The 72089-nt window shown below is 47.1% G+C and overlaps 2 protein-coding genes and 1 pseudogene across 5 annotated transcripts; all 3 read right to left on the reverse strand.

The window, feature by feature from the left end:
- Positions 1-21690: 21690 nt before the first annotated feature.
- LOC119295674 (nuclear pore complex protein NUP98A-like) lies at positions 21691-27412 on the reverse strand. 3 transcript variants are annotated; one of them, XM_037574120.1, is made up of 11 exons: positions 27190-27412; positions 26309-26806; positions 25249-25704; positions 24886-25101; positions 24133-24614; positions 23930-23999; positions 23787-23838; positions 23245-23383; positions 22962-23075; positions 22687-22864; positions 21691-22620 (listed from the first exon to the last, which is right to left on the reverse strand). In XM_037574120.1, the coding sequence occupies exons 1-11, from the start codon at positions 27206-27208 to the stop codon at positions 21983-21985; spliced, it is 2862 nt and encodes a 953-aa protein (XP_037430017.1). In that variant the 5' UTR covers positions 27209-27412; the 3' UTR covers positions 21691-21982. The 3 variants fall into 3 exon arrangements, with proteins under 3 accessions (XP_037430017.1, XP_037430015.1, XP_037430014.1); XM_037574118.1 differs by having other exon boundaries at positions 23787-23847; positions 27190-27411; XM_037574117.1 differs by lacking the exon at positions 27190-27412 and having other exon boundaries at positions 23787-23847; positions 26309-26846.
- An 865-nt stretch (positions 27413-28277) lies between these two features.
- On the reverse strand, positions 28278-32314 carry LOC119295676 (protein CHUP1, chloroplastic-like). Of its 2 annotated transcripts, none has more exons than XM_037574122.1 (8): positions 32220-32314; positions 30275-30896; positions 29757-30062; positions 29538-29669; positions 29232-29419; positions 29038-29149; positions 28784-28918; positions 28278-28700 (listed from the first exon to the last, which is right to left on the reverse strand). In XM_037574122.1, exons 2-8 carry the CDS (start codon positions 30671-30673, stop codon positions 28623-28625), a joined length of 1350 nt encoding a protein of 449 aa, XP_037430019.1. In that variant the 5' UTR covers positions 30674-30896; positions 32220-32314; the 3' UTR covers positions 28278-28622. The 2 variants fall into 2 exon arrangements, with proteins under 2 accessions (XP_037430019.1, XP_037430018.1); XM_037574121.1 differs by having other exon boundaries at positions 29757-30065.
- A 445-nt stretch (positions 32315-32759) lies between these two features.
- Positions 32760-34952, reverse strand: LOC119295677 (annotated as a pseudogene).
- Between the last annotated feature and the right edge of the window lie 37137 nt (positions 34953-72089).

The raw sequence follows: 72089 nt of genomic DNA on the forward strand, positions 1-72089 counted from the left end.
GTCATCAGATCGAGCTTGCCAGACGTTCAAAACATCAGCATCTGCTCCTGCGGCAAGCCTTTCACCTAGTGGTGCATCAAGGACATAATTCTTCTGTGCAGCAATGAGGATAATCCTCAAGTTATGAACCCAGTCCATGTAGTTGCTACCATCATCTTTCAACTTAGCTTTCTCTAGGAACGCATTAAAATTTAGGGGAACGGTAGCTCGGGCCATTGATCTACAACATAGATATGCAAAACTATAAGACTAAGTTCATGATAAATTAAGTTCAATTAATCATATTACTAAAGAAATCCCACTTAAATAGACATCCCTCAAGTCATCTAAGTGATACGTGATCCAGATCAACTAATCCATGTCCAATCATCACGTGAGATGGGGTAGTCATCAATGGTGAACATCTCTATGTTGATCATATCTACTATATGATTCACGTTCGACCTTTCGATCTCAAGTGTTCCAAGGCCATGTTTGTACATGCTAGGCTCGTCAAGTTTAACCCAAGTATTCCGCATGTGTAAAACTGTCTTGCACCCGTTGTATGTGAATGTAGAGTCTATCACACCTGATCATCATGTGGTGTCTCAACACGACGAACTGTAGCAATAGTGCATACTCAAGCAGAACACTATTACCTTGAAATTTAGTGAAGGGATCATCTTATAATGCTACCGCCGTACTAAGCAAAATAAGATGCATATCACATGCAATCAAAATATGTGACATGATATGGCCATCATCATCTCGTGCTTTTGATCTCCATATCCAAAGCATCGTCATGATCTCCACCGTCACCGGCTCGACACCTTGATCTCCATCATTGTGTCATGGTCGTTTCGCCAACTATTGCTTACACAACTATCGCTAACACATACTGATAAAGTAAAGCAGTTACATGACATTTGCATTTCATACAATAAACAGACAACCATAAGGCTCCTACCGGTTGTCGATAACTTATAAAACATGATCATCTCATACAATAACGTATATCACATCATGTCTTGACCATATGACATGACAACATACCCTGCAAAAACAAGTTAGACGTCCTCTACTTTGTTGTTACAAGTTTTACGTGGCTGCTACGGGCTTCTAGCAAGAACCGTTCTTATCTAAGCAAAAACCACAACGGTGTTTCATCAAGTTTGCTATTTTAACCTTCTTCAAGGACCGGCCATAGTCAAATTTGATTCAACTAAAGTAGGAGAAACAGACACCCGCCAACCACTTTTATGCATTAGTTGTATGTCTATCGGTGGAACCGATCTCATGTACGTGGACATGTAAGGTTGGTCCAGGCCGCTTCATCCCACAATACCACTGAATCAAAATAAGCCGTTGGTGGTAAGCAATATGACTATCACCGCCCACAAGTCTTTGTGTTCTACTCGTGCATATCATCTACGCATAGACCTGGCTCTGGTACCACTGTTGGGAATCGTTGCAAGGAAAACAAAAAAAATCTACGCACACGCAATGATCTATCCACGAAGATGCATAGCAACGAGGGGGAGAGTGTGTCTACGTACCCTCATAGACCATAAGCGGAAGCGTTTATCAATGCGGTTGATGTAGTCGTACACCTTCACGATCCGTCCTGATCAAGTACCGAACGTACGGCACCTCCGCGTTCAGCACACGTTCAGCTCGATGACATCCTCGCCTTCTTGATCCAGCAAGAGGGGCGAAGTAGTAGATGAGTTCCGGCAGCACGACGGCGTGGTGATGGTTGGTGATGAAGAGCAATCTCCGCAGGTGAAAGGATCAAGATGGACCTAGAGGGGGGGTGAATAGGTACAATTACAAATTTTAATTATTACTTGGCAATTTTAGGCAATAATGCGGAATATGAAGATCAGCCTAACAATTGCACGTGAGCACAAAGTACTAAGCAAACAACATAAACACGTAAGTAGGCAAGCACAATATAATGTACGTAAGTGTAAAGAGACAAGTAACCACAAGTAGAGAGTTAGGGTTAGGAATAACCGCAACTCCGGGAGACGAGGATGTATGTCGATGTTCACTTCCTTGGAGGGAAGCTAGTCACCGTTAGAGAGGTGGATGTTACCACGAAGGCACACCAACGCCACGAAGGCTCACCCTATTCTCCCTTTGAGACAACACCACGGAGGCGTTTCTCAACCACTAGTGGTAGACCTTGGGGTGGTCTCCAAACCCTCACAAACTTTTCCGAGGGTAATCACAAAGTTCGATTCCTCTCCGAATGACTCCTACCGCCTAGGAGTCTCCAACCTCCAAGAGTAACAAGAACGATGGGGAAAAGCTCAAAACTTGCTCAAGTCACGAATTCCTTTGGTGCAAAGAAGGGGAAGGAGTGGATCTATCACTTGATTGGAGAACTTCTCTCAAATGCTCCTAGAACACTTGGGAATCTAGGATTTGGTGTGGATGAATGAGAGAGTGAGTGAGGAGTGTTCTTGATAGGCTCAAGGTGAATGGTCAACCTTATCCCGTAGAAGGGAAAGGTATATATATAGGTGGTGGGTAAAAGTGATCGTTTTGGGTACAGGATGGGCCGGACGTCCGGAGAACGTCAGACGTCCGGAGGCACAAATAGGTTCGGACGTCCGACAGTCATCGAACGATCGGCCGCTGTGAAAATGTGAGCCACAACCCAGTGTATAGGATACGGACGTCCGAGCAGGGCCGAACATCCGGAGCACGGACGACCGGAGGGTCCGGACGTCTGTAAAAATGCTTCTATTGTGAGAGTGGTTGACGTCCGGAGAGTTCCAGACATCCGTAGAAATGCTTCTGTTGTGGAACGCCGGACGTCCGGAAGTGGTCGGACGTCCGGGCAATCAAGAAGGACCGGACGTCCATAGAACACCGGACGTCTGAAGGCAAGGTATAGAAATAGTAGCTTTTGAGCAAGTTTTTCACTAGATCCATCGATCCCCTCTTAATAGTGCGGGATCCCTATACTCAAGAACAAACCATAAATGAAGTCAACATCTTGTATCTCCATTCTTGAGTTATATTCTTTTTGTCCCTAGTCATGATCCATGCACACGGTCTTTGAAACATAATCCTAAGATATACTTGATAAACATGATTAGTCCCGAGCATATGTGTTGTCATCAACATCAAAATATGATTAAGGGCATGATTGCACTTTCAATCTCCCCCTTTTTGGTAGTTTATGGCAACTCATATGCATACTCATAATAGTGATCAGAAAAATCATATGCATACTCATAATAGTGATCGGAAGTATTTGTTGTGGAGCTCAATAACCATAATTAAGAATGAGTAGCGAGCGAGCTCCCCCTCAAAGTGATACTATAGATACTACTAAAAAATGATGAGGGCTCCCCCTCAAAATGATGCCTCCAGTATAACTAAATCTCATAAACACGATAATCAAGAGTTAAACTTCATATAGATTCATCACATGTAGATCCACCAAATCTCAGATTCAACAAACTCATAGATTCAACAAACTCATAACATAGGTTCAATACAAGCGAAAACATAACCATAACAATAAGTTTGATTACATAATGAGCTAGACAAACATGCATATAGAGCCTACTCCCCCTTTGGCATCAAGTATCCAAAAAAAGAACTAGGGGGAAAACATAATAGCATTAGAGATCATCCTCATCATCATCATCATGAACACCACTGCCACCAGCCTCGTCGAAGAAATCAGCCCACTCAGGACCGGAGGGAAAACCAAAGTCAGAAGGGGGGTCTGCAGGAAGATGCTCATCATCACTCACATCATACACTCCTGAGTCTCTCAGACGAGCCTTCAAAGCGTTCTTGGAAGTGACCATGTGAGTGACCACATCGTGGTGTTGGGAGCAATGGTAGGTGAACATCTTCATCATGGCTGAGTGAGCCTTCCCAAGAAAACGAGCAATGCGCCCAAAGGGGGCAGCACTGGAAGGAGGATGGGTAGCATGAGAAGGAAAACTAGCGGCGGTGCGACTAGCAGTAGCGGGAGGGGGTGGAACATGATCAGCCGCCATGTGAGCGGGAATGACCCATCGCTCATGTACATGAGTGCGGGCAATGGGAAAGGGAGCTACACTTTCGATAAACGCCTGAATAAAAGGTGCATGAGGAAAAGCCCTCTTGTGCTGGAAGCTAGCAAGGCGGATCTCATGCCATAGAAAGTTTGGAACATTGATCTTCCCTTTAGGAGATGTGAAGAGGTGATGCATGAGATCAATGCAGTAGCTGCTGCAGGAGCCCTTGTCACCCATCTTGGGATAGATGGTGCGGATGATACACTGATAAATGATGTTGAATGGAAAGCGCCAAATGGAGACTTGGTTTAGACCCTTTTGTTTTTTAGTGGCAGACAAAGTTGATATGGGTCTAAGGAGATCCGCACAGACCGCAATGCCCTTGGGCTTATGGTTGGGGTCATCCTTGTGGATTTTGAACCCAGTGTTAGGAAATCCAAGGGCAGTGACAAACTGAGCATAAGATGCTGTGAGTGCAGTGTCGGAGGTCATCCATGTGACAGTGTTATCAGGAGCAAAGTAACATGTGGCATAAAACTGATGGCAGCATGGTTAAAATCATGTTGAAAGGCGAATGGAGCAGCTAGATTGGACGACTCAATGAGCTCAATGGCTCCCGGATATTTCTCCGGATGAGTGCGAATGTGCTCAAGATCAATGCAAACATGAAGTGACAAGCCCTTAGGGATGACAATCGTGGTGAAGATGTCGGCTTCGATATTTGTGCGAAAGCGACTATCCTGAGAATCCCTAACAACAGTAAATTGATCTACATCACGACGCAACTTAAGATATGAAGTTTTGGGCACCTCATTGAAACGCTTAACATGATGGCCGAGTGGCAGTGGAGGCTCAATTGAGATGTGGCGAGCATCACCATGGGGTTGCACCGGAGGAGGAGGAGGGTGAAAGGTTGGACGACGAGTGCCCGGCTTGGGTGCAGCGATGCGAACACCAACCATCGGGGACGGATCCACCTCCTCAAGCTCATCCTCAAAGTCCGACCCCTTCGAGGAGGAATCACTGGACGAGCTGGGAGGACGAGCGGCACGTTTCCGAGGGCGATCTTCCTCCTGGGAGTCGTCGGAGCCACCACGACGAGACGGATGAGCCGGCCCTCTGGCGACTTGCTTGCGAGCTGAGAGCTTGGACCAAGGCATCGTGACCTAGGGGAGAAGAAAGGTACAGATCAACACCCCTCCATAGATCAGGGTGAATGCATGAGGGGGGAAGGTTGTGCCCTACCTTGAAAGGAAGAACATGGAGGAGACGAGCGGCGAGCTGGAGCAGGTGGCCGACGGGCTGGACGGACTGGAGCAGCGCCAAGCGGGCCGCAGATCCACGATGGAGAGAAGCCCCGGCGAGGGGCACGGTAGCATGCGGCCACGGTGAGTGGCCACACGGCAGAAGCGGCAGCGGCGGTGGGGAAATTTCGGATCGAGGATGTCGCCAGTTGAGAAACCCTACCGCGCAGTATATATAGGGGCCAGTAAAAACGTCCGGACGTCCGGAGCCTACGGACGACCGGAGTCGAATATGCGTCCGGACGTCCGGGGGGTACGGACGACCGGAGTCGGGACCAACAGAAAGTAGAGGATGACAAAGATGATTCTAGGACGACCGACGGCTCCGGACGACCGGACAGTTTGTAACAAAAAGTTTATTACGGACATCCGGAGTCTTACGGACATCCGTCGTTTCGGCGTCTAGGCCAACTAAGGGAACCAGAGTGGATTTTACGGACGTCCGGAGAGGCCGGACGACCGGTCGATGGTAATCAGAGAGGAATTTACGGACGTCTGGATGCCTACGGACGACCGGCATTGAAGAACCACACGGACGTCCGGAACCTACGGACGTCCGACACCAGAAGTTTGACAGGAGGCAAAGGTGCAAGTGCTGATCATGATGAGGAGAAGGCAATTTTTGTCCATAGTAAAAATTTATTTATGTAGTAACTAATACCCTACCTCACCCAATCATAGCCATATACTACAAGTGGTGGCTAATGCCACAATGTCTGAGTAGACATGACATGACACGGAAAGATTTGAACTTTGAGTGCATAGTCACTACTCCATCATGTTAAAGCACCAGGTCTAGACCCATGGTTACTTTTAGAGTGTTGGTTCTTTTTATGCATTAAGTAGGGTGAGAACATTCATGAATTGAATGTCTCCCCCTAAGTATATGCCTACATCATGACAAGACATTAGATTCATGCATGAATGGGTACTAGATTTCACATAATGTTGTCAAGCTCCAAGATACCAAGTTCACGCCTAAGTCGACAAAACCTTGCTTCATCTAAAGGTTTGGTGAAGATATCTGCTAGTTGAAAAATCTGTGCCAATGTGATCAATGTGAATATCTCCCTTTTCAACATGATCTCTCAAGAAATGATACCTAATATCAATGTGTTTGGTGCGGAGATGATCTTTGGGGTTCTCAGCAATATTGATGGCACTTTCATTATCACACAGAAGAGGCACATTTCTATAGGTGATACTGCAATCCTTCAAAGTTTGCCTCATCCATAACAACTGAGTTGCACAACTAGCGGCAGCAATGTATTCAGCTTCTACGGTAGAGAGAGCAATACAATTTTGTTTCTTCGAGGACCAACTCACCAAGGATCGTCCAAGAAACTGACATGCACCAGATGTGGACTTACGATCCACTTTGTCTCCAGCCCAATCCGCATCCGTGTACCCAATGAGATCAAACTTAGCATCCTTGGGGTACCAGAGGCCCAACTTTGGGGTGTGAACAAGGTATCTAAGAATATGCTTAACCGCCTTATGATGACTTTCCTTAGGGAAAGCTTGAAATCTAGCACATATGCATACACTGAACATGATGTCTGGTCTAGATGCACAAAGATAAAGCAATGAACCAATCATAGAGTGGTAAATGGACAGGTCGAAAGGAGTACCATTTGTGTCTTCAGTGAGAGTAATTTTGGTTGGCATGGGTGTCTTGCATGGACTAGCATCAGACATACCAAACTTTTTTAGAATATACTTGAGGTACTTTGCTTGAGATAAGAAAATTCCTTCTTAAAATTGTTGAATTTGAAATCCGAGAAAGAACTTCAAATCCGTATTGAGTGACATTTCAAAATTCTTGGTCATTGAAGCCACAAACTTCTTGCACAAATGAATGTTAGGAGAACCAAAAATGATGTCATCTACATAGATTTGGCATAGGATCAAATCACCCTTGTCCCTCTTAGTAAAAAGAGTGGGATCGATCACCCCTCTCACAAAACCATCATCGACTAAAAACTTCTTTAGATGATCATACCAAGCACGAGGTGCTTGTTTGAGGCCATACAAAGCCTTATGAAGTTTATACACATAGTCTTTGTGAAAGGGATCAACGAACCCGGGTGGTTGTGACACATATACTTCTTCTTGTAGAGGACCGTTAAGGAAAGCACTCTTCACATACATTTGATGTAATGTAAAACCATTGAAAGCAGCATAAGCAAGTAAGATGCGAATGGATTCAAGACGGGCAATGGGGGCAAAGGTATCACCAAAGTCCAAACCTTCAACTTGTGAGTACCCTTGTGCCACTAACCTTGCCTTGTTGCGGATGATTACACCATTTTCATCTTGCTTGTTCTTGAAAATCCATTTTGTTCCAATGACTTTGTGCTCGGTAGATGGCCTCTTGACTAATGACCACACTTGGTTGCGTTCAAAACTGTTCAACTCTTCTTGCATAGCAACTAGCCAATCGTTGTCCATCAATGCCTCTTGTACCTTGAGTGGCTCAATACTAGACACAAACGAGAAGTGAGCACAAAAGTTTGTCAAATGTTTATGAGTGACTCTACCTTCCGAGATGCCGGTGAGGATTTTGTCAACATCAACACGACCGGCCACTCGAGGCATGATGGAGGTGAGGGTTTCACGAGGTTCAACTTCATGTCCATCATCCACATCTTCAACATATGGATCATTCACGTGTGGAGGAAGATCTTCTTGTTCATATTGCATTTGTTGAGGTTCATCATCAATGACTGGACTTTCTTGTTCTTGCTCTTGATGATGATCTTGTTCTTGATGATTATCATTAAGAGAGACTTGATCATCCTCTTCAACTTGGGCTAAGGGTATCGGTTGAATAATAGGAGCTTGCGGTGGTATGGATGTTGAAGTAGTTTGATGATGTGTGAGACCTCCATCTTCTTCTTCATCATCATGAGGTTCTTGTTCCATAGGAAGAAGTGCACCAACACCCATGGTCAAAATGTCTTGAGAAGAATCTTCTTCACCTACATCACTTAGATCAACTTGCTCCCCATGGGAGCCATTAAATTCATCAAACACCACGTCACAAGTTTCTACAACACATCCATTGGATTTGTTGTAGACTCTATAGGCATGAGAGTTTGATCCATAACCAACAAATATAGCCTCAATTGTTTTGGATTGAAATTTTCCTAACCGTTCTATTTTGTTGAGGATGAAACATTTGCACCCAAATACACAAAAGTACTTGACATTTGGCTTGTTTCCATTTAAAAGCTCATATGGAGTCTTTTCCAATATAGTGCGGAGGAAGAGCCGGTTTGATGCATGGCATGCGGTATTGACAGCTTTGGCCCAAAAACTATGTGGTGACTTGTATTCATCCAACATGGACCTTGCCATCTCTACAAGTGTACGGTTCTTCTTTTCGGCTACACCATTTTGCTGAGGAGTGTATGGAGCTGAATATTGATGCTCAATCCCTTCATCACTAAAAAATTCTTCTAAGGTATAGTTCTTGAACTCAGAGCCATTGTCACTTCTTATTGCCCGGATTTCTTTGTCAAACTTGCGTTGGGCTTGCTTGGCAAAATCAATGAAGGTGATCTTCATTTCGTCCTTGGACTTGAGGAAGAACACCCATGTATATCTTGAGTAATCATCAACAATGACAAGCCCATACTTTTTCCCACCAAGACTATCCCATGAAGGAGGCCCAAAAAGATCCACATGAAGAAGCTCCAGGGGCCTTGAAGTAGATACTATGTTCTTGGGTGGGTGCTTTGATTGATGTTGCTTCCCGGCTATGCATGCACTACACACATGATCTTTCTCAAAAGAGACATTGGTTAGTCCAAGGATGTGATTCCCCTTTAAGAGATCTTGAAGATTTCTCATGCCGACATGGGCTAGCCGGCGATGCCATAGCCACCCCTTGTCAGCCTTGGCCATTAGACAAGTTGCATGGAATGTGCTCTCTTTCGATAAATCAACCGTGTAAAGGTTGCCATCCAACTCTCCAACAAAAGCCACTTCGAGAGTATCTCTCTTAAAGACTTTCACATCCGTTAGTCCAAAGAGTGTATCATAACCAACAGAAGCCAATTGGCGAACAGAAAGCAAGTGGTATTTAAGGGATTGGACAAGCATAACATTTGCAAGAGACATGTCATTTGTGATAGCCACCTTGCCCAACCCGAGTACCTGTCCTTTTGAACCTCCACCAAACACAATGCTCATGAATGGTTGAATAGCTTCCATGAAATCGTAGAGCAATTTGCTATCTCCGGTCATATGATTTGTACATCCACTGTCAATCACCCATTTCACTCCACCGGAGAAGCTTACCTACACACAATTAGGACTTGGTTAGAGGCACCCATTTTGCAATGGGACCTCTCAAGTTAGTTACAAGGGTCTTAGGGACCCAAATAGCATAGAACCGGAATGCATTTCGAGGACCAACAAATTTTGCAAAGACTTCTCCATCCTTAGTCTTACGAAGTACATAGGAAGGAGGCATGAACTCTTTAGGCTTGTTGAGAGTGGGCATGCCCCTTGTGGCCTTCCCACCCACAACCTTACCTTTCTCCTTGTGCCCTTCTCTTACAAATGTTTCTTTTAGAGGAGTTGTGCACTTTTGGGAGGACGTCTTCTTCTTGCTTATGCTCGGCAAACCCAAGTCCCTCTTTGGCAAACACCTCATTGTGTTGGCTCAAAATCTCATCAAGATTCTTTTGCCCTTGAGCACATGTCATGAGACCTTTCTCAGTTTGAGCCTTGAGAAAACGATTTTCCTCAACAATAGATGCTAGATCACTACTAGAGTTAGTAGTACAAGCATCAACATTTATAATAGGGGAAGAGTAAGCCTTGGCTAAAGTTTCAAGATAAGTAAGTTTGAGCGTCTCAAAACTCTTTCTAAGAATGGTGAGCTCTCCTTCCTTAGTCTTGAGAGACACGGATAGAAGCTCACAATCCTTAGATAGAGAAGCATGAGACTTCACAAGCTTACTTTTATCATTCATTAACTCTTCGCAAGAGTCAATAGCCTTTTTCAAGGAGGCAAGATCATTAGTGTGAACATCAATATTTGCACCAATTTTTAAGCATAGTTCATCATTTCGTGCTTCCTCATATTGGACTTTCCGCTCAAGGATTTCACACTTTTCCTTTTCCTCGGTGACGAGGGTTTCGAGTTCCTTCATGGTGATGGTGTGCTTACTCACCATCTCCATAAGCATGCGAAACATAGTGAGTTTCTTTCCTTTTAGGGAGCACATGAACTTATTAAGTTTAGCAATCATAGGGTCATCTAGATCATCATACTCATAGCTATCCTCCGCATCAAGATACTCATCACTAGGAGTAGAAGGTGTGAAAAGAGGAGGATTTGATCGTGGAGTTACCTTTACCTTGTCATAAGAGCTTTGGTCCTCTCCTTCTTCAACCATGGCCTTTGCCATTAGGCACTTGTGAGCATTGCCCTTGTAGTCTTTCATGTAGTTGTAGGTGACCACGTCACCACTCTTGTTTACTAACCTCAACGTGTTTTGAGAGTCTTGAGCAACTCCGGCAACACCACTAACATCATCCGGATCAGATTCTTCTTGAGCAACCATTGCCTTTCCATCTCTCTTCTTGAGCTTGGAGTTCAAAGGATTTGGCAACTTCTTCTTGGGAAAGGTCTTGGGAAACCTTGGTTTATCTTCCCTCTTCTCATAAGGGCACTCGTTGGAGAAGTGATTGGTTTCTTCATAGTTGTAGCATTTTCTTACTTTGTTCTTTTGAAATCTTCCCTTGAATTTTCCCGCGCTAAACTTCTTGACAAAAAGAGCCATGTCTTCATATGAAGGGCCCTCGTCGGATTCAATCTCATTACCATCTTCATAATCATCATCATCTTCTTCTTCTTCTTCACTTTGCTCATCTTCACATACTTGCTTGGCCTTCAATGCAAGATTGATCTTTGATGATGGGGAACCATGCATGGCAAGATGTTTTGTGGCATTAGCCTTTGACTCTTCAAATAGTTGGAAGGTGGATATGATGTCATCTGTAGTCATTTCCTTGAAGGTATGGTGTTGTCTTATGTCCCACACCATTTGATGATGATATGGAGCAAGAGCATGAAGTAACTTATCCACAAGAAACCTCTTAGTCATGTCGAATCCATCTTGTGTCTTGTCACACTCACATGACTCAATATCCGCAGTGAGAGTCATGAGACGCTCAAGGAGTTGATTGGGGGTTTCACCTTTTTCCATACGAAAGTTTTGCAATTTCATATTGAGCACTCCGGAGGGTAGAAGTGCCAGTCCTGGATCGTATAATACTTTCCCATAGTTCCTTGGCACTTCTGATGTGTATGAACGGTCTCCTTTGCTTTTCATCCATACCTCTCCTTATACACATGATTTCCGTGTCATTGAGGTTCTTGTCATATATTTCTCTTGGTGTGGGGTTCTTTGGATCAACCACATGATAACCATACTCTATGATCTCCAGCATCTCATCGTTTCCATGTCGAAGATGATCCTGCATAGCAACTCTCCACAAAGCAAAGTCGGAAGTAGCACTAAATAAAGGAGGTTTGCCTTGAGGATTATATCTTGGTTTCTCAACCTGAGGTCTTGCATAAAGCCAAGGAACACTGGCGTGTTCATTGCTAGGAGGTTGTTGACCAAGTGATGATGTAGGCACGGTTGGCCTCGAACTCACACCACTTGAGTGTGGTGCAAGCATCGCGGACAACGTGGCTAATATCAGTTGGACCAAGGCCTCAAGAGAAGCATCATGCTCCTCTTTTTGCTTAGCAAGGGCCCGTTCTAGATCCTGAGACGTAAAGGACTTGACTTCAGAAGAAACCTCGCCTTTGTCCTTAGGATCTACAATCACGGGAGTCCCATCTGGGTTCATCTCGCTCTAGGGTGGTTAAGCCACAAGAATAGAGCACGAGGCTCTGATACCAATTGAAAGGATCGAGATGGACCTAGAGGGGGGTGAATAGGTACAATTACAAATTTTAATTATTACTTGGCAATTTTAGGCAATAATGCGGAATATGAAGATCAGCCTAACAATTGCACGTGAGCACAAAGTACTAAGAAAACAACATAAACACGTAAGTAGGCAAGCACAATATAATGTACGTAAGTGTAAAGAGACAAGTAACCACAAGTAGAGAGTTAGGGTTAGGAATAACCGCAACTCCGGGAGACGAGGATGTATGCCGATGTTCACTTCCTTGGAGGGAAGCTAGTCACCGTTAGAGAGGTGGATGTTACCACGAAGGCACACCAACGCCACGAAGGCTCACCCTATTCTCCCTTTGAGACAACACCACGGAGGCGTTTCTCAACCACTAGTGGTAGACCTTGGGGTGGTCTCCAAACCCTCACAAACTTTTCCGAGGGTAATCACAAAGTTCGATTCCTCTCCGAATGACTCCTACTGCCTAGGAGTCTCCAACCTCCAAGAGTAACAAGAACGATGGGGAAAAGCTCAAAACTTGCTCAAGTCATGAATTCCTTTGGTGCAAAGAAGGGGAAGGAGTGGATCTATCACTTGATTGGAGAACTTCTCTCAAATGCTCCTAGAACACTTGGGAATCTAGGATTTGGTGTGGATGAATGAGAGAGAGAGTGAGGAGTGTTCTTGATAGGCTCAAGGTGAATGGTCAACCTTATCCCGTAGAAGGGAAAGGTATATATATAGGTGGTGGGTAAAAGTGACCGTTTTGGGTACAGGATGGGCCGGACGTCCGGAGAACGTCGGACGTCCGGAGGCACAAATAGATCCGGACGTCTGACGGTCATCGGACGACCGACCGCTGTGAAAATGTGAGCCACAACCCAGTGTACAGGATACAGACGTCCGAGCAGGGCCGAACATCCGGAGCACGGACGACCGAAGGGTCCGGACGTCCATAAAAATGCTTCTGTTGTGAGAGTGTCGGACGTCCGAAGAGTTCCGGACATCCGTAGAAATGCTTCTGTTGTGGAACGCCGGACGTCCGGAAGTGGCCGGACGTCCAGGCAATCAAGAAGGACCGGACGTCCGTAGAACACCGGACGTCCGAATGCAAGGTATAGAAATAGTAGCTTTTGAGCAAGTTTTTCACTAGATCCATCGATCCCCTCTTAATAGTGCGGGATCCCTATACTCAAGAACAAACCATAAATGAAGTCAACATCTTGTATCTCCATTCTTGAGTTATATGCTTTTTGTCCCTAGTCATGATCCATGCACACGGTCTTTGAAACATAATCCTGAGATATACTTGATAAACATGATTAGTCCCGAGCATATGTGTTGTCATCAACATCAAAATATGATTAAGGGCATGATTGCACTTTCAGCAGGGCTTCGCCAAGCACTACGGAAACTAGACAGAGGATAAACTAAAGGGGACGGGGTTGCCGGCACACGGCTTGGTGAATCTTGATGTGTCTTGGGTGCTAGCCCTGCTAGCCCTGCCCCTCTATTTATATGTTGAGCCTTGGGGTCGAAACTTGAAGTAAAAGCCTCCTCAAAGTCGGTTTTGCCCGCAAGAAAGAGTCTTTCTCGGACTTCCAGGACCAGACGCCACAATCCTTGGCATCTGGCCCAGACACCATGGGCCTCGGTGTCTGGCCCAAGGCCAGACGCTAGGGTCTCCGGCGTTTGGCCCCCTGGCCTCCACAAAACTCCTTTTGCACCGACTTAAAGCCCAGTGGGCCTTACCCCCTTGGCCTAACCATATCATCTTATATATCAATCTTTACCTCCGGACCATTCCAGAGCTCCTCGTCATGTCCATGATCTCATCTAGGACTCCGAACAACATTCGGTCACCAACATACATAACTCATATAATACTATATCGTCAACGAACGTTAAGTGTGCGGACACTACGGATTCAAGAACTATGTAGACATGACGGATACACCTCTCTGAACAATAACCAATAGCGGAACCTAGATGCCCAGATTGGCTCCTACATATCCTAAGAAGATCTTTATCGGTCGAACCTTTATGACAACATACGTAATTCCCTTTGTCTATCGGTATGTTACTTGCCCGAGATTCGATCGTGGTATCTTCATACCTAGTTCAATCTCGTTGCCGGAAAGTCTCTTTACTTGCTCCATAATACATCACCTCGTGACTAACTCCTTAGTCGTTTGCTTGCAAACTTATGATGTGTATTACCGAGAGGGCTCAGAGATACCTCTCCGATACTCGGAGTGACAAATCCTAATATCGATATATGTCAACCCAACAAACACCTTCAAAGATACCTGTAGAGCATATTTATAATCACCCAGTTACGTTGTGACGTTTGATAGCACACAAGGCGTTCCTCCGGTATCCGGGAGTTGCATAATCTCATAGTCAAATGAATATGTATTTGACGTGAAGAAAGCAATAGCAACAAAACTGAACGATCATTATGCTAAGATAACAGATGAGTCTTGTCCATCACATCATTCTCCTAATGATGTAATTCCGTTATCAAATGACAACCCATGTCAATGGTTAGGAAATCTTAACCATCTTTGATCAACGAGCTAGTCTAGTAGAGGCTCACTAGGGACACGGTGTTTGTTTATGTATTAACACATGTATTAAGGTTTCTGATCAATATAATTCTAGTATGAATAATAAACCTTTATCATGAATAAGGAAATATAAAATAACAACTTTATTATTGCCTCTAGGGCATATTTCCTTCAAAAAGTTGGATAGGCTGGCCCTTATGAAAGGACTATATAACCCCCAATAGAGGTTGATACAATAGTTAGGAAGTAAATGGGAATTATCTGATTGTAATTTTGCGAATCTTGTGCATATGTGTCTCAGGCATATGAGCGAACTTGGTTTGGCGAGCAAATGACAATGATCCTATTAGTGGTAGTTGTAGCTATTCTGACAGTTCGCTAAAGACCTGTGCGTAATTGACAGAAAACAGTTTCAGCTGAGTGATACTTCACAAACGTATTTATATTTTTTGTTTTGTGCATGCTACATTCAGATCATTTATACAATTATACATGCTTTTGGTGCACATTTATATTATTTTTATTGGACACCACTAGGCATGGGACTAATAATTTTTGGCTGCTATCAAACTAGTGGTACCGTCCAATAAAAAACATCATAAATGTCTGATGTAATAGTTAGGCTCTACGTGAGTTAATTTGGTTCATTAATTGATTGCTCCGTCATAACTCTTCCCGCATCCATCAGCCTGGGTTGTCACCTTAGAGCAAGTACAATAAACTTATGTAAGAGCATCTCTAGCAGACTCCGTAAAACATCGCGACCCGCAAAATAACCGTCAAAATATGGGTCGGTGCGGAAAATTCTGCCCGAGCAGACCCCGCAAACGCGTCTGACCCGTAAAAGTTTTTGTGGGGCATGAAAAAGATCGACCTCTGCCTTCAGATTCATGGGGTGGGAGGCCGACCAGAGCTCGCCCCTTATCCGCAACGAGATTTGGCGCGAGGGAAATTTCTGTGTGGCCGTTCCCGCTCCCCCTCCTCCTAGGCCACGATTGCCCCGCCACCGCACGCTCCGGTCCGTCTTCCCTGCCATTCTTCGCCGCCATGGAAGCCTCCTAGCCGTCCCCCGTCACCGTGGAGGTCGCGCACGCGCAATCCCCTCCAGCGGATTTTGTCGCCGGCCATGTCGCCCCTGTCGTCGCCCAAGGTGAGCAAGGTTTCGGGTGTGAAACATAAGAAGGTTCCTACGAAAAGGACTGCGCCTTCGTCCACTCCCTCCGCCCCGGCGAGATGTTCCCCGACAATGCTGTTCAACCGCGCTGCTTCCACCGCAGGCAAGGTGTTCGATGAAATGGCCGGAAGGTATGCATCTTTGATCCCTTGTTCTTGCTTCGCTTTTCGCCATTGTGGTAGCTCGTGACTTGATTTTACTCAATGTAGCGGTGGTTCGAACAATGCCACTGCCGAGTTCGTGAACTTGTTAGACACCAACGTCATCGACATCGATCAAGCCCCATTCGCTGATTTTGGTTACAATGAAATGGAGGGTGGCGTGGATGACCACGGTGATGAAGATGAAGTGGAGGAGGTAGATAAGGGGGCGTATGAGAAAGCGCAAGCAAAAAAAGCGTGAGATCGAAGAACTACACGATCTTGGAAGATCAAATCTTGATCAAGACTTGGAGTGCGGTGCCTCTTGATGCTTGCACGGTACATCTCAAACCTCCAAGAGATATTGGCAAAGAATCGAAGATCAATACTTCCGCATGATGGTCAAGCATCCCAATAGGACACCACGGACCTTTAGGTCACTCCAAGGTTGTTGGGACGTGATCAAGCCAATTTGTAGCCGTTGGGCAGCTTGCTTGGAACAAGTTCGCAATGCACCTCCAAGTGGAACCGTGGAATCCCACTATGTGAGCTCGTTTTCACGTCCCAAGTTGTGCACATCATTTGCATCATATGAAGTGATTGCATCATTTGACTTTGTTTTAATTGTGTAGGACAAAATTGCCCAACAAAGATACAAAGACATGGAAGCTTCCGAAGGCAAAAAATTTAAACTAGAGAATTGTTGGGATATGCTCAAAGAGTGCGACAAGTGGAAGTTGATTGACAAAGGATCCCCACCGAAGAGAGGTTCACGTACAAACATGGATGAAGATGAAGATTATGATGTCCCAAAAAACTTGAACAAGCCCGATGGTGACAAGAAGACAAAGAAGAAGATCAAGAGGGAACACGAAGCATCAAGCTTGCGAGACAATATAGATGCCATGGTGCAATCAAATAAGTTGATGTTAGCGAAGACATTGGAGACAAAGAAAGAGTTGGCCGAGAAGAAGGCACGAGAGAAGCAAGAGAAGTGGCAATTGCAAGGACGAGGGGCTGCGCAAGGCGGCCATTGAGGAGAGAAGAGCACGTGCCTCTAAGAACAAAGCCATGTCCAAGCTTCTTGCCAAAGAGAATAAGATCATGACATTGAACCGCAATGACATGGACGACATCACCAAAGAATGGCATGATATGGCAAGGAGAGACATCTTGAAGAGGAGATGCTTGCGTCGGCCGGTGCATGTTACAGTGCCGCCGATGTTTTCTCATGGGGATTTGGAACCAATGTCACCGATGCATTCAGTGCGCCCGCCGATGATTTTGGTGCCTGAGTTGGAACAAGTGCCGACGATGGATTCGGGGGCGGCGATGACCTCTATGGAGGTGGTGCAGAGTGAAGAGCGACCAAGATGATGACCGACGTGGTCGTCCGCATGAAGTCCTTTTGTGTTTGTCCTGCAAAACTATGATTTTATTTGCGCGCGACAGAACATGAGCTTGTTTCCTGCTTCATTCGTTCATACACTAAGTTCAAGGCATGATACAAAGTTATTTTCTTCCAAACCCCCAATAGTACGTACACTGCTTCTAAGTTAATATCATATGTTTCCTATAGATTGTAGACTTGCTTCTCTTCACGTGTGATCGTTTTCATTGTAGGGAAGATCCAGGTGTCATCACACTTCTAGGTGTATATGCATCGGTCGCTTCCACGTATGCTTCCATATATGTCTCCAGCGGTGCCCAACTGCTTGAAGCATACATCACCAAATATATGGAAAATATGAAGCATGATGATAGTGTTTAAATGCAAACAATGCTCTTGAAAATATAAGAAAAAATATATAAGAAGTAGAAGTATGTTTCTATTGTCCTAAACTATCTTGACCTAAGAAAACATATAGTGAAGTTAAGAAGCATGGACATTAAGAAGCAACCATCGATGCAAACAATCTGGAATGTCGAAGCACATAATGATGCTTACAAAACATGGATAGCTGAAACATCAAATTGAGAATAATGAGTGCAATACCTTTGATTCGGACCAGCTGGCGATTCATGCAATGCAATACCTTTTGATTCAGAGGCGTGACTTCGAAGAGTGAAAAACAAAAGAGGCATGTTTGTATTGCCATAAACTATCTAGACTGAAGTAACTCATACAGTATGTCACGAAGCAAGGATAAATCAAAGCATGTGTTAGTGTTATCTCAATATAACTCACGTGTTGGAAGTGTAGAAATTTAGAATTGGAAATCAGGGATTTTTGCCGCCAACATGTGGGTGCATATTCCTGTGATCTACCAAACAATTTCACCGGAACCGATTGGTGGTTTTGTGAGCTTATACACATTAAGTCTGCAAGAATACCGGGATCGATTTGGGAGGAAACAAAACCGAGCAAACTACACTAGGTAGGTGCGGGATTAAGGGGGATTTGGGCGTGTGTGTTTTTTCGTAGATAGAGGGCGGTTGGAACAAGATGTTTTTGGAGGAGGGTTCAAGTCCTGGTGCTTGCATTATTTCTTGATTTATTTGTGGATTTTCGTCGATGCGTTTGCAGTGGCAGGAGACATTCCCGTCGACGACGAGGTGCCTACGGTGACTTCGCAAATCTCAAAATGATATGCCGGCTCAGTCTCTCGAAGGTGTTCATAAGGATAGGGTGTGCATGTGTGCATTCATAGGAGTGAGTGTATGCGTGTATGTATAAGCGCTTGCGTCTGTACTGTGTTTAAAAAAAACTCTACAAGAATACCGGGAGCGATTTGGGAAGAACAAAACCGAGCAAACTAGACTAGGTAGGTGCGGGATTAAGAGGGATTTGGGCGTGCGTTTTTTTCCGAGATAGAGGGCGGTTGGAACATGATGTTTTTGGAGGCTCTCAAACCTTGCGATGGAGAGGAATTTGAAACCCCTTCGCTTCATCCGGATGCACGCAGCCGCGCGAGCGACCGCCTCATGCGCCGTTCGATCACGCTTCATCACACGGTGGACACTGCCTATTTACCAGGCGTATGGCCATCTGTGGTGGACCCACCCACCGCTCGATCTCCTTATCCAGCCACGGGCTCGTTTTTATCCACACGTCTCTCTCGTCTCTCTCTCTCTTTTGCTCTATCCATGGGATTAGGTCCGCCATGGATGGCCTCTGTGAGTTCCCTCAAATGAAATCTCAGGTAACTAAACGGTGCTCCTACCGGCTGGGGTAGCCCTGCAGCTGCAGCAGGGCACCTTTGCTGTTGCGGCATGAGCTGTGTGCTGCAACAGAGGCTACGATGGCGTCTTGGCCGCGACGACGTGCTACGACCACTTGTTGTCGATGGAGCGCTGGTGCTGCTAGCTCTGAAATTGTCATGCGTGAGGGACGAGGGGCTCACTGGTGCTGCCACGAGCGGCACCACTGCTACAAAGCATCGCCGGTTGCTGCCACGGTCCTTAGGAATCTGTGACCTGTCATGTTGCGACGCCGCTCACTGGAAGCATCCGGTTGTGCGAGAGGCCGCTCGCCGGTGGGAGCGCCGGTGTTTGCCGGAAGCATCCGGTGCTGTGACACCGCTCGTCGGAAGCATCCGGTTCTGCGAGGCCGCTCGTCGGCGGTGTTCGCCGGAAGCATCCGGTTCTGCGACGCCGCTAGTTGGAAGCATCCGGTTATGCGAGGCCGCTCGCCGGCGGTAGCACCGGTATTCATCGGAAGCATCCAGTGCTGCGACGCCGCTCGTTGGCGGGAGCACCGGTGGTGCGAGGCTGCTCGCTGGAAGCATCTGAGGTTGCTAGTCCGCTTGCCGGAAGCATTAGGTGTTATGAGGCACTCGTCGGCGGGAGCGGTCGTGTTCGCCAGAAGCATCCAGTGTTGCAAGGCCTACGACAATGTGCTGCGAGGCCAAGCTATAGGGCCACCGGCGAGGTTGCAGGGCCGCCGGCGATGTGCTGCAAGGCGATGCTGCAGGGCCGCCCGCGGTGCTCAGAGGCAACGTCGCGGGGGAGTGTTAGTGCTGATGCTAGGAACGGTGCTGCAACGCGCTGTGAGGAAGAGGACATCTGGTGCTTGTGTGTTGTGTGCGCATGGAAGGCAGTGTACCAAAGAGATCGGACGGTCGCCATCGAGCGCATCAGACGGCTGTAGGGGCGGCTGTTATTTTGGCTCCTACATGCGGATGGCGCCTAGCACGCGCCAAAGGAATTTGACAGAAGAGAATTGATCTAAAGATTAGACTCGCAACCTCGGATGCTTCCGACGAGCAGCCTCGTAGCACCGGCACTCCCGCCAGCGAGCGGCATCGCAGCACTGGATGCTTCCCGTGAACACCGGCGCTCCCGCCAGCGAGTGGCCTCGCATAACCAGATGCTTCCAACTAGCAACGTCGCAGCACCGGATGTTTCCGGCGAACACCGCCAACGAGCGGCCTCGCAGAACCGGATGCTTCCGACGAGCGGCTTCGCAACACCGGATGCTTCCGGCAAACAACGGTGCTCCCGCCGGCGAGCGGCCTCTCGCAGAACCGGATGCTTCCAACGAGCGGCGTCGCAGCATGATAGGTCACAGATTCCCAAGGACCGTGGCAGCAACCGGCGATGCTTTGTAGCAGGAGGCGCCACTCGTGGCAGCACCGGCGAGCCCCTCGTCCCTCGGGCATGATAATTTCAGAGCTAGCAACACCAGCGCTCCACTAACAACAGGTGGTCGTGGCACGCCGTAGCAGCCGAGACGCCATCGTAGCCTCCGTTGCAGCACACAGCTCATGTCGCAGCAGCGAAGGTGTCCTACTGCAGCTGCGGGGCTGCCCACAGCCGGTAGGAGCACCGTTTATTTACGAGATTTCATTTGAGGGAGCTCACAGAGGCCATCCATGGCGGACCAAATCCCATGGATAGAGTAAGAGAGAGAGAGAGAGACGTGTGGACGGAAACGAGCCTGTGGCTGGATAAGGAGATCGAGCGGTGGGTGGGTCCATCACAGATTCACAGACGGCCAGACGCCTGGTAAAGAGGCAGTGTCCACCGTGTGATGAAGCATGATCGAACGGCACACGAGGCGGTCGCTCGCGCGGCTGCGTGCATCAGGATGAAGCGAAGGGGTTTCTTATTTTTGTGGATTCATCGTCCACCTGGGCTGTCCACGTGGGCTACGGAGCAAACTCTGCGCAACATGCTCTCTGTTTTTTTCCAACTGTGCACAACCTGTTCAAAGAGAATGATTGGAGAAGAGTGAACAAAAAGCATGCTACCGTTGTCTATCTTTTTTATCTAGAGTACGCAAAGTAAAATGCCTCGTAGCCACACCGTTGTCTGTGTGAATACATTAGTTTGAGCGACAATTAATTCCGAGCACAATTTTTTTAAGGAATACTCCCTCCGTTCCTAAATATAAGTCTTTGGAAACATTTCACTATAGACCACATACGAAGTAAAATGAATGAACTACACTCTAAAATGCATCTATATACATCCATACGTGGCCCATAGTGAAATCTCTACAACGACTTATATTTAGGAACGGAGGGAGTATAATGTAAGTTCTTCGTACTGTTATGACACTTGGCTAATCATTACATTACGCAAACAAAAAAACTATTAAGAAAACCATAGAGGCCGCAGGCATCAAGAAAAGGATGCATTCCATCCAGGACGGTAACAAGATTATTCATCGACCAGATTTGTACAGATGTCAGTTCATTATCCAATCCACGCACGTGCTAGATTGGTGCCAGAATGTAATTCTTGTGCATTCTACAAGAAAAAGGATATGTACAGAAGAACATGGGAAGGAACTCATAGCAGCATTCAGAGAAGAAAAGCATCACAACCAATATTCTCCCAGACCAGCTACATCGACCAAAGCTACATGGAATCGAGTGTCCACCGTTCATCCAAAAGAAAACAATCGACAAAGCTACAAGGAATCGGCCAGGTCGTCGGCTTCGGCTTCACCAAACCCGTAGGAGCTGAAGTGCTTCACCCTGAACTTCCACTCGCCCTTGGCACCGTCAAACGAGATAAACTCCACTCCCTGCTCCTCAGCCTTCTTCACCAACATCTCCTTGAACTTGTCCAACCTCGGCCCTTGCGTGTACTGCTCACCCGTCTTCTTATTCATGCACTTGATGTTCAGGAGGGTCACCAAAGCAGCTTTGTTCAGGCCCTCGCCAACTGGGGGCTTCTTGCTATCGTCCTTGTACACAATCACTTCACGGTTATTGAATTCCACAATCGACTCCAGATCAAGGCCCCTCACATCAGTTTCTCCCAAGAATTTGATGCTGCCATAACCTTCACGCCCAACAATGAAGTCTACAACCTGACTACAGTAGCCTGGCTCAGCACGTTCTTTGGCAGCAAGCTCCTCTAGACTGGGCTCCGTGAAGTAATCTGCCTGGGAGAGCCTAGGCACCATCTTCTCAACGGTAGCACCATTCACATGTCGAGCCACAGCCCCAGGCTCGCTTGATGCAATGTGGATACCATTCCCCACTGTACCAGACCGAGTTGGTGTCATGGCAGCCTTATTGTGCTCCCTCCCAACAAAAGCATCTGTACAGTACCTCAAATCAGAAACAAGCGACAAACAATTTTGCAAGTCTAGGGGAGAAAGAATACCTTTATGTTTGTCATTATCAGTTGAATCCCTTGGAATTGATTGTTGGCCAACCAAACTACGTGAAGGCCACTGGTCTGTTGGACGGATTATCAGACTTCTTGGGTTCTCTCTAGGGATGAAAAAGGCATCCGCTTTTGGTGTTACAGGGGATTCTTCATCATCAGCAAAGAATGGAACCTGAAGGAACAAAAAACAGAACCACACAATTATTTGTCAAACGGCTTTCATAAAAACTCCAATAATAAAGAAATATAAACTAAATAACAGTCCTAACCTTGCCATCAGATGTTGCATTATATTTTCGTGGCAGCAGCTTTATCCTCCTCTGTGACAAATGCCTAGGAACCACCATTGATAATGTTCTGCTCGGAAGGGGCTTCTCAGCAACCTGCAGGGCAGAGTAAATGTTTTTGTCAAGCAAATGACCTTCCTCGTGGTTCTAGTTACCTCAGTAGCACAAACTGCTAATAAATAATACCCTCCTTGCTCATCTCTACTATCCTTCCACTCTACAGAAACTACTGCAAATACTTAAAGATGGTAAAGAAAATACTAACCGGCAAACTTGATATCCCATATTGGATAGAAGGTGAGGATCCACCATTCCCAATGGACATCTGAGGCATTGCTGGAAGGGTCCCAAAGGGATTTGAAACAAGAGTCGGCTGCATTACCATATTGGACTGGCTAGTAGTTCTGCATCAAGAATGCAACAGGCTGTTACAAACTTACAATTTGAAAAAAATAATGCACTAACTACTAAATTCGAAGAAAATAGATGCCAAATCATAATAATTAAGTGATAATAATAGTGTTTCTTAGTATTTATTATCCATGAATACAATTAAATTATGAACCAAGTAAAAACTCTGTGTTCCACTATACAGATAAACAAGAACACAGCAGTGCAAAGCTAGCATATACAATTGACTCACAGGACCATTAAGTAGTTTCTTTCTCTACAAGCCTACACCATTCATCTCCACATTATATATCAGTTTTGTTTGTTACACCATATTTACGTTCACCTCATCTGTATTTCCACCCATAAGAAGGAAAGAATAAATGTACATGCGATAAGTAAATGGAATAGTCATACTGCTGTCCGAATGGAGCCATATTCATCGGGTTGGAAACACCAGAGAATCCACCTGTCAAAGCTTCAAGTGGCATACACACAAAAACTCAAAAAAAAATGTTAATGAGAAGGAAGCATTAAGTAGTAGGGGTCTGAATACTAACCTGGTTGAGTCTGAGGTTGGAATGAGAACGAGTTTGTAGGTTGAACAGGGGTAGATTGTTGAAATGATGACTTAAAAATGAGCAAAGAGCAACTCGTTATTTGCAAAGCAAAAGATGTAGAAAACAAATATCAAGGATCAATGATTTATGAAGAATAATTATCTAAACAAAATATGGTAATTGCAAGGGAATAGGATGCTTACTGTTTGAAAAGGTGAAGACGTGTTGCCAAACATCCCTCCACCTCCAGTGATTCCGATGTTAGATGTATTGAACATACTGGTGGAGAAAGCTGGAGTGCTTGATTGCTGGTTAAATGAGTGGCCAAATGGCTGCTGCCCCATTGTAGGGGAAGACGTAAACAGCCCAGATGATTGAGTGCTATTACTAGTGGATGACCCAGCATTGAAAGGATTTGGGTTGTTGAATAGTGAAGTAGTGGAATTATTTCCAAATAGAGAAGATGAAGTGTTTGCTGGGAAGGTAGAACCACTTGTTTGTCCAAACGAGGAGGTAGTAGTTGTGGACGATGAAAACGGGTTCGGAGTAGTAGCAAAAGCACTCGAAAAAGGTGAGGGTGAGGGGTTAGTAAATGGATTCACTGGTGCTGGTTGATTTGGTTGGAAACTTGGCTGTGGAGATAAGAAGTTGTTCACTGCTGGAGTTGCAGAAGAGTTTGGTCCACCTGAGGGTTCAAAGTTCAAACATTAAAAATTTCACAACTTAAAATCTAATGATACAAGCAACAAAATAATGGGACATTTGAAATAGAAGTAACATGAGTTCAGTTTAATTGCAATTAAGGGGGAAAAGGACTACAGCTAAGCTATACCAGAAGTCAGAACATAATATCTATCCCAGTTCATAGAAAATAAGAACCATTAGCCGCAGATGTCTAGAAATGAGGTCACATATAAAGCAATAGCATACTACTCGATTCCAGACATTTCCTTTACCTTTGTCCCCACGCTGGTAATCTTCCCACCTCAATTCTTCATGACTCTTCTCTTTGTATGCAGGCATGGCTGATATGGAATCAAGTTTTGCAGCAGGCTGAGAACCACTTGCAGCAGTGTCAGCATCAGGTGTTTGTACATAAGGCTGTATTCTGGTTCCTCCAGATTGACTTCCAAACGTAGTTTGCCCGAATGCTGTTGCAGCTGTTTGCGAGCCTGAAACTCAAAAAAGAAACTGATAAGATAATCCGCAATTACACAACTGCTACAGCACATGGAATGTAACAGTGTGATGCACTCAACGCCAAGCCAAAATTATACAAACATAACCAAGTAAGTTGAATATCCAGTGGGGGAACCTACCAAATGGAGAAGTTTGTGCTCCAAAGGGTGAAGTTGTTCCGAAGAGGCTGCTACCAGTTGCAGCTGCTGATTGTCCAAAAGACGGTGAAGAACCAAAACCAAAAGCACTTGCTGGTGTGGTTGAAGTTCCAAAAGCTGGAGCACTACTCACACCAAATGCTCCGGTACCTGAAGATCCAAAACCAGGAGTTGTGGTGGAACCAAAGGGCGTCGAACCAAATGCTGGGGTGCTGGAAGCACCACCAAATAAGGATGTTGATGTTGAGCCAAATGCTGGAGTCGTTGTGGAGCCAAATGCTGGAGTTGTTGTGGTACCAAAGGCCGGCGTAGTTGTGGTGCCAAAAGTGCTGTTGCCAAATGTTGGCTGTGTTTGCTGAAATGTGCTACCAAATGGACTAGACTGGCTAGGAGATGATCCAAACCCACCAAAGCTTGGCTTTTGTCCGAATAAAGATCCTGAAAATTTTGCAGAGTAGAGAGCGTTAAATCGCAAGCCACAAAACAATCGGTCTAAAAAGGAAACGAGAACAAAACAAAAATAGTGCTCCCTCCGTCCCATATGAATATATCGGTTGTAATAACATCCTATATTATGGGACGGAGGTAGTAGCATCTATTACCTTCAGAAACCTACCCTTTATTTCTATGCAGTAGCAAAGGGACAGCATGGAGTAACGAGTTTATAGGGTGACAGTATTTCAAGTCCTAGTCCTACACTCCTACTGATGAAGTAATGAAGGAAATAGTAGTACCGATCATAAACTTCAACTAGTAGCAGCAGTTACTATTTTTAATACTTACAGAGATATTTCAAAGTAAAGCTTTAAACTGTAGTGCTAGATAACACAACCTAAAAGGTTGCTGTAGCACAGCTTTGTTCTGTCTATAATAGTGAGTTGCAAGATTCATTGCCAGATTCTTCTTTGATATTTCAAGGTTGGCAATTAAACACATAGCAGGTGCAAGACAGGTAAAGATTCAGTAAATGCAGCATAACAAATGTGTTCCAAGTTGCAGAAGAACAGAAATTAAATGCTGAGATTGTGAGAATGGTACAAACCACCGCCAAAGTTGTTAGAGGATGTGGCGCCAAACGCGGGGGCTGGCGATGTACCAAAAGCTGGCGTGGAGCTCCCAAACGGAGAGGAGGACGGGGTGCCAAATGCAGGTGTGGATGGCTGGCCAAAGGCGCCGGTCGATGTAGCACCAAACGCGGGTTGCTGGCCGAAGGCGCCAGTGGATGTAGAGCCAAACGCAGGGGTGGATTGCTGGCCGAAGGCGCCAGTGGACGTAGCGCCAAAGGCCGGGGCAGACTGCTGGCCAAAGGCGCCAGTGGACGTGGCGCCAAAGGCCGGAGCGGATGGCTGGCCAAAGGTGGAGGTAGCGCCGAAGGGCGAGGTGGTCCCTGTTGGCGCCCCGAATGCGGGGGTCGGGCTGCCGAAGGGTTTGGGCGCGAAGGGATTGTTGGTGGTGGTGCTGGGCTGGCCAAAGCCCTGTTGGGTCCCGAAAGGGTTGGTTGAGGTCTGCCCGAAAGGGCTGGCGGACGACTGCCCAAATGCTGCAAAAAAAGGATGATCAAACAGCAGGTTAGCAACCATGGCGGCAATAACTAACTTTCATAGGCAAAACTGGAAGAGTACAAGTAAACAATGGTAACTGAAATCCGTAACCGCAAGCGAAACAATGATATGCCCAGGCAGAAAAAGTTGATGGATGGTTTATCAACACTGTAGCGCGAAAGCATTATTATTAGTAACGCATCATCAAATGGGGGATCTCGACTGCGAAACCTAGCAGCCGATCACAGCGGACGATGAGATAATGGCTACTACTAGCAATACCGAGAGCAATCGAGGGAAAGCTACTACTAAGCGCACGGGGAAACCCTACCTAGGTCAGAGGATGGCGTGCGGGGGGAGAGAAGGAGAGGAGGGTGCTTACGATTGCTAGCGCCGAACATGGCTGGTTGATGGTGGTGGTGGCCGCGGAGGAGATGGTGGGTCACCGGACCGTCGGCGGCTGCGGCGGCGGCAGCCGGGGGCGGGGGTGGGGTTGCTTCTCCTTCCTCGCTGTCGATCGATGTGGTGTTGGTGTTGGTTTAGGAGGAGACGAAAAGATAATCGAAAGGCGGAGGGGGGGATCTGGATCTGAGGCTGGAGGGTGGGGCCCCGACGTCTGTGTCTTTGTCCTCTTGGGACCGTGCCGCGGCTCTATATAGCGGGGGAGGATAGCTTAGGAACAACGCCACAAGACAGACACCGGCGGCCAACTGACGCTATTCTCTACCGCGCCGCGTAGCTTACTTTCAACGCCAACAAAGACCACGAAAGGGTTTGCTGGGCCCTCAGGGCTTCAGGCCCATGTACACGTGAATGGAGGAGCTGGGCTCCTGAAAGCACGGTTTACTGGGCTCCTGAATGGTGGTCTTCAGCGCAGCATTGGTGGTGGTGGTCTTCAGTTCACCTGAACGCCGTCGCATTTCTCAAAAAAAAAAAAAAAAAAAACTGAACGCCGTCGCGGACAGGGGACAGCGGATGAGCGGGGCATGAGAAGGGTGAGGAAGGAAGGAGGGCAGGGGGCTCTGATTGGTGCCACTGCCACCCGGCGGCAACCCGTTGGACATAGAGGAGTGCTTCATCATACGCGGAGGCGTCCCGATTTGACGCCGTCGCCGGTTTGCGGCAGATCCGATTCCGAGGAGAGGAGGAGAGCTGTGTGTTGGTGGAGGGCGGTCGGAGGGTGGCGGTGCGCCTAAGCTGTAGCAGCGTCAAATTTTAGTTTGTATTTGCTCATTGCAAATACCTTGAACGGTAACCCTTAAATCCTTTGACTTGTTGATGAGTTGGAAAAAAGTGAGTCCAAACGAAACTGAATTGCTTGCTTGTTTGTTTGTTAGCAGCAGAACATCAAACACATGGACGGATGCTTCATGAATCATGAGCAACCGTCGACTTTGTGCAAATCTAGTTTAACATAAACTTCATACATCCTTCATTTGGTCCCCAAAATGTTACAACGTTACATTCATATCATATATGGTACTCTCTCTGTAAATTTAAACTGCAAAAACGTCCTACATTTTTTGTGTACACGGGGAGTACTTAAGAACACAAAAAGTTTGTGTCTACTTTTCTCAAGTATATATACTTCAGTCTTCAGTAGAACTGAAATAATCTATGTCACTCCGCCCCTTGCTCCCAAGATCGGCGTGCCGCGTAGAATAGTAGTACAAATTACATTTATTGATCAATTCAAAATAAAACTAGCCTATATGCTCCATACAAAACCCACGACATCAATTTGTACTCTGAGAAGCTATATATCGTTAATCGTTTCATCTCATTCACCGACAATCATTTCGTTTCATCTAGTAGCTAAACAGCAGTCAACCGAGAACGTTGCGTTAGCTCTTCAAAGGCGCGCATCGCTTCACTGTCAAGTCCTCCCGCAAACTACAAATTCGAAGAAATCAAGCAAATAAAATGAGCATATGGCTTCATCCTTGATTCATTTGAAGGACGGGGGTAGTACATACCTGGTGAACCCTGTATGTGAAACGCACGCTTTGAGCAACAAGAGCAGCCTCATTCCCTCCTCCTGTATAAGCTGTTATTTCCTTGAGGGCTCTTTTCATGTACACCTTTGCCAGTGTTACTGATGCGACCCTCATCTACAAATTCAAACAAACGAACAATTCCCAACGGGTTAATCTCTGTTTGATGCAAATATCAAATACAGAGATACTATTTTTCTCAACTGAACACACGCACATATTAATTAACTGACTACCTTCGAAGCAATCCCTGAATCAAGCATCCATTCGGTCGGAATTCCAAACTGTTTATAGCACGGCATCACCAAGCTCCTCAGGTTCACCAATCTCTTCATGCTCTTCTCCAACCTGGCAAACAATCAAGTACAGTAACTAATCAAGTTTCAGCACCCAAATCACGTGTCAGCTCAATTGGTTATTGATTTCATACTTATCCAGCATGCTTGATATCTTCCTCAGAGTAGCCTCACACGAAGTAGGGCTGCCATCGTCGGCGTTCAGGGAAGAGATCTCTGTTACAACACACTTGAGATCCCGGTATTCAAACGCTGCTTCCCGAAGTGCATCGGCTTTCCTCTCCGGCCAACTGAAGTGCTTCAGCACGCCGGTCTCATCAGACTGAATTTTACAGCAACTAAGTTGATCAGTAACCACCTCACCAACCATCTCAGCTGCCGTCCTTGCACTGATAAAAAATGACAAATGGAACCAAATATAATTGTGTTTGCTTGATTACCAGAGTTGAAAGTTGTTGATCAAGCCAATCAACAAAGGTCAGCACTTGCTCCACATCGGTGTAAGTAGTGGTCTGAACTTTGTTAATGAGACCGTTGATGAAGTCTCCTTTTGTTTCGACATCCGTCTTGATCTGAGCAAAAGATAGATATACATGCATCTAGTAAGAAATCATGTCTAGCAAAAAAGATCCAGGGCAGTTTCATGGCAAGGTGCTGACCGCCAATAAGTGCGTGGAGCGGTTCTGTAGCTCGCCGACGATGCTGTTGTGATGAGCAGCACTGACAGTCACAGCTTTCTTGGTGTCACGCTTGTTCAGGGAGTTGTACATCTCAACCAACGCGGTTGCCTTGTTCACTGTGCCTATTGTGCCACGTTGCGGAGGGGGAGGTGGCGGTGCCGGGGCTCTTCCGAGGATTTTACTAGGTGGTGGTGGTGGCGGCGGCGGTGAGGGGGGCTTCGGAGGCTGTGGTTTGCTCATGGCACTCTCTTTTTGGTTGCTTCGTTGCGCCACAGCGGTCTGCGCCTGCTAAATTGAGAATCAAAAATCATTTGCTGTCTGTTAGCCACTCGCTGCTGTGTACAGCTGTGAGTGAACATGGACATCTCATGTAGATCAAAGCAGGTTGCAGGTAAAGGGAGAGATGTACATTAATTAAGTTGCGTTTTCAGGAAATGGAAGAAGAAGCAACTGCACAGTGATCAAAGAGGTCTGTGGTGGCATGGAACCCAACTTACATGGATGTCATGCTGCTCCTGAAGCCGGGTGATGGTGCAGCGCGCAAGGGCGAGCTGGTGCGTCAGGTCGCTCTTATTGCATTCCAGCTCGGTGTTGAGCAGCTGCAGCCTCTCCACCTCCTTCCTCAGGGCCTCCACCTCCCCACGCAGCTTGCGCGTCTCCTCCTCGGAATCCTCCTTGTGCCTCTTTGGCTTTGCAGCTGCACCAGTCACCACCCTCTCCTCCTTGCTGCTCACCCTCACAAGCCTCCTAGCTCGAGGAGGGGTGGCGGGTGCCGGGGCTGGAGACGAAGGAGCTTCCTTGACCGGTGCTGCTGCTCTTGGAGCCCTGGTTCGCGCGGCCACCGATGGCAAGGAGATCCTGCCGCCATGGGCGTTGCTCAAAACCTGCTGCTTCATTGCGTGTGTGAATCCAAGGAGCAGCAGCCTAAGCCTAGAGTTCTACTAGCCTTTATTGCTGTGTTGCGACCTGAACTGACTACTCAGTGTCAGAAAGGAAGGTGCTGCCCGGGTGGTGGTTGGCGATGGCAATATATATTGGCAACTTGGCATGCAGCATGTGGGTTGTGGAACTGGAATCAGCACACAGCTCAGCTCTTTGTTGACTGCAAAGCGGCAGATACTACAAACAAGAGAATTATCAGTGTCAATTGCAGTGAGAAAAAGAGAGAGCAACAGCCTGCCTGCCTGAACCTCATTGCTGTGTTTAATGCGAGTAGGTTAGGCTGGGCTGCTTTAGTTGAGAGCGGCCAATCGGTCATTGGCCATGAGAGGACAAATAGGACCAGAAAGCAGAGACACAGCAATAAACCAGTGCTGTTACTATTTAACCAACCGAAAACACAGTACACTGTTGCTTTGCATTGCAATACGAGATCTACTCTATTCTACACGTCAAATGGTAATTACCGTCCCTCAAACATGTTTGTATGATTCTGGTGTATGAAGACTCTAGTTATTTTATCATGCAGTCATTTCCTATAACTTGGTGTATACTTGCATCTGAATTATTTATTTATGCATTGGTTCTTGTAATCCCATCTGAGGGGAAAAAAATAGTGCTGACTGCAGAAAAACAGGTGGAAAGACAAGGCAACAGCGTATAAAGCATTGGATGCTAATACAGACCAAATCATTAAGCCACACACTTTAATTTTGAGGGCAGGCAGTTGACAAAAGGCCGGGGTAGTTGTGGCTGGAACACTAGTATATACTTCTAGACCATGTGAGAACCATTTAGCTGAATGTATACAGTTTAACTTGAAGCAGCACACCAGAATCTGCGCATTTCAAGAAATAGATAAGCAATTCATGTTCAAGGCTCACTAACAATCGGTCCCTCTTTTTTTCTTTACTTTCGTAACTTTAAGACATACTTTGCTTTTCATTTGTTTAATACAGTACATGTCTGGTGTGTGCGCCACCTGACTTTCTTACCAGCCACCACTAGTTCAATACAAAATTAATTTGGCATAATACAAGTGATCAGTTCATTGCCAAAACACATGTAACTGAAGACTGGTAGTAGTGTTTGACATCTTTTGTCTTTGCCTTTTAGTATAGTTTAACAACTGACCCAATCACCGTAACTAGTTTTATACTTTAAGCAATGGCATAATCATGAAGCATGACAGACCAACCCCATGCACTAAACTGAATCTAAGCTAACTCGCCTAAGTGACAACAGAACAAACAAACAAACAAACAAAACTCATTCTCCAGCGAATATCGGTGAGAAGAGGCAACTCCCATGGTAGAACTATGTCCTATCCATGTGAAATGGAATTAGAAGAAGAAAAAAAGCATCCAAGAGGAGCAGTGGATCACAACAGAGTACTTCATCCTCCAAATAGGAATCAGAATCATTGGCACCAATTTAGAATGATCACATGAATTTCATCATAATATTCCTTGCCAAAAAGTTACGAGGGGCAGAAGGGCACACCTTTGTTTTGCAGGATGCAAGAGACAAGCAGCTCCAAAGGAAATAATCTGATAGCAGAACAGTGGAGGGGTGCTTCTACTTATAGATGCCACGAACAGGTTGCTGATAGTGGGAAAGTAGGTGTGACATTTGGATCAAACTGAGGACCAACAATTGAATGCCGCAATCTTATATATGTATAAACAAAAAGAAAATGCCCAGCTAGCTAGCTGTTGGTGGAATGTCTCAACATTCCCCCTTCACATCACTGAACAACCAACCCAACGAAAGCAACCCAAACTCCCAAAGTGCATATCAGTCTTATGTGTCAGGGCACAGATACATCCACTGGTAAGCCACTTCTTTTATGGATAAAATGTATACAAAAGCTTCCATGTGTTACAAGTGCATGGATTGGTCATTAATATGTTGAAGAGCTACAGCTCACCCGAGTTTCAAATTGTGGTTAGACATGACATCAGAGTTGGAGATTGACCACCTAAACTCGCCTCACAGAACTTAATACCCCCAACCGCACCTCCAAGTTTTTGCATGTGCTGCTTCAAGTTTAAATCACACATTCAAACTGAGCAAAATACAACAACTTGCAAGAGCAGATGTGCACATAATCAATATTTGATTTGATACACCTAGAAACTACATCCACTGGTTAATACAGGCAATAAGCCTACCTCCTACTAGCACACAACTCTGGCCTACTCATACAGGATACAACCACTACAGCTAAAGGCAAAACTCTAAATCTTTGCCACCACTTCAACTCTCACAGTTTCCAAAATTCTGGAGCAGCTTCGTTCTTCAAAATATCCCTCCGACGTATGGCAATGCAAGCGTTGAGAACAAACCTGCCCAGGACCAGCCAGAGGGCAAGATTGAGTGCCAACCATTGCCAGTGTTAGCCTCTCCTGGGAAGTCCGACCCAAAGTCCGATGATCCAGAAATGCCTGAGCCACTCGAGTTCAGTACTGATGATCCTGGATCAGAACCAGATGAACTAGTAACAGGGCTAGTGGATGATGTAGTAGGAGCAGTGGATCCAGCAGTAGAGCTGCAAAGATGAAATAGTTCACCATACACATCACTGCATTGAACACAAGAGTTCCATGTTACCAGAATGCAAATTTATAAGCTTCACCTCGTTGGAGAAGACATTGATGATGCCAATACACAGGTTCCTGAGCCTGCAAAGAGGAGATATGAGCATGATATTTCAGAACACCAAACTGAAAATCCTTGAAGCTATCTAGAAAGAGAAACCTTCTTACTTGGATTAGCATTGGCAAGCACTGCGGCACCCCTAAAGTCACAGCTGGAGGGTGCAGGGTTCTTCTGGTAATAGCTGTTGAAGGCGTATGACGCATGGGCTTCCAAGGTATTTGGATAATAGCAGCTCCCTGATGGCTGTATCGGTGAGCAATCGGCTCCACCAATACCGCACGCATAGTCCAGTGCGTCCTGGAGCGCGGTTTCTGATGAGCCGGCCTTGGCCACGCACCAGGCTTGCTGCCCTGACACAACTGGAGCTGTGGAGTAGTGGTCGGAGCAGTAGGCGGTGTAGTGCCGACAGTAGGCACCATTGGGTTCGTCGCTGGGTTTGTCAGTGGTGCCGATGGGGGGAATGTCGAAGGGGTGGTAACAGGAATGGTGACTGGCGTGTTTGGTGCAGATGTCGAAGGGGTTGGCAATGGTAATGTGGTCGAAGGGTCGTTTGAGGGGGTTGTGATAGGTGTGGGCAAAGGGTTTAATGAAGGGATTGTGATGGTAGGGTTCGTGGATGGCACGGTGATGATTGTTGGTGCTGGGTTCGTGGATGGGACTGTGATGGGCGTCGTCGGGTTGGTCACCTGAGCTGGATCCAAGTCATCATGGACAGTTGGTTTGCCTGTGTTAGCAACAATGTAGTATTTAGAGTGATTAACTAGCATGGAATGCTAAGTTTCATGTTCTGATAGAGCACAGGCATAGGAGGTATGAGATGCATATTGCCCAAAAGGGCTGTGAAATGAGATGTTAGAAAAGAAGTTATTGTTACATGCATGCTCAGTTGTAGGCAAGTAGTAGTATCAAAAGATAAGGAATGGGCCACACAATGATGCTCCCCAATCTGAAGCACACACAATGACACAAATCAGCATAATTAATCTCCCCCAATCCCAGATCGAGACACAAATGCTGAAGCAGTACAGGATTTGCGTACAGATTGAAGGGGGCGTTAAGTTCAGAATTAATCGTTCGTCCGTCGCATATATCACCTCAAGAAAAGGAAATCGTGTGCTGCAGCCGCAGGTAGAAGCGCAAGAGTACATTTGGGAATCTAAAAATGTCCGCGATACTTGTGCAGATGAGCCTCCAGGGCGGGGATCTAAACAAGAATTATAGTGGTGGCAGGGTTTTATGGCGACAGAGCAATTTGAGAAAGAAGAAGAGGAAGTACCTGAGACCGAGGGGAGCTCGAGGAAGAGGAGGGAGCAAGCGAGGAGGAAAAGGAGGAAGAGGAGGCGAACCACCATCCTCGCCGCCGGCCGCTCCGCAACCAGACAAGAAAGAAAGAAGTGGGTCGCCGCCGCAGCCTCAGCTAGTGTTGTTTTTTGGGGGCCGCCCGAGGGAAGGGAAAGGAAAAGGTGGTGATGGTGGACGGTGGTGGTGGACGGTGGTGGTAGCAGGAGGCACGAGAGAGAGGGATGGGCGGAGAGAGAGAGAGAGAGAGAGCACGCTCCCTCGCTCTCACTGCCACTGCGGCATCCGTCTGGAATGGAATACCGAATACAATACTCGTATCTATCTACCCATCCGCACCGCACCGCACCGCATCAGGGAAGAATGTTTTTTTTAGGGTTAGGGAAGAATGTTGGTAAGAGCATCTGGAGTTGGCTCATGTACGTCCATCCGAGTCGTTAGGGCAACTCCAACGCACCAAATGGTCCGGTCGCATTTTTAAAAACGCAACTCAATGCGCGGAAGCAAACGGACAAACGCCCTTTTTCATCTGCTTTCGATTCATTTTCGGTCCAACTTTGGGTCATGTTTGCGTAGAAATGGACACACGTGGACGGAGCGCGACACGTGCTCATGTCCTCTCCTGGCCCGTCCGCCGAGAACACAGGTGCCCCTTTTTCTTCCCCCTCCACCGGCCGCCCCTAGAACCCTATCCCACCATCGCCGCCGCCGCCATTTTCTCGGCCACCTCCCTGTCCAGCCCGACGCGATCCCTCCTATTCCCACCCCATCCCTACCCCCCGAGCCTTCGTCTCGGCCGTGTTGTTGTCCAGCCGGGCTGTCGGATTTGAGCGCATCTAGCCGTCTGATTTGTGCGCATTCGACCGCAAGCAGCTGTGCGTAGTCATGGATGGTCGGGTGATGGAGTCCTGGATTCAGGGGTCCCCAGGTGTCCGGCCTATCTAATATGGGCCGAACCGATGGGCCGTGAAGACAGTGTGGAGAATTATCCCCCGTGTCCGGGTAGCACTCCTGTGTGCGTGGATAGCAAGATTGGTGTCCGGATATGTTCTTTCTTTCCCTTATAAACCGACTTGGTGTAACCATAGGCCTCTCCGGTGTCTATATAAACTGGAGGGTTTAGTTTGTAGGGGGGCATCATAATATTCATAGGCTAGACAAGCTAGGGTTTAGCCATTACGATCTCGAGGTAGATCAACTCTTGTAACCTCTATACTCATCAAATACAATCAAGCAGGACGTAGGGTTTACCTCCTTTAAGAGGGCCCGGACCTGGGCAAACATTGTGTCCCTTTGTCCATTGTTATCATTGATCCTCAGACGCAAACTTGTGCCCCCCTACTCGAGATCTGTCGGTTTTGTCACCGACATTGGTGCTTTCATTAAGAGCTCTACTGTGTAGTCCCAAAAAGCGATCTATGGCTCGCCTAGTCATCAACGACAATATCACCTCTGGAAGGAGCCTAACTTCTGGGCAGACCCTCCAGCTCGGCGATTTCATCATAGGAGCCCGTACGGCCATCAAGCGTACAGCACCCCCAACAACTGCCGAACACCGTCTTCGCATCGGTCTCGAGTACTCCAAAAAGATGGATCCGGCAGACGTCTCGTCCCTAAATGAGCTGCTAGATCGCATCGCCGCCCTTGCGGTTTCAACAGATTATGGTCGGATCGGGCTTAAGCCTGACCAGAGGGAAATTTATCGTCCGCCGATCACCCACCTCGTAGCGGTCGTTGAGGAAGGAACCAAGGACACCTCTCCCCCTATGTTGAGAACCAAATATGTTCGGGTCTCCGAACCCCTCGAGCCTGATACTCTCCCTTCGGAGGGGACTCCACGTCCCCTGAACTCTGGCTTGGATGCAAGATCAGGGGAGCACTTGGATCTCCCCAGACCCAAACTGGTCACCTTGGAGATTTTGCAAGCTCCAGACACAGATATGGGTCGGGATTCAAATTTTAAGCCACCCACCCACCACAATCAATACTCTCCAAGCAACTCAGGGCCTCCAGATATATATGACATGATGTATGTACGACAGCAACCTTAGGAAACGATCCATCACTTTTGGGCCAGATTCCTACTTGTTAAAAACAAGATCAAAATTTGCTGCGATGACGACGTAATCTTGGTCTTCCATCGCAATTGTACCAACGAGGGAATACAGAATGCCCTCGACCGTCGCCACATACAAAGCTTCACGAAACTATCACAGGTGGTACAAAAGTATTGTGCGATGGAAAGCACATGGAAGGCCCAGAAAACTTAGCTGGAGCCCGCTGCCTTTAAGCAGTATGCGGCCCAGACTAAACGGATGCAACCTAGCGAGGCATCTGATCATCAGTCCGTCGGCAAAAAAAATAAACCCTTTATGGGACATAGGTCCGTTCTTGACGAACTCCTTAACAAGCCCTGTCCGATACATGTGACTCTGAGTACAGACTCAACCCATAGTCTTCGCGCATGCTGGGTACTACAACAGGTAGCAAAAAGTGGAGAGGCCATCCTCGCCACCATCACCCCAGAGAAACACTCTCCAAAGAGGGACAATTTTAACGTCCTCACGGTCTTCGTGACCTTTTCTTCAAATAATCGGCGAAAAAGGGTACTCCGTGACCTCACCAAAGTCCACCAAGTTACCGCACTGAGCCCATGGAACGACGCGGCAATAACCTTCACCGCTGAAGACAAACCAAAGGCTTGCTCAGTCCGAGAACCCGCCGCCCTAGTCCTAAATCCCATTGTGGATGGCTTTCGGCTTACCAAAATGCTCACGGACGGCGGCAGTGGGCTTAACCTCATCTACGAAGACACGCTCCACAAAATGCAGATTGATAGAACACGCATTGAGCAAAGCAACACCACCTTTTGAGGCATCATCCCCAGTCGAGAAGCACGATGCTCTGGGAGAATTAAATTGGATGTGGTATTCGGCACGCCCGAAAACTGCGGGTCCGAAGAGTTGCTCTTTCATGCGGTCCCCTTCAATAGCGGGTATCACGCCATCCTCGGACGGGACGCTTTCTCACGCTTCCAAGATATACCCCATTACGGATATATGAAGCTTAAAATGCCCGGACCCAATGGAATCATCACAATCTCGAGCGACCCGGACAAAGCACTCTGTGCCGAAAATAAAACCACATCCTTGGCCCTCGAGGCATTATCCGAAGCCCTAGCGACCGAAGAACTAACCACCCTAAGGTCCACGGTGGACAAGGACGATGTGATCCTCGATAAGAGACCCAAATCCACTCAAGCCAGCAGAGGAAATAGTTAAATTTCAAGTGCACCCAACGGACCCCAACAAGACAGCGTCTATCAGAGCACAGCTGGATCCTGTAGTGGACGCCACCTTACGCACATTCTTACGCGAAATTGGGATATTTTTGCCTGGCACCCCTCAGACATGCCCGACATCCCACGCAGGTTGGCCGAACACAGCCTCAATATAATTAAGGGGTTTAAACCCGTTAAGCAGACACTGCGGCGATTTTCTGAACCCAAGCGTCAAGCCATGGGAGAAGAGCTAGCCAAACTGCTAGAAGTCGGGTTTATTAGGGAAATTAAACATCCGGATTGGTTAGCCAACTTGGTCGTGGTACCAAAGAAGGACAAATCTTGGTGCCTCTGCGTTGATTTCAAAGACCTAAATAAGGCTTGCCCTAAAGATCCTTTCTCGTTGCCTCGCACTGACCAGATCATTGATGCCACCGCATGACATGACTCATTGTGTTTCCTCAACGCCTATTTCGGATACCATCAGATTAAAATGAAGGAATCGGATCAGACCGCAACGGTGTTCATCACCCCGTACGACCCTTTCTGCTTCAATACTAAGCCCTTTGGGCTCAAAAACATTGGGGCCACTTACCAACGTATGATTCAAACGTGCTTGGAAAAACAAATCGGCAAAATAGTCGAAGCATATGTGGACGGCATGGTCATCAAGACAAAACACGCCGAAACACTAGTGGACGATCTTCGCCTCACCTTCGACAACCTCCGGACATACGACATACGGCTCAATCCGGAAAAATGTGTCTTCGGAGTTCGAGCCGGAAAACTGCTAGGGTTCATTGTTTCCCATAGAGGAATTGAAGCAAACCCATCTAAGATCCGAGCTCTATCACAATTGTCCTTACCAACAGGCCTAAAGCAAGTCCAATAACTAGTAGGGTGCATCGCGGCCTTAAGCCGCTTCATCTCCAGATTAGGAGAAAAAGCATTACCACTTTACAAGTTACTAAGACGCACTGATAGCTTTGAATGGACAGATGTCGTCACAACCGAATTGGAAGAAATCAAAGCCTTACTTGCAAGCAACCCAATCCTTGCTGCCCCAGGTGTGGGAGAGCCTATGTTGCTGTATATCTCGGCAACTAACCAGGTAGTCAGTGTTGTACTTGTCGTCGAGCGAGGGGAAGAGGGACATAAATTCCCCACCCAAAAACCAGTTTATTATGTATCGAAGGTCCTCATACCATGCAAATCCCGATACCCCCACTACCAAAAGGTAGCCTATACGGTCTTCATGGCATCTCGAAAACTACGACACTCTTTTCAAGAGTGTTCAGTCATAGTGCTATCGGAAGTACCACTTAACGACATTATCAACAACAGGGATGCCACTGGCCGCATAGCCAAATGGGCCATCGAACTTCTACGGTTTGAATAGCATACAAGCCACGCCGGGCTATTAAATCTCAGGTGTTGGCTGACTTTGTCGCTGAATGGACGGAGCTGAACTCCCTAAAGATTATAGTGCATACTCCAACTGGAGTATGTACTTCGACGGCTCCCAAATGCTAGCCGGACTGGGGGGTTGGCGTCATCCTGACATGCCGCACTAGGAACACAGTCCGCTACGTGTTACAAATCATGTATACGGACTCCAATAATGCAGCCGAATACGAGGCACTTCTACACGGTCTTCGCATGGCTATCTCAATGGGTATACAACGCCTCAAGGTGCATAGTGATTCAAACCTCGCAATATCCCGGGTTAATGGAGAGTTCGATGCAAAAGATCCAAAAATGGCGGCATATTGAAACGCCATATTAAAAATATCAGCTCGGTTCGAGGGACTTGAATTCCATCATGTCGCTCGAGATAGTAACCAGGCAGCCGACATCCTCACTCGCATGGGCGCTAAGCACGACCCTGTCCCACCTAACACGTTTGTGGAAAGGCTCTTTAAGCCATCCGTAGTATGGCAGGGTGAGAGCATAGAATGTAGTACAGACCTGGTCACACCCCAGCAGCCGAACACAATGCAGATACCGTCGGGGGTTCGGATATAGAAATAACACCCTCTGCCCATGAGATCATGGTTGTTATCGCTCCATGGACCAAACCCTTCCTGGCCTACCTTAATAGACAGGAGCTTCCCGATGATCAGGATGAAGCCCATTGCATAGTTCGGCGCTCTAAAGCCTACAAGTGCATGAGGGTGAACTGTACAAAAAGAGCACTACCGGAGTCCTCCAAAGGTGCATCTCCGAAGAGGAGGGACGACAACTCTTGGCGGAAATACATGCTAGTCTGGCGGTCATCATGCTGCAGCTCGGGCCCTCGTAAGCAAAGCTTTCAGGACAGGGTTTTTCTAGCCAATGGCCCGAGCAGACGCACAAGCCCTTGTCCAACAATGTGTGGGCTATCAGCTTTTTACCAACCAAAGTCATATGCCTCCCACTGTCTTAAGAACAATCCATATCACCTGGCCCTTCACGGTCTGGGGGCTTGATATGGTCGGTCCCCTTAAAGGGAGAAGCCACAAAAAGAAATTTTTGCTGGTGATGGTAGATAAATTCACTAAATGGATAGAGGCCAAACCAGTAAAAACAGCTGAAGTAGGGCCAGTGATTGACTTTATATCCGGCGTGGTACACCGTTATGGTGTCCCGCACAGTATCATCACTGATAATGGCTCCAATTTTATAGCTGAAGAGGTGAAAACCTGGTGTGCTAAGTTGGGCATTAAACTCGATTATGCATCCGTATACCACCCTCAAACAAACAACCAAGTTGAACGGGCCAATGGTCTGATCATGAGTGGCATTAAGCCCAGATTGGTGCGCTCCTTACGAGAATCAGATAAGCACTAGGTTGAGGAACTCGATTCCGTACTCTGGGGGCTGCGAACCACGCCCAATCGAACGATCGGATACACACCCTTCTTTATGGTGTACGACGCAGAAGTTGTATTGCCCTGCGACATTATTCATGACTCACCTCGAGTGCGCATGTACGAAGAGCGAGAAGCCGAACTAGATCGGCAAGATGACCTAGGCGGACTCGAAGAGGAGCGCGACGTTGAAAAAGGCTCATTCCGCATTTTATCAACAACAGGCCAGGCGATACCGAAGCAGAGAAGTGCGGGCTAAGACATACAATGTCGGAGAACTTGTTTTACACCTCTCGGAAAAGAAAAAGGACAAGCTCAAACCAAAATGGGAGGGGCCCTTCATCATAGATGAAGTCCTTACAGGAGGAGCCTATCGCCTTCGTAATGCAGCGGATAATCGCCTTGAGCCGAACCCATGGAACGCCGCTCGGCTTCGAAGATTTTATGCATAGTCCTGCCTCTTTATGTTTTACATTGACTAGGTTTTTCTTTCTCCTTTTTTGTTTTTTTCCTTTTTCTATCCCCAGGTATGTTTGGATCTGCCGCACTATTAGGGGTACACATCTTTAAATGTATACACCCCACTATAACTGGGGGCTTCTCTAACGAAGCTTATTATCAAAATCTTATAGCTTACATTGTCTATGTCGATTGTTTTATACATCTTTTTCCATTATATGCACCTCTATGACTTAAGTTTTTGCCAAGCTAGGTTGCCTCGCTCCTGTGCTTATACCCTACGTTCCCGATTGTTCGGCTAGGGTGTAAAGGGACTACCTCTGCGATTCTTACAACCGGGTTATCCGGATCTGTACCTCAGACAGGTGAAGCCGACAGCTAGCATTCTTAAGGGAATAATTGGTCGGCAAACAACGACAGACTATTTTGCGTTTACACTAAATACGGAATGCATAACTCAGCATGTCGACCCAAGGAAAGGAACCCCTAACGGAGCTATTTTCCTTGAAAGATGTTTCTTACGTTAAGCAGTAATATAACATAACTCCCCGAACACATTTTGTCTGTTTGAGCAATATGACCAGATTGCCTGGTTTCCGGACATACTAAATGTTTCCTATTCAACATAGTATCCAGAAACACTCCAACTTCTTTGTTCGTAGGTTGAAGCCGAAGGCCTGCGATGACAAATTTTTACAAGTTCGGTCGGAGATAAAGTTCGATGATAAAGTACATTGTTACATAGAATCGAACGCCTACTCTTTACCTATGCCCTCTATAAGGCTATCTAACCTATAGTCTTCTTGCGAATATTTCGCAGCTATCATCACCTGGTCATACACCAAGTGCACAGGAATTTCATTTCCATCTTGTCCCCGAGGTCCAACTCGGGCCATATGGTTCGGATCAAGTTTGGTGTAGTGCGTCTTCACCATTGCCCATGCCTCTCGGGCACCTTCCCGACATGTTGACGACTTCCATAGTTTGAACCGGCGCCGGGCACCTTTGAACAGGTTTGCCAACACCTCCATGCTTTCTGGAGGGGCATCAGACCGCCATAGGGCTTTGACCATACTCTTCATGGCTTTCCAGGCCCACTCGTGCACTCTAGATAGTTCCTTTAAAACGTCACCTTGAAATCCGGACACTTCTTCTTCGGGACGCCCGGTTAGCAGACCTGCAGGGACAACATTATAAGATGTCGCATTATTAGATGAGTCCCCTGGATAGTTTAGAGGACGTACCAAATATGCCTCCTTTCAATTTGATGTTCTCTTCTTGTGCGGCCGGTAACTGAGACTTTAAGCTCCTTATCTCTTCGGCTTGCTTGTTCCTATCCTCCTCCAGTTTTTTCCGTTTGCTAGTGGTCATTGGGATTTTCTTCATTTCATATAGTTCGGAGGAGGCCGCATTCAGCTATGTCCAACTCGCTTCAGGCTCTTGGGACAGCATGGTGTTCCTCTCTTTAAGGACATGCGGTCATAACGATCCTTAAAACGGTTAGTCTATACTGCTTCAAGTCTCGGGGGGCTACTGGCACATATCTATTAAATTTGCTCAAGTTTTCACCTGTATATCCTTTGAGAACAGGTGAGTAACTCTAGTGAGTCCATCCCGGGCAGCTCGGATATATGCTCACCCCGCGAAGATGCTGCTTGTCTTGGGGCTGTCCTTGATTGGATTTGGCTCGTTGAACACCGATCCTATAAGGCATAGTTTAGTATGATGGGTGAGATTCAAACAAGGTATCCTCTTTTTAAAGATGATTTCCGAACACTTACCTTAACGAAAAAGTAAAATCCAGGGTAGTCGGCCGTAATGGCCACTTCTGAGCCGTCAAAACTCGCTTGATAGTAGACTCCATCATCAAACTCCACATATATATCCTGATCCTCGCACAATCCAGGTTCTGCGGTATGAGCATGATCCTCTGGCTGAGGGGAGGGGCAGTGAATGTTTTCGACTACCTTCCTCCATGTCTATTTCAAAGGACAGTCAGAATGGTTAGAACACCTCCATAACAAGGTAAAACAATGCTGACGAAACAATATACTTACCTAGTCTATGGGGTTGTACATGGAAAAACCTTCCCGACAATTCAAGCGGAGGAATTCTTCTTCCTCCCCCTTGTAAAGATCTGCCAGAATGGCGGCTAGAGCAGCCGAAGTATCCGGACCCTCGCGCTTATAGCGAGACACATCATCATCCCCGTTGTAGCACCATAACGGGATCACTTTGGATTGAAGAGGCTAGATACATCACTTTATCGCGATAGCCATGACTTTGATTATCGAGAGTCCGAAGTGGGCGAGTAATCTGATCTTCCTAACTAGCCTCACTACTTTCACACTGTCTTCTTGCTTGGGGCTCCGGGGATGCCAATTGAGTAACTTCTTTGGAGGGGCACTGGAGAATTCGGGAAGCCCGCGCCGAACTGGGTCTGGAAGGGGAACATCTTCAATATAGAACCATTCCGAAGACCATTCTGCGGATCCCTTCTTGGGAGTTTTGATGGGGTATCCTGATCCGGCTATGCGCCACACTTCGGTGCTGCCCACTTCAAATATAGAACCGCCTTGATGGCGGGGGACGAGGCAGAAGCACATTTTCCACAATTTGAAATGAGCCTCGTAGCCTAAGAATAGCTCGCAGAGAGCAACAAAACCCAAAATGTGCAGGATGGAACTTAGCATGAGGTTGTGCAGCTGGATCCCCTACAATTCCAACATACCCCTGAGAAAGGGATGAATCAGGAATCCTGAGCCCCTCAAACAAAAAGAGACGAAACATACCCTCTCCCCCTGGCTGGGGTTGGGGAAATTTTCCGCTAGCGCATCGCTACCCATCGAAGCCAAGCCCGCCCATACGGAAACTAGATCTGCGGGAGGGAGATGCCCCTGAGTCTAAAGTTGACTCAGCTGGAGATGAGATATAGAGCAGCTTCACCAATCACCCTCTTGAGGGCCATGGGGGCGTGAGGAGGAGCTAGGGACGCTTGACATGTTTTGGATTTTTTTCGTGGTTTTTGCTCCGGTGCTCCTTGTGCGATGTGGGATGGCGTTTGAGGGATTTGACCTATTTATATAGATGCCGCCCCTACGAGGCTGGGAGCTTATTGGTTATAAAATAATGGACCTTTCGCATTCGCCTAACGCGTGGAAATCGAGGCGACAACGGGAAGAGATGATGAAGACAGAGCCTGGAAGCCAAAGCTGGACTGCCATCGATCCGAAGTACGATTAAAGAACCCGCCCTGCAAAGCCGAAAACATACAGTCGTATACTACATCATCATTGAAGGCAAGTTCAGGGGCTACCGAGGGAGTCCTGAATTCGGGGGTCCCCAGGTGTCCGGCCTGTCTAATATGGGTCGGACCAGTGGGCCATGAAGACAGAGTGGAGAATTATCCCCTGTGTCTGGGTAGGACTCCTGTATGCGTGGATAGCAAGATTGGTGTCCGGATATGTTCTTTCCTTTCCTTGTAAACCGACTTGGTGTAACCCTAGGCCTCTCCAGTGTCTATATCACTACAAAAAAATACACTTCCGTGATGATACGAGTTTGTCACAATAGGTCACGTTTTTTGTCATGCATGTACATCCATGACGATTTTATGACAGAATCTAGATAGTCATACCTATGCTGTCGTAGAAGTGTACCATGACATTACCAAAATTATCATCATGGAAGTGTCCACTTCCATGATGATAAATCGCGCGTCACAGAAGTGCTTTCGTCAAGGGTGACCGACACGTGGCATCCACCATAACGGAACACCGTTAAGCTATCAGGTCCGGTTTTGGATCCGATAACCCGTTAACAGCCCCGGCCAATGGGGATTTTCCACGTGTAAAATCATCATTGGCTGGAGGAAACACGTGTCGGCTCACTGTTGGGACAGATGTCATCCACTCATTGGACCCAAGGCGCCTATGATATGTCGATACATGGCACGACCCAATAGAGGCCCATTCCTATGAAAAGGTCGGCCCGTTTGACTTGGTCAAAAGGTGGCAGCCCGGCCCACAAAAAGCCTGTTAACGGCATGTTCGCATATAGCCCATTTACAGCTCGCTAACCCAGGGCCCGTTACGACCTCTCTGAATTAGGCCTAGTAGCTTCATCTGGGCCGTCCAATATGATTCCAGCCTATTTTAACTTCCAGCCCATGTATGGCCCATGACGTCTTTTGGCCCACATGAGGCCCTTTGTAACTCTTACCCCATTAACGGCCCATGGTGAAACTGGCCCATAATGAACAGTGTATCACTTTGTACCCATTAATGGCCCATTATTCCATTGGGCCGCTTCCAGCCCAAGTTATCTTTCGGCCTTCTCAGGGCCCATTTATTCTTGGGCTCATTTCCAGCATTCGGTTACTTACGGCCCATTACTGTCATTTTCTGCTTGTGGGCCAAATTCAGCCCGTCATTACAGTCGGCCCGTTTGTGGCCCGTTAATACGTTAGGCCATTTTCATGTCAAAAAAACTATTGGGTTGTTTTCATAGAGTTATCAAATACGGCCTATTAACGGTCCGCTATGGTCCACGAATAGTATGACCCATGATTGGCGAAATGATGATACGCCCCGTAGAAGGCCCATGGATCCTATAGCCCGTAGAAGGCCCATGGATCGTACGGCTGGTAGAAGGCCCATGGATCGTACGACCCGTAGAAGGCCCATGGATCCTATGACCCGTATAAAAGGCCAATGGATCCTACGGCCCGTATAAAAGGCCAATGGATCCTACTACCCGTAGAAGGCCCATGGATCATACAACCCACAGGAGGCCCATGGTTAGAACAGTCCGTGTGTTGCCATGATTATTTTGGCCTAGTTACCAAAAATAGGCTATTGTGGCCACTAGAAAAACACAGAAAAAGAACTGCAGTGACTATAAGCAAACAACTAAAGAAAGACAATAAGGAAATAAATAAGCAAGCAACTAACGCTAGCCTATTACTATTATTACACATATTACATCCACTGGGCATCAAAGTTCGCCACCAGTGCAAATATAGGGAACAAAGCAGCATATTACATACATTGGCCGTCAAAATTGGCCACCAGTGCAAATAAACGCGGCAACAAAACAAGAGCATAACTGAAACAACTTCAGAAAAACTCAAGAAACGTTATCTTGGGTATCCACCATGCTGGCAATAAGCTTAGCAAGCTTATTAACTTTGTCCTGTTTGGCGCTAAAATCCTCCAATGCTTGCTGTTGCACCAGAAAGTATGCATTTGAATGCTCCAGGGACTTCCGCGGTCCTTCCGCTTCTTGTCGCAGCACAGCTGATCGATGTCTTTCAGCTTGTAGTTGAGACTCAAGAAACCGAACTGATTCAGACAGTGAGTTTGAATAGCTTGTGCAAGCAGTAGTGGCCAGTAACTCGAACACTAAACCAAGACATGACTTTGGGGTTGTCTCACTGTCTTCAAGATAGTCTTCCTTAGATATTTTATCAGCTTTGTTGGAGACCAACAAGGATGTGTCACTATCCTGAACCTTATTTGCATTACTTCCTTTACCATTGCTTAATAAGGCACTCTTCCACCAATATTCTATCAGCATTCTAAAAGAAGAAACAAGCAGACACATAACATGTTTAGCATGTACTAGTATATGAAACTCATTTTGGTGAACCAGTTCATTAGTAAGGTGGACAGGATTAAACTACCAAGTATTCTATTGCCAAGTACTAGTACATAATAAAAGCATCAAACACACATATATCTATGTCCTATGGTCACTGCATTGTCTTGCCAAATCAAAATAGAGACACGGTTCAAATCATATCAGTTCAAGACAAAGCAGCAGTGAATGAATACAAAGCGTGGGAAACTACATGGCGCAACAAGATTTCAGATGGGTACCACGGGTCTACATGTACAACAACACTATTGGCTCTGTTGTGATGCTAGTAATGTGCATGATATGAGAAGTCAATTGTATACACAATTGAAATTGAAATCAACAGAGCTATTGATAAGAGCAAACATGTTAAAGAAACATGCGTGAACATACCTGCTGTGTCATTGGAGTTTCAATTAGATCCTTCAATTTAAAAATAAGTTTGTATGAGTAAATATAGTGATACAAGAGCCAAGAAGTATGCACGATACCAATCATAGTTAAAAAAGGCGCGCCTAAGCGAGCGCTTAAGCGCGCCTAGGCTCTAGGTGTTGGCAAAATGCATTGCGCATAACTACGCTTAATATGTGCATAACTGCGCATAAGCATGTGCTTTGGTCAATAAACCGCAAGGCGGTGGCAAAATGCACAATTAACGCCTAGCACTTTTTTGATCTATGATAGCAATGGAATCTTAAATTAGAACATTTATTCTTCATGTTTAGGCACTTGTTCTACATGAATAGAGTACAGTAAGACGCAAGAATATAGTACTTAAAAATAGAAAATGAGCTCATAGACTTTACCACATTCTTGGTTCGGGACCAGTACAGAACAAGGTGTTCCCAGTCATCATCCAGTAAATGTGTCTTAGGAGAACGTAAGGGAATTTGATGAGTTTCTTTGCCGGTGAAGTACAATTTCTTCAGGTAATTCCGATACTGCCACCAAGCATTGTTGAAGATAGCAGAGGTATTAGCACAGGTCACCTCATCCTGGGTTTCCAAATCGGTCTTTCTCTATAGAGAAAAATGGGAAAATTTGTTGTATTATAACCATCATGGAGGTAGTATGTATGGGACTAGTAATTGCCATGAATAACATTACTTACACATAACTCCTGTACAAACACCTGCAACTGGCATTTTCCTTCATCGTCAGTATAATATTTCCAAGATGGGAAGATACGCACATACGATTTAACAACATCAAATGCGATAGATGCTAAACTACAACTAGCTGGTTGTGCTTCCTCCACAGGAATAGGCGTACTAACTGGTGGAGTTGGGGTTCATCGTGGTAGTACTGGCCCTTTGGGCACCGGAGCTGCCTTACTAACTGCTCTTGTTTGGGAGCTCTGTGGTGGAGATGGTGCTGTGTCAACAGGAACTGGGTTACTATCTGCTAGGGTTGGGGTTAGATTGGGTGAAGATGGTTCTCTGTCCATTGCAGTAGGGGTACAATCTGCGAGAGTTTGGGTTATGTGTGGTAGGGCTGGTTCTCGTGCATGTACAATCGGGGTGCTATCTCCACCAAGAGGTAGCACTGTTTTATTTGAAGACCGTGTTTTTAGTCCGCTAGATACTGGCATCACCTGCTCCAATTCAAATGGCTGATAAACAGGAAACATAGTTGAATGTACAGACATTGTATGAGAGACAAATGCAATAGATAGTGTGGAAAAAAGAGGGCATGAAATAGTTGACATGTATATTGTTTAACTAAAACGGATAGCATGACATAATTTCACATATATGATGTCTATCTAAACTAGATAGCATAGCATAACATAATTCAAAGATATGATGAATAACTAAACAGGATCGCACGACATAATTCACCTACATGTTATCTAAGTAATCAGGATCGCATCATTTAATTCACATATGTGATTTATATGCTAAACAGAGGGCATTCAATATGATGCCTGAATTAAGAACATGGTGTTGAATATTTGTGTATATGATGTCTAAACTATGCAATGCAAAACACCATATGCATGATATGAGCAGTATAATCGTTCCAAGTTAGAGCATACACCTCGATGGGGGAATAGGACTGGTCATCTGTCTCTAAATCCATCTCTGAGGAGCTATCGACCCAACAAGAGATCTGCTTCGACAGGTAGCACTGTCTGCTCTGACGGCCTTGTTTTCACTCCAGATTTTTCCATCTCCCACCCAAATGGCCGATTCACAGAAAGAGTAGTTTAATGTACACACATTGTCGACAAATGGAAATTTAATGAAGAAAAGGATGGGCAAGATATCATTCAAATATATGATGCCTGGTTAAACAGGATGACATTGCACATTTCACATATATTATGGCTGGCTAAAAGACATGAGACAACATAATTCCCATATATGATATAGAAACTAAACATGTGGCATTACAAAGCAAGTCTAAACTAAGCAGATGACATATATGATGTCAAAAGTAGGCACTGCAAGGCAACATATGCATGATATGACTAACATCATCATGGCAAGGTAGAGCAAACACCTTGGGGGGTAAATAGGAGTGGTCAGCGGCATCCGAATCCGCCTCAGAACAGATATCTTCCTCTGGATTAAAATCTGGAGAGGGGTGGGGAGGGTTTGCCATTGAACTCACCATGGAGCGATGTCTGCATGACATTGTATTGCCGTGCAAAACTCTTCTCTTATTCTCTACATGTTCAGCATGACTGTGTACAATATCTGACATGCATACGAAAAAATATGGTGAGATTATGTAAGGAGAGCATGCAGAAGTTTAGAGTGATGGTAACAACTAGTGGATGGATCAAAAAAATGATAGCAGGCTGATGATTGCTTTAATTTAATAAAAAGACAGATGATGATTGCTTTACTATTTGTTTCCCACCCAAGATTAACAACATAGGCATACCCTAGGTGAACCAGATATTAGACAGAGATACCATTCATTGCTTCCTTGATATGTGCCCCACAACTAATTTAGAACTCAAGTTTGAACATTAATTTGGACTTGACTTGGAGTCCAAGAGGTGAACAGGACGATAAAGTAGCAGGTAATTTTAAGCAATGCATAACATAAGCAGAAACAAAAGAGTGCGACCTCTCTTGTGGACCCGTGTACTCCTCAGGTTCATCTGCTGAGTCGATGATGGTGATGGCGTTGCGGTGGGTGCCGGCGGCAGGGAAGGAGATCTGAGGCGGCGAAAGACGATCAGGAGTCATGATGTCTGGTTTGGTGGATGCTTCTGTCAATGAAGCAGCTCAGGTGAGGTGGATGATGTCACAGCAGGAGCAGGACAAACCACACAAAGTTCCCTTCGACACCTACCTGTAACTGAAGTAATTTTGTAAGGGATCATTTGGCTTGCATGATTCTAAAAATGCAGGGATAGGAAAAACACCGGAATAGGATAGGAATGCACATGGTAAACAGAGCATTTGTAAACAGGGGATTTCTGTCAACTTGGGTGTTTGGTTTACAGGAATGGGAAGAGCATATGAATTCAAAGAAACATGGCAAAAATAATGTGAAACCATATGAAAGCGTGTACAGTTAGAATGTTATTCTGCCATTAATGCACTTGGTCTTGTTTTCATGCATAGGATTTTGAAAAGAAAGTCCAGGTGGATGTTTTGCTTCATTCCTTTCAACAAAATGCATGAATAATTGAATAGTAGAGTGCCATTGTAAAATTCCCTATTGCTATGTTTTTCCGTTGAACCAAAATAGCCCTAATGGATTGACATGAATGTATAGTAATAAGTGATGTAATAAGTGTACAACCTCTTTGCAGTAGCCGTGTCGACCTCAGCATCATTGGGTTGGTCGCTGAAGGAGTTCAAGTAGAGGTGGCTATCGGAGGTGTGGAGGAAGATCTGAGGAATCTGTAGACGGCGTCCAGGGCACTGCTCTGTTGTGATGGATCATTCTGTCGTTGGAGCAGCTCCGATGAGCCGTAAGACGTCAAGGATGAAGCAGCACAAGACAGACATCGTCAATCTCAAGTGGGATTCTAATAGCATCTCCAATAGATGATGTAAAATAGATGTAAAATTTACATCACCAAAAACCACCTGACTACAACAGATGAGGTAAAAACTATTGACTCTGAACTTAACTGTCGAAATTGAAATTTACTGTGGAATCTGAATGTTACTGTCGAAACTGAACGCAATGGTAGCAGAGAGGCACTTGACATGTAGTTTAAGGAGGGCCTGCAGCTCATCTTCAACCTGCACCCCCCCCGAGCCGCCAGCCACCACCGGCCGAACTGCCGGCCCCAGCGCCGCCTTGCTGCCCCAAAACAACTCCCCACCGCCAGTCCGCCGCTGCCCCACCGCCCCGGCCAGCCCTCTAGGGCCCCCGTCCCCATCCTGAACCCTAAGATAGATAGTGGGGTACCTCTCCGGTGAGCCCTCGTCCCGGCTGCGGGTGGTTCTTCTTTAACGCCGGTGAGCCCCCTCCCCTGAAAGTCGACTAACCCAAAAGTTGATTCAGTCGATTGAAGTGTAGCTAAATTGGAGCAGAGCAGCAGCACGACCGAGGGGGAGAGCAGAGCAGCAACAGCACGAGCGAGCGAGCGAGAGACGGAGCAGCAGCAGCTGGGCAAACGATCAATCGAGCGAGAGCCGGAGCAGCAGCAGCAGATCCGGAAGGTATGGACGCCGCCACCGAAGGGGCCTCGCACTGGGGGAGAGCCGCCATGGAGATGTCGCCCTCGGCGCCGGCTTCAAGGTAGCCGCTCCATGGGGGTGCGGGATGGAGAACCGTTGGTGCCGGGAGGTCGAGTTAAGGAGAAGGTGTGATGCAATGAGTGTACAACCTATTTGGTGGCGCCGAGTAGGCCTCGGCTTCGTCCGAGGAGTCGGTGAGGATGTTGCGGTTCCGGTGGAGCAGGTTAAGGCGATGCTGTGGGGATGGAGCAGCCGCGATAGATGAGGCGATCGTCGGAGCAGCTCCTTGGAGGTGGAGGACGGGGCAGCTGAACCGGTGGGACGACGAGGTGGATGACGGATCCTCATCCGAGGAGGTAGACGAGGGACGTCGAGCTGTTGCGGTGGACGACGTCATCGGGGAAGAGGCTCCGGCTGGGCAGCGGTGAGGTGGCGCACGGAGGAGGGTGGGGTTTCGCGGCTGGAGTGGAGAGGTTATGGCGGCTTGGGATTTCGAATGGCGAAAAGGGGGCGATGGGCGGGGGTGAACCATGACTTAGGGACGCGCTTGTCCAAAATGTAGGGTGTGTTACAAAAGTACCCCCCACCGATTTGAACTAGCGGCCCTTTCGGCTCAGGGTTAGAAGGGGGATTTCGCATGTCGGGATTTGGCAGCTGGAGGGAATTTTCGCGCGCGTTGTAATTTCGGGATAACAAGGCGCGGGTTGTGAAGGCGCCAGTTTTGGGAGCACGATATCTGAATTTTCAGGATATAACAAGGCGTGGGTTGAATTTTAGGGACAAGCCTAACATGTAGTAATATTGTAATTGTACGTACCAAATCAATTCGCACTTCCCTCAACCAAAAAGAAAACGAAAAAAATAAAACTATCCACACCACACAAAGAGAGAGTCTTGCCCCGTTTTACTATACAAATGCTATTCAAAGCTACTCCCTCCTTCCATCTATATAGGGCCTAATGCATTTTTCGATGCTAACTTTGACCAAATATTAGAGCAATAATATATGACATGCAACTTACACAAAGCACACCGTTAAATTCGTCTGTGAAAGGTTCTTTCAATGATATAATTTTCACATTGTGCATGTCATGTACTAATAATCTTGTCAATAGTCAAAGGTGGTCTTAAAAAACTCATTACACCCTATATAGATGGAAGGAGGGAGTATGAATCCATGTTATGTCCAACTAAATTTTTTCGCTTGCTGTATAATGCATGTAACCTACTCATACCAACATTTTAGTGTATTCCAAATGTCTATACTACCGCTGCAATTCGAACTAAATTTGAATTCGTTTCTCTATTTCAATAAGAATATACAATCATGATTGTTGCCAACTTCAACCATCATTCCTGTATTACCTTAATAACACACCACATGATTACTATAGAGATAGATATGAACTATGTGTACTACATGAACTCGAATTCTATTTTTTGAATACACTTGATGTTGATTCCAAATAATAGTACATTTGATGTACTAAGTATATATTCATAATCTAAACCATGTTCCATACGTACACCGTGTTTATCACACAAAGTATAGTGCCCCGCTGTCGGTGGGAAACGACACCTATGGGATCACTGGAATCCCTTCTACGATTGCGGGGCGCGGGGATCGTGAGGAGAGCAGGACTAGCTGACGACACAGGAGGATTTACCCAGGTTCGGGCCGCAAAGATGCGTAAAACCCTACGATCCTGCTTTGGTGGATGTATTGAGTGTTCTTGAGCTCTTGAACTAGCTCTGGTTGCTGTGGGGTTCGAAAGAGCCGAATCCCTTCTCTGTGTGCCATGGGCCTCCTTTTATAGGCGAAAGGGGCTGCCACAGTGGCACACATGAGGTGGAAAGTGCTACAGCATTGCGAGTTTATCACTAGTATTACAGGACAAGACGCATTTAATGCGAGGCTTAGGTGTCCCTTCGCTCTATTGGGGACGGGGGCGAGGGCCGTCCCGTCCGTCGCCGCTCCTCCTCGCTTCGACACGCGCCCTGGCCAGCGATGCATGCTGTGCCATGTAGGCAGGCAGGCAACTAAGGTGGCGCGATGGTGGAGCCTCCACGAAGGATTGCATGCTACCACGCAGGTGCCTGCCCAGCTGGTCGGGTCGGCAGCTGCATGCGAGCGGCGGTGGAGACTTGGCTGGCGCGGGCCTGGCAGTGGCCCTGCCGGTGCGCTTGGCGAGGGCCTTGTCGGGTGGCCCGACAAGGGTCTTGCTGTGGCGCGCTGGCCTCCCTGGCAAGGATCTTGCCGGGGGTCTTGTGGATTTCTTCGGTGAGGATAGTTGCCCTCTTATTCTCTTTTGATCTTGAGCATTTTATGTCTTCACAAAGATCTACATGCCACCACGGAGGTGCCTCCCGAGACATGTCCCAACGCTTTTGTCAAGTGCTGGTGGGCTCAAGGGTGGCTCACTTTGGTTGGCGTGGGCGATCTGCCCCAGCAAGGGTCCTTGCCGGGGGAACCTGCTACGCCTATCTGATCTTTGTGTCCTTGGTCTTCGTTATTGCTTCGATTGTCCTTGTGGCCTCGGCTTCTCTCCGGCTTCCCTTTCCTGCCATGTTATGCGTGGCTGTGGCGGGAGGCTCTGACTGCCCGTGCACAAATAAAGGGGTCAAAAGCAGGGGCCCTACTTTTGTACACCGACAGGAGCCCCCGGGCCTGGGCCACACATAAGCGCAACATGTTGTTGGGCCAGGCCCAGAACGGTGCGCGGGCAGTTGGGGCGGATGTTTACCGCGGCCACTGTTCCGTCAGCCGCGCTTCCCCACGACCCGCGTTGAACGCGTGACGTGGGGGTCGTGCGCGCACATCACGTGGGAGGCATGCGTGGGACAGCGCCGGCACGCATGCGTCGCATCGCAGTTAATGGGAAAGGAGGCGACCCGCACCTTCCCCATAAAAAGGAATAACCGCGGGCGCGCTGCTCACTTTACCCCTTCCCTGCGCCTTCCTCCAATCTCAGAACCGCCGCCCCCTTCTTCTCGAGCCTCTCTGCTTTCGCCCATCGCCGCCGCGCTCCCGCCACCCTCTGCTTTTCTGCTTCCCGCAGCCGCCATGGCGCCGAAGTCCACCAAGAGCAAGGGAGCGACGAAGGATGCCGGCGTGTCGGAGCACCCAGAGAGCGAGCTGGTGGCGCGACGGGCGCAGTCCGCCTACTTCCCCTTGACGGTCAGCGTGCCCGAGCTCTGGGAGATGTTCAAGTGTTTGTGGGGCGTGAAGATGGGGGGAGAGAAGACTGGGCATCTGGTCACGACCGTCGTCCCTGCCAGCACCGGGCCCTCCTTGCATCGGTACCCCTTCTTTGTCGACTATTTCTCTTAAGGCCTCTGTCCCCCCTTCTCCGACTTTTTCAAGGACATCATGCACACCTACGGCTTCTGCCTCTTGGATTTCACTCCGAATGCCGTGGCGTGCATGGCCCTCTTCGCCCATCTCTGCGAGGGATTCATCGGGGTGTACCCCAGCACGACACTCTTTCGCCATTATTTCTCCCCTCGGATCCAGAAGGGGGGCGTAATTGCCGGCTGCATCACCTGGATCCCGAAGGCCAAGGGGGCGTACCCAGACGACACCACGAAGGAGAGGTGGGAAGAATGGCGGGGCCAGTGGTGCTGGATTGAGGAAAAGGACCCGCCAGCGTTCTGCAAGGTTCACCAGAAGCCACCGATCCGCGGCGCTGATTGGGGCGACTCGACACCGACGACACGAAGCTCACGGTCGCCACCACCAGGATTCTCCGGCTCACGCAGGCTGGGCTCACCCTCGAGATGATCGGGGCGGACTTCATCCGCCGCCGGATTGCCCCTCTGCACGACAAGGAAGGCCAGCCTGGCTCTATGTGAACGCCGCCGACATCATGAGGCTGCGCCCTAGCCTCGACAACAACCTAACGGTGCTGCAGCACTGATACGTCTCCAACGTATCTATAATTTATGAAGCATTCATGCTATTTTATTATCTGTTTTGAATGATTATGGACTTTATTATACACTTTTATATTACTTTTGGGACTAACCTATTAACCAGAGGCCCAACCCATATTGCTGTTTTATTGCCTGGTTCAGTATTTCGAAGAAAAGGAATATCAAACAGAGTCCAAACAGAATGAAACCTTCGGCAGCGTGACTTTTTGGAAGAATATGATCCTGGAGACTTGGAGTTCACGTCAGAAGATCCTCGAGGCAGCCACGAGATAGGAGGGCACCCCCCCTTAGGGCGCGCCCCCTATCTCGTGGGCCCCTCGAGCACCTCCCGACCGACTTCTTTCGCCTATATAAGCCTACGTACCCTAAAACCGTCGAATATCAAGATAGATCGGGAGTTCCGCCGCCGCAAGCCTCTGTAGCCACCAAAAACCTCTCGGGAGTCCGTTCCAGCACCCTACCGGAGGGGGAACCCATCACCGGTGGCCATCTTCATCATCCCGGCGCTATCCATGACGAGGAGGGAGTAGTTCACCCTCGGGGCTGAGGGTATGTACCAGTAGCTATGTGTTTGATCTCTCTCTCTCTCTCTCTCTCTCTCTCTCGTGTTCTCTCTATGGCACGATCTTGATGTATCACGAGCTTTGCTATTATAGTTGGATCTTATGATGTTTCTCCCCCTCTACTCTCTTGTGATGAATTGAGTTTCCCTCTTGAGGTTATCTTATCGGATTGAGTCTTTAATTTGAGAACACTTGATGTATGTATTGCCGTGTTTATCTGTGGTGACAATGGGATGTCACGTGCCACTTGATGTATGTTTTGGTGACCAACTTGCGGGTTCCGCCCATGAACCTATGCATAGGGGTTGGCACACGTTTTCTTGACTCTCCGGTAGAAACTTTGGGGCACTCTTTGAAGTACTTTGTGTTGGTTGGATGAATTTGAGATTGTGTGACACATATCGTATAATCATGCCCACGGATACTTGAGGTGACAATGGAGTATCTAGGTGACATTAGGGTTTTGGTTGATTTGTGTCTTAAGGTGTTATTCTAGTACGAACTCTTGAATAGATTGATCCGAAAGAATAACTTTGAGGTGGTTTTGTACCCTACCATAATCTCTACGTTTGTTCTCCGCTATTAGTGGCTTTGGAGTGACTCTTTGTTGCATGTTGAGGGATTGTTATATGATCTATCTATGTTATTATTGTTGAGAGGACTTGCACTAGTGAAATTATGAACCCTAGGCCTTGTTTACTATCATTGCAATACCGTTTACGCTCACTTTTATCTTTAGTTACCTTGATATTTTCATTATTTCTGATTGTAAAAACCTATATCTACCATCCATATTGCACTTGTATCACCATTTCTTCGCCGAACTAGTGCACCTATACAATTTACCATTGTATTGGGTGTGTTGGGGACACAAGAGACTCTTTGTTATTTGGTTGCAGGGTTGCTTGAGAGAGACCATCTTCATCCTACGCCTCCCACGGATTGATAAACCTCAGGTCATCCACTTGAGGGAAATTTGCTATTGTCCTACAAACCTGTGCACTTGCAGGCCCAACAACGTCTGCAAGAAGAAGGTTGTGTAGTAGACATCAAGCTCTTTTCTGGCGCCGTTGCCGGGGAGGTGAGTGCTTGAAGGTATATCTTTAGATCTTGCAATCGAATCTTTTTGTTTCTTGTTTTATCACTAGTTTAGTTTATAAAAGAAAACAAAAAAATGGAGTTAAGTTTGTCTCATACGCTTCGTATTTTTAATATCTTTCGCGAGTTTGATGGAAAGGAAAATTGTGCTCAAGTGCTAGAAGAAGAATGCATTAAAATTCTTGGTACTAAATCTTTGAATGATGAGCATGATTACAATGTTATTAGTATGAACTCCTTGAATATCCATAGTACTAATGATGATTGCACTAGTTATGTTGAAAATGTCTCCTATAAGCATGTCGATTTTTGTGGAGTGCATGTTTGCATGAACACACCAAATAGAGAAGATATATATTGCAAGAGGCATAAGCATTTAGAAACTAAATGGTTGCAATAAAGGCTAGATGTGAGTGCTGAAAATTTAAAATTCCTTTGCCGTACTTGTGAACTTTGCAATGAACATGGTCATTTACATCTCCAATGCAACTTATTTCATGACCGAATCGTGTCCAAAAATTGTGATGATTTGATTTCCCTTGCACATTATAATGAACTTAGTTTGCTTTTGGGTTAGGAAGAGTTGAAACGTTTAACTAAGCCTATTCCAGAATTTAATCTTAAGCATTTCCTTGATATTGATCTAGAAAATATTTATATATTTTATGCGGAGAATTGCATTGAAAATCCTTATATTGCCAATTACCTAAAGAAAAGAAAGCAAATAGAAGATGATGAGAATACTAATGAAAGGGAAGAGACTTCACAATATCCTCCTATTATTTCTCATGATGAATCAGGTAACCAGGAGGAGCTTTCTATTCAACCAATCTCATCAATAAGGAGCTCAAAGAGGAAGGTTGAACCCACACATAATATGAAGAAGAAAAAGAAAAGAAGGAGCAACAAAGGTAGAAAGGTATCCCTCCCAAATGATGTTGCTCCTACTACTCATTGTGATGATGATAATTGCTTTACTATTGGTGCTATCCATATTTTTAATGATGAGAGTAATTATGCTTATGATATGAAAGGGCCCAAGCTTGGGGAAGCTATGTTTGATGGGGATGAATTATTGGAGAATATATTTGCTGGAATTAATGTTTGTCCCAAGCTTGGGGATGCTATGTTTAATGAAGATGATATTTTTAGCATCCCAAGTTTTGATATGCAAAGTTGTTATGATGATAGCATGCCTCCTACCTATGATGATTATATTGATGAAAGTGGGTTTGGAAGAGTGTCAACTTTAGGAAGTAGTTATCCCACTATTTTGGAGGATGTTGAATCTTATTGTGATGAATGTCAAAGTGGATTTGGAAGAGTGTCAACTTTATTTAGTGATGATTCCACTATCTTGGAAGAGGTTTCAATCGATTATGATGAGAACGGAGTTGCTACTTATGATGATTATTATGATAAAACTTATGCTATAAAAAGTAGTGATGATTATATTTATAAAACTTGTCATGATTATGATTACCCTTTTTCTGAACATTACTATTTTAATGTGGAAACAACTTTTAGTGTTCAAGTCTCTTATGATACTCCCACTATTCCGAATAAGAAGAATTTTGCTTATGTGGAGAGTAGTACATTTTCTATGCTTGTAGATCATGAAACGAATGCTTTAGGTGCTGGTTATATTGTTGAATTCATTCATGATGCTACTGTAACTTATTATGAGGGAGGAATATATGCTTGTAGGAATTGCAATAATGTCAAGTTTCCTCTCTATGTGTTGAAAATCTTGAAGTTATGCTTGTTTTACCTTCCTATGCTAGTTGATTATTGTTTCCATAAGTTTATTTCTCACAAAATCCCTATGCATAGGAAGTGGGTTAGGCTTAAATGTGCTAGTCATATGCTTCATGATGCTCCCGTTATGTTTCAATTCTTATCTTTTATGTGAGCATCATTGTCATCATCATGCCTAGCTAAAAAGGCATTAAAGTGAAGCTCTTGTTGGGAGACAACCCAATATTTATCCTTACTGTTTTTGTGTGTCCACATGATTATGCTACTGTAGTAATCATGTTTTATAGCTTTTGTTTCAATAAAGTGCCAAGTAAGACCTTTAGGATAGCTTACGGTGATAGTTGTGTTGATCCTGCTGAGAATCAGAAACTTTTGCACCCGGTAAATTAGTTTTGTTAATTCACAGATACGTGCTTCTGATCTTATTCCCTTTGCTGTGGATTGGTACACAAATTGATTATGACTTCCTAATTTGGTAGAAGTTTTGGAGTTCCATAAGTATACGTTTGATACAGATTACTACAGACTGTTCTGTTTTTGACAGATTCTGTTTTCTGTGTGTTGTTTGCTTATTTTGATGCATCTATGGCTAGTATTAAGTGGTATGAGCCATAGATAAGTTGGAATACAGTAGATATTACACCATTATGAATTTAGAATGAGTTCATTACAGTACCTAAGTGGTGGTTTTATTTTCTTATACTAACGGAGCTTACAAGTTTCCTGTTGAGTTTTGTGTTGTGGAGTTTTCAAGTTTTGGGTAAAGATTCGATGGACTATGGAATAAGGAGTGGCAAGAGCCTAAGCTTGTGGATGCCCAAGGCACCCCAAGGTAATATTCAAGGACAACCAAGATCCTAAGCTTGGGGATGCCTCGGATGGCATCCCCTCTTTCGTCTTTGTTCATCGGTAACTTTACTTGGAGCTATATTTTTATTCACCACATGATATGTGTTTTGCTTGGAGCGTCATTTTCTTTCGTTAGTATTTGCTTGCTGTTATTTAGAGTAATGTTTTGAATCTTTATTTTCAATAAAAATGTCAAGGATAGCCTTTGCCATGCTTACTTTGCTAGTATACATGTTTCTGTTTGAAAACAGAAAGTTTACCGCTGTTGCAAAAATTCCCTAGAAAAGTCAGAGCATGATATAATGTTGAAAGTTTTTGCATATTGAGCTCTGATAAATCTTCTACATCATAGTATTTTTCTCATAATTTTTGGATTTAGGGAAGTATGATGAATCTTGTATTCTTTACAGACTGTACTGTTTTGACAGACTGCTGTTATGTTTGCACTGTTTGCATATGTTTAATGATTCTATTTGAGGATAGGAGTATTAAATATGCAGAGGCATTTAGTATGCAATATTGAATAATAATGTTAGTGATTTGTTACAGTAGAAAATGATAAGGTTTTGCATTGGTTTATACTAACCTATGTCACGAGTTCTTGTTGAGTTTGTTGTGGACGAAGCTTTTGATAAAAAGAGAAACCATGATATGAGAGGTATTAAGGAGACACAAAAGTTCAAGCTTGGGGATGCCCAAGTCACCTCAAGATAATATTTCAAGAAGTCTCAAGCATCTAAGCTTGGGGATGCCCCGGTAGGCATCCCATCTTTCTTCTTCAACAACTATCGGTTAGTATCGGTTGAACCTAAGTTTTTGCTTCTTCACATGAGTTGTGCTATCCTTGTAAGGTCATTTTGTTTTGTTTTGCTTGCTGTTTGAGTAAAATACCAATATCTGAAATTCTTAAATGAGAGAGAGTCTTCACATAGTTGCATAATTATTTAGCTACTCATTGATCTTCACTTATATCTTGTTGGAGTAGTTTGTCATTTACTCGTGTGCTTCACTTATATTCTATGAGTAAATGGTTGAATGAGTTGATTGTCATAAATCTGAAATTATATATGTCTCATTTGCTTATCCCATGGGGAGTTATGACTTCACATCGAAGGAGTAGAGATTGTAAATTTATTGAAGGTTAGCAAGCATTGTATTGGTCATTTGAACAATTCATGAAAGAATATTGAAGGAAGAGAGATTTCACATATAAATACACTAGCCTAGACATCTTTTATAATTGGGAGCACTCATTAAGTATGACTTGCTAAAGAGTTGATGTTGGACAAGGAAGACAACGTAATGGTTTATGTTTTCCGACATCTCAGTTAAAGTATATTGTCATGGATCATTCAAACATGTTGAGCTTGCCTTTCCCCCTCATGCTAGCCAAATTCCTTGCACCAAGTAGAGATACTACTTGTGCTTCCAAATATCCTGAAACCCAGTTTTGCCATGAGAGTCCACCATACCTACCTATGGATTGAGTAAGATCCTTCAAGTAAGTTGTCATTGGTGCAAGCAATAAAAATTGCTCTCTAAATATGTATGATCTTTTGGTGTGAAGAAAATAGCTTTATACGATCTTGTTATGGAAGCAATAAAAGCGACGGATTGCATAATAAAGGTCCATATACAAGTGGCAATATAAAGTGACGTTCATTCGCATTAAGACTTTGTGCATCCAACCCTAAAAGCGCATGACAACCTTTGCTTCCCTCTGCGAAGGGCCTATCTTTTACTTTATGTCTTTTACTTTATGCAAGAGTCAAGGTGATCTTCACCTTTCCCTTTTTCATTTTATCCTTTGGAAAGCACTTTGTGTTGGGGTGATCCTGATATATATATATCCAATTGGATGTAAGTTAGCATGAACTATTATTGTTGACATCACCCAAAGGTGAATACGTTGGGAGGCAACACTATAAGCCCCTATCTTTCTCAGTGTTCAATTGAAACTCCATAACCATTAGTATTGCGTGAGTGTTAGCAATTGTAGAAGACTATATGATAGTTGAGTATGTGGAGTTTGCTATTCCTGAAAATAAGATGAATTGCAATTGTTTGATGACTGAGAATGAAGTTTGCTAGTTTTCAAGAAAGTTTATGGTCTATGCTTTGACATGTGAATTGCTTGTTACTTTATCGTGAGAAGTTTTATGAGATGAACTACTGTTATGACATATTATCATGCTAGAAAAGGTGATTGAAATTATCATTGATCAAACTTGTGCACCTTCTAGAATTCACACTTCATAAATTCTTTCTTTTATCATTTACCTACTCGAGGATGAGTAGGAATTAAGCTTGGGGATGCTGATACGTCTCCAACGTATCTATAATTTATGAAGCATTCATGCTATTTTATTATCTGTTTTGAATTACTATGGGCTTTATTATACAGTTTTATATTACTTTTGGGACTAACCTATTAACCGGAGGCCCAGCCCATATTGCTATTTTATTGCTTGTTTCAGTATTTCAAAGAAAAGGAATATCAAACGGAGTCCAAACGGAATGAAACCTTCGGCAGCATGATTTTTTGGAAGAATATGACCCTGGAGACTTGGAGTTCACGTCAGAAGATCCTCGAGGCAGCCACGAGATAGGAGGGCGCGCCCCCTGTCTTGTGGGCCCCTTGAGCACCTCTTGACCAACTTCTTTCGCCTATATAAGCCTACGTACCCTAAAACCGCCGAATATCAAGATAGATCGGGAGTTTTGCCACCGCAAGCCTCTTTAGCCACCAAAAACCTCTCGGGAGTCCGTTCCGGCACCCTGCTGGAGGGGGAACCCATCACCGGTGGCCATCTTCATCATCCCGATGCTATGCATGACGAGGAGGGAGTAGTTCACCCTCGGGGCTGAGGGTATGTACCAGTAGCTATGTGTTTGATCTCTCTCTCTCTCTCTCTCTCATGTTCTCTCTATGTCACGATCTTGATGTATCGCGAGCTTTGCCATTATAGTTGGATCTTATGATGTTTCTCCCCCTCTACTCTCTTGTGATGAATTGAGTTTCCCTCTTGAAGTTATCTTATCTGATTGAGTGTTTATTTTGAGAACACTTGATGTATGTCTTGCCGTGTTTATCTGTGGTGACAATGGGATATCACGTGCCACTTGATGTATGTTTTGGTGACCAACTTGCGGGTTCCGCCCATGAACGTATGCATAGGGGTTGGCACATATTTTCTTGACTCTCTGGTAGAAACTTTGGGGCACTCTTTGAAGTACTTTGTGTTGGTTGGATGAATTTGAGATTGTGTGACGCATATCGTATAATCATGCCCACGGATACTTGAGGTGACAATGGAGTATCTAGGTGACATTAGGGTTTTGGTTGATTTGTGTCTTAAGGTGCTATTCTAGTACAAACTCTTGAATAGATTGATCCGAAAGAATAACTTTGAGGTGGTTTCGTACCCTACCATAATCTCCACGTTTGTTCTCCGCTATTAGTGGCTTTGGAGTGACTCTTTGTTGCATGTTGAGGGATTGTTATATGATCTATCTATGTTATTATTGTTGAGAGAACTTGCACTAGTGAAAGTATGAACCCTAGGCCTTGTTTCCTATCATTGCCATACCGTTTACGCTCACTTTTATCTTTAGTTACCCTGCTGTTTTTATTATTTCAGATTATAAAAACCTATATCTACCATCCATATTGCACTTGTATCACCATCTCTTCGCCGAACTAGTGCACCTATACAATTTACCATTGTATTGGGTGTGTTGGGGACACAAGAGACTCTTTGTTATTTGGTTGCAGGGTTGCTTGAGAGAGACCATCTTCCTCCTACGCCTCCCACGGATTGATAAACCTTAGGTCATCCACTTGAGGGAAATTTGCTACTGTCCTACAAACCTGTGCACTTGCAGGCCCAACAACGTCTACAAGAAGAAGGTTGTGTAGTAGACATCAGGCACGCCCATCTTTGCCAGCGAATCTTCCAGCTCGAGGGCGATGACGCGGGCGAGGTCGAGCGGTCCGGCAAACTTGCAAGGGCCACCACGAAGGCCGGCAAGGTCGACAAGGAGCCTGTCTTCAAGGTGCCGGCGGGGGTGGTCCCGCTGAGCAACAACTCTCGTCGGAACAAGATCATCGCCATGATGCCGCTCTTCAACGCGCATGGCCTTGACCCGAACTAGGTCGAGCCGGACGAGCTCGTGGTGCAGGAGTTCTTCGACACTCTGCACGACATATACATCACCGATGAGCCGCGACTCATCCAGGACACCTCCCCGGCGGAGCTGGACTATATCACTGCCAGGGTGGAGGAGGCGAGGCTCGCCGAGGAGGAGGCAAAGCTCGTCAAAGAGGCCGGCGGCGCCGGCGGCGTGGTAGACAAGGCCGCGGCGGAGGCGGAGGAGGGGGAGATCGCCCGGTGGACAGCAGCCGCTGGGGAGGCCAGCGGTGTCGACACCGGGGCTCCCCTCATCGAGGACGCTACCGACGGGTCGTTGTCGAAGGAGGATGAGGTGTAGAGGGCTGCGACCGCCGACCCTCCGGTCACCGGAAGAAGGCGGGTCCTGCGGCGGGCCACCTCCAGCGAGCCGGTCCATCCTGACCAGGCCGTGCAGCTGCGACAAGCCCAGGAGGCGCCCGTGTGCCAGACGAGGGCGGTGGCGATGAAGAAAACAACGAAAGGAGTGGCGTCGAAGAAGAGGACATCTGCTTCATCATCGTCCAAGCGCGCCCGGACACTGTCGCCCCCCCTCGCTGGTAAACATCGACGCAGGGATTGGGGGTGACTTGTTTGACTTCAGGCCTCTTAGCCCGGAGAGAGAGCTCGGGCCTCTCAGCCCGGAGCGGAAGAGGAAAGCAATGGAGGAGGAGGAAGAGAACGATGAGTAAGCCTCTACTTTTCTCCCTCACTCCTTACACTTCCCCCCCCCCCGACGGCGTTGCTTACCTGTCTTGACCTTGCAGGGATGTGGAGACGCTGGCCCAGAGGATCAAGAGGGCCAGGATTTTGGCGAGTGGACAGCCCCCGGCAGGCACCTCCAGTACGCCACTGGTGGTGTCAAGCAGCCTGGACAGCAGCCCCCAGCCCAGCCCCCAGCGTAAGTTCTCCATCCGCCCTCTATCAACGTGCGTCATGGTCGATGCTTCAGTGTTAACCGTGCCGCGGATGCAGGAGAGGAGCAACACCAAAGGGAGCCACAGAGGGCTTATCCAATCGTGCCGCCCCCGTCGACTACACCGCCCCAAGGGGCGTCCCCGGCAAGGACACCAAGCACTGAGGCCATGCACACGGAGGAGGGGGAGGAGAACGCAGGCGCTGGCGGCTTTGCCTCGATGCCAGACCTTGGCGGAGAAGGGGCTTCCGCCTCTCGGCCCGGTACGGGTAATCTACTCGCTCTTCTCTTCTGCTTCTATTCTTCTTTTCCTTTTTTCTCATTGGCTTTGGATCTTGGCTTCGCCCTGTCCCTTTCTTGGCGTCCAGACCCCTCCTTAGAGGACATCGACACCACCATCAAGGACGTTGTCGCGGAGGCCGCGGTGGAGGCGGAGAAGATTGCTGGCAAGTGGCCTGCCGGGGACGCCGGCAAGGCCACTGCCGAGGAGGTGGCGTTCGATGACCTGCCCTCCTCCTCCGCTGCCTCTGGCTCCGGCAGGTACCTGAGGGTCAGCAATGACCTCTTCGTCCATCTCCTGGGCACGCTGAGCACCAGGGCTCCCTTTGAGGGAGAGGTGTTCGACGAGGAGGCGCTTGCCACCGCCGGGCTCGAGGTTGTTGATGAGCCGGGCACTGGCGGCGCTGGCTCCCAGGAGGAGCAGCTGCTCCACGCCATGGGCGCCAGCTTCCGGAAGCTCTAGGCGCTCCACTGCGCTCGCCTGGACAAGGCCAAGTCCAGGACGGCGGTGGTGGGGAAGATGGAGGAGGACTTTGGGGGGTGCGTCGCCGAGGCGCAGGACTGGTCCCGCCAGGCTCAAGACGAGCTGAAGGCCGCCCAGGGTGAGTTGGCCAACCGTGAGGTCGAGCTCGCCCTGAAGCTGTCCGACATCGAGAAGGCCCAGGAGATGGCGAAGAGGTTGGCCGACGAGGCCGTGGCCGTCCAGTCCCAGCATGAGGCCGCCCTGAAGACCCAGGAGGAGGACCTTGCCAAGCACGAGGAGAAACTTGCTGCCACGCTCCGCGGTAAGGACGATGAGGTGGACAAGCTCATCCTGCAGCGGACCCAAGAGCTGGAGCAGAGGCATCAGGAGGCACTCAACGCCCTGGCTTAGGTCCATGCCAGCAAGGTGAAGGAGCTGGAGGAGCAAACTCTGAAGCTGGCCCAGGAGAAGCACACGCTCAACGGTGCTCTGATGGTGGCGCAGGGCAAGGTCATCAGCAAGTCTGGAGAGCCCTCCGAGGCCAACGCCTCCATCAAAGATCTCAAGCTGAAGCTGGGAGAGCTCGAGGAGACGCTGTCGGGGGCCATGACCCGGGAGGGTATCCTGGCCAAGGAGCTGGAGACGGAGAAGCAGCTGCTGAAGAACGAGACCACCAACCTCAAGGACTACAAGGCGGGCGAGAAGCGCTGGCTCGGGCACCTTGCTGCCATTGCAAACTCGGTCATCGATCAGCTGGCCATCATGGGGATGCCGGAGATGGTGTACGCCCCCGAAGCGAGCCTGAGCCCCAAGGCCAACCTGACCATATACTTTGAGAAGGTCGCTCGGCGCGCTGAAGCAGCTTCACTCCAACCGGGCGGCCTCCCTAGCCGAGGAATCTCGGATACTCTGTCGGGGGACCATGACCAGGGTGCTCACCAAGATCGCGTAATGGCACCCCGACCTCGACTTTGGAGCTGTGCTGAAGAGCTTGCCGGAGGGTGTCGACACCGCGGCGCTCAATGAGCGTATCCAACCCATCCTCAGCCGCATCGACAAAATCAAGAGGGTGGAGGGCCAGCGCCGGGACTAAGCATCCGGTTCTCCGTTGCCGCTGCAGGTTCATGACCAAGACAAAGCTATCTTTAGTTAGAACCGCGGCGGCAACTTGTGTAATATAACTCTGTGATGCCCCTGAAACTATGCATGTTATTTTCCTGTTCGATTTTCCTTTGTATGTCCACCCTACGTCCGGCACATAAACCCAGGGCGGCGCCTTGAGGACGGATCCTCATTAGCCTGTTGGGTGTGCTTGTTGCTGGGCAAAGCACCTTGCCGCCCTTGGCGCGCCCGCTCGATCTGTTGAGCTTGACTCGAGTCAGAACCGAGAGCGTTGCCGATGACGAAAGGCTTCCCTGCCGCTCTCGGCGCGGCCGCTTGAACTGTTGAGCGGACTCGAAACAAAACAAAGGCGTTGCCGATTGCAGGAGGGCCCCTCTGCGTTCAGGCTTCCCATACATAGGCCGAACCGTCGAGGATAATAACCTTATGTTTAAGGAGAAAAACTTAAAATTCAGCATGACTTAGCTCTCTCGTCGCCGCCTCGGCGTCCTCCGGCCAATGGGCAGTGCCGCCTTCTTGGCCGCCTTCTCTGCAGGAGCCATGGCGATGAAGAATAGCTAGGTCGACCGCTAGGCCAGATCCTCACAATTACGCTGCCCCTACCTGGTGTGCCAAAGATGTCGGTGGGAAACGACACCTATGGGATCACTGGAATCCCTTCTACGGTTGCGGGGTGCGGGGATCGTGAGGAGAGCAGGGCTAGCAGACGACACAGGAGGATTTACCCAGGTTCGGGCCGCAAAGATGTGTAAAACCCTACGATCCTGCTTTGGTGGATGTATTGAGTGTTCTTGAGCTCTTGAACTAGCTCTGGTTGCTGTGGGGTTCGAAAGAGCCGAATCCCTTCTCTGTGTGCCATGGGCCTCCTTCTATAGGCGAAAGGGGCTGCCACAGTGGCACACAGGAGGTGGAAAGTGCTACAACATTGCAAGTCTATCGTTAGTATTACAGGACAAGACGCATTTAATGCGAGGCTTAGGTGTCCCTTCGCTTTATTGGGGACGGGGGCGAGGGCCGCCCCGTGCATCGCCGCTCCTCCTTGCTTCGACACGCGCCCTGGCCAGCGATGCATGCAGTGCCATGTAGGCAGGCAGGCAGCTGAGGTGGCGCGGTGGTGGAGCCTCCACAAAGGATTGCATGCTGCCACGCAGGTGCCTGCCCAGCTGGTCGGGTCGGCAGCTGCATGCGAGCGGTGGTGGAGACTTGGCTGGCGCGGGCCTGGCAGTGGCCCTGCCGGTGCACTTGGCGAGGGCCTTGTCGAGTGGCCCGCCAAGGGTCTTGCCGTGGCGCGCTGGCCTCCCTGGCAAGGATCTTGCCGGGGGTCTTGTGGGTTTCTTTGGTGAGGATAGTTGCCCTCTTATCCTCTTTTGATCTTGAGAATTTTATGTCTTCACAAAGATCTGCATGCCACCACGGAGGTGCCTCCCGAGCCCTATCCAAACGCTTTTGTCGAGCGCTGGTGGGCTCAACGGTGGCTCACTTCGGTTGGCATGGGCGAGCTGCCCTGGCAAGGGTCTTGCCGGGGTTGCTGAGGCTGCCCCGGCAAGGGTCCTTGCCGGGGGAACCTGCTACGCCTATCTGATCTTTGTGGCCTTGGTCTTCATTGTTGCTTCGATTGTCCTTGTGGCCTCAGCTTCTCTCCAGCTCCCCTTTCCTACCATGTTATACGTGGTTGTGGCGGGAGGCTCTGACTGCCCGTGCACAAGTAAAGGGGTCAAAAGCAGGCCCCCTACTTTTGTACACCGACACCCGCCCCCTACATTATGACAAGTATTTAGACCTGAGCTGCAAAAGCCACACATTAGCCAAAATTATAATCAATGTTCTATGTATTATATGTAGTACTAGCAAGATGCCCATGCGTTCCACAAAACATCAACATGATCAAGGGGAGGCCTAATTTGCAAATATGGAGAGGGGTGTGGGTATCTTTTTTTTCAAAATTGCCATAGTTTCCTTCCTATCCGCCAGATATAAATCGGACGGCCTATATTGCAGGATGGCAGGCACACCATCATCAACAACTCCGTTTTTTAGAAGAGTAGAGATAAAATATATTATATGTAGTATAACATGTTTATAACCACACCATGTGTATCACCGTTATATATATTCACACTTGCGTCGGTTTAAAACACTATGATAAATTCTTCAAATATCCGAATTCGCTTTTTATAATGAAGTATGATCTCTATTCATCTTTTACACCCACACAATCCTCTTATCTTTGTAGCTAGCTCTAACTTTCTCTCGTGCATGCACACACCCGCATCCCTCTCACCCTCCCTCAGCATTCTCTAGCTCCATCGTGTAAATTCGTCTTTTCACTTTAGGTCGTTCACCCATGGTGTGTGTAGGCCCCCCAGCTCCTTTACGGCACACATTGATTGATATGCCTCTCTAGCCAGGTGTGCCTAGCACAAACACAAGCTTCCCCTCTTCTCTTATCACCGTCCATGCCTCACTCCCACCACTCTTTTCATCGACCTCGTACTCGCACACTCCTTCCCCCTCGATATAGTATGCGTCTCGTACCACCTCCTAGATGCATCCCTCTCTCTCTATCCTTCTCCCCATGCCTCATTTGCTTCTAACACACACACATGCATGTATACCGATCGATCTCCCAACATACACCTAGATCGACTTTAACTATTCCCCCCACCGATCGACGTACCTCACAAGTTATGTCTCTCCTTTCTCTAACAAAGGGCGATTGATCTTCCTATGTAGTTACGTCTGCTTACCACAACCATATCGTCCCCCCTCATCATTCGTGCATGCCTCCTGACCCGTCTCTCACATCCACGTGCACAGACAAGCAGCCATATCCTCTCTTATTGATATTGCGGGCGTGTCCTCCGTTTGTCTAGCAAGCCTATCCCACCATTTGTTAGAAGCAACTCCACTACCACCCCCTCCAACACTCTATCTCTGTCTCTCTCCCAACCTTATTCCTCTCCTACACATATGCATGGATGCCGATCGATCTCCCTTAATCATTGTCCTATCTAGAAAATGGGCTGTACTTTTAACAAACTGTAAATGGGTTGTAGTAAATTCCATTAGAATTAAAAAATGGGTTGTACATTCTTACAAATCGCAAATGGGCTATAAGTTCTCTACCACACACTTGTGGGCCTACTAAGTTGACGCGTCCCCTAAAAAAAATAAGTTGACGCGTATGCAAGGCTTTGTCAACTTATTATGTCAACACACGGTTCTAGCAGCAGTGGCCGTTGGATGTCTATCCAATGGATGTCATGCTTCTTCTTCAATCTCGGATATTCTAGCTTCGGCCGCCCAAAAAATGATTCCTCCCCCTGACATCTGGGGCGCACCGTTTCAGAGGCTGACCTGCGTGCCTACTAAGTTGGCACGTACCAAGGGCTTTGTCAACTTAGTCAATATAAACGATTCTAGCTTCAGTGACCGTACGATGTCCATCCAACGGCCGTAGTGCTTCTTCAACCTCTGGTCTTCTTGCTCCAGCCGCACAAAGCAGCTCCAGTCGTGCCGCCTGCTCCTGCCTCTTGTGGCCTGCTGTGCTGCCGCGGAGGCCTCACCGCCCCCATACTACTCCCACCACTGGCCAGGTCATCCCTCCACTCACCCACACCCCCTGTTATTCTGCAGCGATGGCAGCCTCACACCGCAGCCAAACCAGTGAACCCTCTAACTCCTCTCCACGGGGCATCCACTACCGCGTCTTCCCCGGCTCCGCGTCATCCCCTTCCTAGGCCTCGCCGTCATCCACCGCCATGGTGCTCTCGACGCAGCATGCTCAATGTGGTCAAAGACCGACTTCCATCGAAAGAGTATTGTACATGGAGAGGCTGACAGTTGGGTCCATGGAAGCTGCAAGGAAGTGCCTCCTTATTACGAGCAAAATAATTATTCCTCCACCTGACAGCAGTGACCCACTGGATGGGCCACCGTATTTCACGAAAAAAACGTTCCCCCGCTGACTGTTGGGACCCACTGGACGGGCCATCGTATTTCATGAAAAAAATGTTCCCCCTTGACTGCTGGGACCCACTGGATGGGCCACCGTATTTCATGAAAAAAAATTCCCCCTTCTGTCAGCTCGGACCCACCGGAAGTGCCTCCTTATTACGCACAAAAAAAATGAATACTCCCCCTGCTAGCTGGGACCCTCCTTGGTGGGAGGCTGACTTGTGGGCCTACTAAGTTGACGGGGACGGAGGGCTTTGTCAACTTAGTCAATATGAACGATTCTAGCTCGAGTGACCGTACGATGTCCATCCAACGGCCATAGTGCTTCTTCAACCTCTGGTCTTCTTGCTCCAGCCGCCCAAAGCAGCGTCGGTCGTGCCGCATGCTCCTGCCTCCCGTGGCCGGCTGTGCTGCCACGGAGGCCTCATCGCCTCCTACTATATTCCCACCACTGGCCAGGCCCTGCAGCAACGGCAGCCTCACATCGCAGCCAAACCAGTGAACCCTCGTACTCCTCTCTGCGCGGGCTTCCACTGCCGCATCTTCCCCGGCTCCGCGTCGTCCCCTTCCTAGGCCTCGCCATCGTCCACCGCCCTGGTGCTCTCGACGCGGCGTGGTCAACATGGTCAAGGAACGACTTCCATCGGACATGGACTGTACGTGGAGAGGCTGACAGCTGGGTCCATGGCTGCAGCAAGGAAGTGCCTCCTTATTACGTGGAAAATAATGATTCCTCCACCTTACAGCAGGGACCCACTAGACGGGCCACCATATTACGCTAAAAAAACATTTCCCCCCTGACTGCTGGGACCTAGCCGCTACATCTTTGCACGCAAGGAAGTGCATCCATATTATGGGCAAAAAAAAATGATTCGCCCCCTGACTGCTGGGACCCACCAGCTACATCTTCGCACGCTGATACGTCTCCAACGTATCTATAATTTATGAAGTATTCATGCTATTATATTATCCATCTATGATGTTTTATAAGCATTTATATGCCATTTTATATGATTTTTGGGACTAACCTATTAACCTAGAGCCGAGTGCCAGTTTCTGTTTTCTCCTTGTTTTTGTATTTTACAGAAAAGGGATACCAAACAAAGTCCAATTGACGTGCCAATGTTTGAGGATTTTTAATGGACCAAAAGAAAACCACGGAGCATCAGAGTTGGGCCAGAAGGGTCCCGGGCTGCCCACAAGAGAGGGGGCCGCGCCCCCTCCTTGGGGCGTGCCCCCCTATCTCGTGGACAGCCCGGAGACCTTCCTGACGTGAAACCAACACCAATAATTCCTATAAATGCTGAAACTTTCGGGAATTAACCTAGATCGGAAGTTCTGCCTCCGCAAGCCTCTGTAGCCACGAGAAATCAATCTAGGCCCTCTCTGGCACCCTGCCCGAGAGGGCCATCATCACCGGAGGCCA

The sequence above is a fragment of the Triticum dicoccoides genome, chromosome 4B, assembly GCF_002162155.2.
Source record: "Triticum dicoccoides isolate Atlit2015 ecotype Zavitan chromosome 4B, WEW_v2.0, whole genome shotgun sequence".
NCBI lineage: Eukaryota > Viridiplantae > Streptophyta > Magnoliopsida > Poales > Poaceae > Triticum > Triticum dicoccoides.

Excerpts from the sequence above, each read along its gene's own strand:
- LOC119295676 (XM_037574121.1), bottom strand. The coding sequence starts at position 30,673 with ATGAAGCAGCAGGTTTTGAGCAACGCCCATGGCGGCAGGATCTCCTTG. Across the intron at positions 29,420-29,537 it reads ATCAACAACTTTCAACTCTG|TCTGATGAGACCGGCGTGCT; the intron begins GTAATCAAGCAA and ends TGTAAAATTCAG. Across the intron at positions 28,701-28,783 it reads TCACATACAGGGTTCACCAG|TTTGCGGGAGGACTTGACAG; the intron begins GTATGTACTACC and ends TCGAATTTGTAG.
- LOC119295674 (XM_037574117.1), bottom strand. The coding sequence starts at position 26,846 with ATGGTTGCTAACCTGCTGTTTGATCATCCTTTTTTTGCAGCATTTGGG. Across the intron at positions 24,615-24,885 it reads TTACCAGCGTGGGGACAAAG|GTGGACCAAACTCTTCTGCA; the intron begins GTAAAGGAAATG and ends TTGAACCCTCAG. Across the intron at positions 23,384-23,786 it reads ATGGCTCCATTCGGACAGCA|AACTACTAGCCAGTCCAATA; the intron begins GTATGACTATTC and ends TTCTTGATGCAG.